General features: G+C 40.1%; 2 protein-coding genes across 2 annotated transcripts; one reads left to right on the forward strand and one right to left on the reverse strand.

Annotated features, from left to right (window-relative positions):
- Positions 1–25,512: 25,512 nt before the first annotated feature.
- mrnip (MRN complex interacting protein) lies at positions 25,513–30,848 on the forward strand. Its single transcript, XM_028812981.2, has 7 exons — positions 25,513–25,692; positions 26,238–26,297; positions 26,403–26,500; positions 26,882–26,945; positions 27,248–27,399; positions 29,836–29,920; positions 30,190–30,848. The coding sequence occupies exons 1-7, from the start codon at positions 25,633–25,635 to the stop codon at positions 30,697–30,699; spliced, it is 1,029 nt and encodes a 342-aa protein (XP_028668814.1). The 5' UTR covers positions 25,513–25,632; the 3' UTR covers positions 30,700–30,848.
- A 65-nt stretch (positions 30,849–30,913) lies between these two features.
- sqstm1 (sequestosome 1) lies at positions 30,914–42,452 on the reverse strand. The gene is made up of 8 exons (XM_028812980.2): positions 42,078–42,452; positions 37,675–37,770; positions 37,107–37,363; positions 36,620–36,755; positions 34,257–34,337; positions 32,231–32,418; positions 31,758–31,938; positions 30,914–31,569 (listed from the first exon to the last, which is right to left on the reverse strand). The coding sequence occupies exons 1-8, from the start codon at positions 42,244–42,246 to the stop codon at positions 31,406–31,408; spliced, it is 1,272 nt and encodes a 423-aa protein (XP_028668813.1). The 5' UTR covers positions 42,247–42,452; the 3' UTR covers positions 30,914–31,405.
- Positions 42,453–62,058: the final 19,606 nt, after the last annotated feature.

Genomic DNA, 62,058 nt, shown 5'->3' on the forward strand with positions numbered 1-62,058 from the left:
GATGACTGCCCTGGTTTCCATATGAACCAAAGTGCTCTGGATGACCTGAGCATGATACCGGAAGCAGTTTCTCCATCAGAGTTAAAAGAGAACAAATTAAAAAAAAAAAATATTTGAAACTGGAATTGTGTTGGGCATTACTGTGTCTGACGTTTGGGGCTCATTGCTGCCCCTTGTGGTTACTGTATATATGTAAAATGGAATGTTTCTCGGTCTGTCTGTCTACCTGTCTGTACTTTCCTTATTCAACCCTACACCCTTTGACTAAGCTGGACCAAATATTGTATAGTAGGACCACACAGACAAGAAAGTCTACTTTGGAACCCAAAATTTTGACCCTGAGGTTCCCAGTGATTTTTCTTCCCCCATGTGCCGTAGTTTCACTCCAGTTCCTCCTGCTGGCTCAGACCAAGTGAAACATCCAAACCGTCTAAAGCCAGACTAGCAGACAAAATGACCAGAGCTTTAACATTACTTACTTGAGCCGTGCTGTGTGCAGCTTCTGTCTACTGTAATACAAAAAGGAGTATCATGCAGTTTTGGTGGAGGTTGCTGGGTGAGGCTTGATAAGTAATGGAAGTACAGTGCACCACAAAAGAGAATCAAAGAGTTGTTGATTAACTCCTGTTTTGTTTGCTTTCCTTCATAATTTAAGCACTATGAACCATCCACCTTGCACTAAGACGAGTCAGATATGACAGCAGCGTTCATAGTTACAAACCATCAAGGAATACTGTAATTCATTGGACTAAAAAAGAACTAAATATTTACCCTTAAGAGCAGAGACATTGATAGAGAGGCAGTGTGAATGATGGGTGGGACAGCTAGCAATAACAACAGGGTCAGCATACAAAAAACCAATAAACTTTTCACTTCTTGCCTTAACCCATTGTACAAATATAGCCAAGCAAAGTGTAGTTCAGCAAGTCATCTCATATTTTGTAACACTGCAAACTAAATGCCACAAAATATCCTTAAAACATAATGATAAACAAATCAGGTAAATAACAGGCCCTATCTTACTGTGCTAATTTTTACAGAACCCACATTTGAACTTTCTCAGTTATAAAGTCATTAATGACATCTGCAAAACTCACTTGATGGAGAAAACTGCAAAACCATTCATGCTTTCTTGGTACATAGTTGAGTGTAACTACTTTCTCATGAATTTCAGACTGCTATCTTTAAAAGGACACCATGGAATAAATGAAACCTGGATGAGGTGGGAGACCACTTGGGTCCTGTGATGGACAGTGGGGCACATAATGGCCCATTCGGTTCAAGTCCTTTTATTACGTTCTCACCTTCTGCAGCCCAATGCAGTTGTTGCCACCACTCTTGACAATATTGTTACTGATGGCGCAACTATAAAAAAAAGAATTTCTGTGCACGCCAACTAGCCCAGGGCCCACAGTAAATGTCCCTGTTCCCCATGTCATTACCACACCATGGTCATAAGACATTATTACCTTCAGAGCTCCATTTCCAAACTCTAGTATATAGTCCAGTGTGTCTTGCGTGAGGTGAAGAAGTAAAGGCAGTTCAAACAGAGACCAATATTGTTCATAGAAGCAGGATCCACAGAAAGTGAAGAGCTTGTATCCCACTGTAAATCCAGAATAAGCCACTTCCATGTCTTTTAGTGCAACCTCAAGTGCAGTAACCACTGTATACATGAATGTGCTGTTTTAAAGAAAAGAGAAATCAGCAATGGGTGTAAGAGCTATTCTGGTATGATGTTTTATTATACTGACAAGCTCTGTTAAAAGTTTAAATGAAGGTAAAGATGCCTAACTCAAAAGCATGTCCTATCATAAAACCTTTTGGACCTACTCACTCCAAAGATACCCCCTTATATCTCAGCTCATTATGGTTTTCGGACACAACTGTTGTTTATGTTGTGTCAACAGGCACAGAAATGAATCTGGAGAAACAAAAGGCAGAGGAGTATTTATCTAGAGAGCAGGTTAAAAAAGATACCCAAAATTGCTTTTATTTTACTGTTTTACAGTCTCAGCTCTATAAATGCATGTTAATTCTGTGTGACAACTAGAGGATGCCACCAAGCCCCAAACCCCAGAAACAACTACCAGAGACGCATTCCTGGGTCGATTAAAATCTTTTTTATTTGCTCAAACTGTGTACCTTTTACAGACTTCCTTTTCCAGTTGTCCAGCATAAACAGAACATTCCCCTTCCCTATGCATTACATTGCATTGCATTGCGTTCTCCTCCATGATTCCCAGTCAAGTGTTGCCTTTCGTTTCTCCTGGCTCTGAGTCCCCAGGGGTCTCATGTATAAATGGTGCGTATGCACAAAAATGTTCCACAAGCCCGTTTCCATGCTCAAATCGCGATGTATAAAACCTAAACTTGCCGTAAAGCCACACACATTTTCACGGTAGCTCCAACCCTGGAGTGCGCAAGATCTCTGCTTGGTTTTGCAAACTGGTGGCACTCAGCGTCAAAGCATTGCTACTGTTCCTATGTGGTTTCCCTTTCATTTTTAGATCCACATCCCTGATGCGGCTTTATCATATACACTGAAACTAACTGCATATTGTTTATTAGTTTAATGCATCTGATTGCAATTAATCTGTAACAATATAATGGTCCAGGGAATAGCCAAAGTATTCCAAATACCATAGCTGCTTTAGCGTTGTTACTCTCACTGCACCTTCCTTTTCTTCTTTCAGCTGCTCCCGTTAGGGGTTGCCACAGCGGATCATCTTTTTCCATATTACTCTCACTGCACCATTCGGAGTATTTATATCACTATATCTGAGTGGGGAATCACAGATCTACAGCAGCTGATCGGAAAGAGAATTATCAGTATACAGCATCAAGCACACGCTGCCTCAGCCATTCGCTATTTGAACTGCTCTCATACGACAAACGCGTCAGAGCCATTCCTGCACAGACCTCGCGGTTCAGAAACAGTTTCATCCCAAGAACTATAAATGCACTCAATCAGTCCATCAAGTGCTCCTTGTAGAACTGTTTGTATGTTTGTACTTATAGGTACAATTACCTCACTGTAAACTTGTGATACAGTTATAATATTGCACAACCTGAGGCACTTTATAAAGTGCGTATTTATATATGATGACGATATCATTATTAAGATGAAATACAGCAAAATATGTTTATTATATTATACAGATAAATCTTTAACTTTATTTAAATAATCTATATTGTTAATAATTAAACATGCGAGGACACTGTGCCGCAGTGCTAGCGAGGAGCTGGCGCTCCGTTCGCAGATTGTTCCTGCCTCGTGCTGTATGCTGGAAGGATAGATGGATAGAATAATTAAACATGTACTACGAAGATATTTCAATGTTTCTTAAAAGTTTTGAAGAATCAGTGTTCTAAGTTTACAGATGGCTTAACGTCTATTAAAGAGCTGATTGTGTGGCGATTGGGTATTTGGAGAAAGAAAAGTAAGGACAGGAATTGGGGGTTAGTATGTTTGAAAGAGACAGTACTGCTACAATAAAGTATTTCATCGAAGGTCACGCATGGCGCAGCAAGCATATTGCGTGAGACATGAACAATCACTGCGCCACCGTATTCCCATGTTTAATAACATGCTTTAACTCCTATCATCATGAAAATTACATCACGTATACATCTCAGTATTTTAATTATTCAGAGAGCTGTAATATCACGAATGTAATGGATTCTGTGTCCTGTCAGAGGAAAAGAAAGATAGATAGATAGATAGATAGATAGATAGATAGATAGATAGATAGATAGATAGATAGATAGATAGATAGATAGATAGATAGATAGATAGATAGATAGATAGATAGATAGATAGATAGATAGATAGATAGATAGATAGATACTTTATTAATGAAGATCAAATACAAAACAAAGCATTTAACGTGTTACTTAAGTTACGATGGGATTTGAGAAACTAGTAAATTAAATGATTTTAAGATGAAGTTTATGAAGTTCTACTTTAATGACAACATAAACTACGTGATTAAAATGGAAATTTTGAGATTAAAGTTGACATTTTGTGCTTTTTTCACACTGTGTGCCTTTTTTTTTTTCTCTGTACCCTAATAAGCTTTCATATGACATTCAGACGGTGGGCTACAACTCGCCTTTTCACTGCGACTTTGATATCTGATGACTTTGTGAACTTGAGCTTTCGAGTTTCTCCGACACGCTATGTCACTCGATCAACTTCTTTTTGTTGTTTATACCACTGTTTAAACCAACAAATAGTACGTTTTACCTTGCCTCCTCTTGGTATTCGCTGAAATTCTTCTATTTTTCCCTCCTGCTTTTGCCATTGCCTTTTCACAGAAGGCTGAGCTGAAGGGCTATTTAAATTGATTTGCAAATTCAAAGAGGTGTAATTCTGGGAGGAGTTTGGGGTAGAACAGCAGGCACATGCACGTGCGTTACTTTTCACACTGACCAGGATTTATGTAGCGGAAGAAAGTGGAAGTTGGCGTTCACACAGATTTATGCATCTGGATTTTTTTGTGCGTACGAACATTTCCACTTTTGTGCTTACGCCATGTTATAGTGTGAGTTCTACGCACGCCGTTATACATGAGGCCCCAGGTTAAGTGGAGGGATCTCTTTTAAAGCCCAACCTAAGCGTACTTCTGGTGCACAATCTGTTCAGTCCTTGTACTGTCAAAATTCAACACCTGCCCCTAGCCAGTCCCCACAGAACCTGACAGTACAGCTGCATGAGGCCACAACTCCCATGCTGTCCTGCACGTAAATACCAAAATGTCAACATAAATACAGTAGGAAAGGTATATCAAGTGTCCTCTGCTGTACTGATGCAAATGTAGTACACGCCTTTCACATTTTTTAATGTGAATTTCATTAATTTCATATTAATCACATATTTTATACTATGATATAAATGACAAATTAAACTTCATTAAAAGTTCAAGAAAAAGACATGTTAAAAGAAAAACAAATCAAACTGTTTTCATTTTATGATTTTTACACTTACTCATTGCCTCCATCTGTACAAACTTCAAACATCCCTAAAACATACAAGTCGCCCTCTCTCTCCAACAAGCATGGCAGACCAGCTTGCCCCATGATCCCCAAAGAACATCCCAAGATCAAAAAAACACTAAAGATTGGGATGTGTTGCATTTTCAAAATTTCCCTGAAAAGCAAAGAGTTAAAAAAATTAACATAGTAAGAACTAGACAGATATTAATAGCCTTGAGGTCAAAAAAAGCTAAAATAGATTTCAATTAATGAATGGCTGCTGGCCCTTGGTGCCAGTTTAGGGGAGGTTCCTGCCTTACACGCAATGCTTCTGGGACAGACTCCTGCCATGTGTCACCATGAAATTATTTAAACCGGTTTAATAATGTTGTATTATTATCGATGGCCTTAGTTTTTCTTCCATTTCCAAATATTCCCCTTCTTATATTCAAACCTCTACTTCCCTTAAGGCCATGTCACATTAAACGACTAGTCCATTGACTTTCAGTCGTAGACCATATTTACATAATCTTAGCGAGTCAGAGGCAGTTGCTTAATGTGACATTTCCAGTGACTCAGTCCAACTAGGCCAGGTACAGGTACTCTCATCTTACTCCCAGGATCCCAAAACTTGCATTTTAGGGTAATTGATGGCTGTGAACTGGTCCAGTGTTAATGTCCCATGTGATGGGTTGGTTCCCTGCCTGGCAAAAGATGCTGTCAGATTGGGCTCTCATTCCCTCCACTCTAAAATGGATTAAATGAATTTTCTAATGAATGAATGATAATAAAGTTCAGAATTAGAATTTACATCTATTTTTTTATAACCTGCTTTGTGCATTACAGTTCTTCACTGGGTGCAGAGCACTGGATACACAGCCCAAAGCAACCTTGGCAGGGGTACCAATCTGTGGCAAGACAAACTCATTCACACTTCAAAAACTGCAAAGTTGTCAGTCGCCCTAACCATCAATATCTTTGGAAATTACAGCACGGAGAGAAGAACCACACAAACATGTGGAGAACATGCAGACTACACAGAAACAAAGAACAAGCTAGGAGTAGAACACAGGAGAAAATAAAAACAAAACTGATAGCCATTATGATCAACACTGCACATCCTCTCTGTGACACAGAACTGAGAACATTTAGCCAATGAATTATTCCACAGAAGTGTGTAAAGAAACATGACTAGGGCTCCACTATGGCAATACACCTACATAGTGCTTCACTGTGACTTCCATCTTATCTTTAGCCAAGTCAAAAGTTCTTGTCTTTCTTTGTAATTATTTGTGTATATTAGCGGGAGTTCTTATTTTATTGTTAAAATATTTCTAGAGCTTCTGTAAAAAGCTCAGTTTCCCTCTTGGTACAAATAAAGATATATCTATCTATCTATCTATCTATCTATCTATCTATCTATCTATCTATCTATCTATCTATCTATCTATCTATCTATCTATCTATCTATCTATCTATCTATCTATCTATCACAGCACTAAACTGTACATTGCCAAAATGTACCATCCTAATATCCAAAGATCAATTATGTATTTGCTAACATAACAATTGTGAAAGAAGATTAAAATGTATGCATGGTATAACTTTCAGGTGCATTCATGGACATGCACTCTTAAAACTATTGGTCCTTTAATGGCACTTTACTAGGTTGTGTGGATCCTCACAGCTCCATTGCTTGATAAAGAACCAATTCATTTTGTGAAGGGTTCTTTGCACATTAAATTAGTTCTTTGGGCATTGAAAAGGTTGACAATATGTAGACAAAACAAAAATCTTTAATGCATAGCAGGCTACCTGGCAGGATCCGAACAGTTCAAAAAAACCTGAACTTAGCCTGTGTGATTGTACTCTTTAAGAATCCAATTAAAATCAGAAACCCATCTGAGTTTTAAAACTCTGAATCTATCTATCTATCTATCTATCTATCTATCTATCTATCTATCTATCTATCTATCTATCTATCTATCTATCTATCTATCTATCTATCTATCTATCTATCTATCTATCTATCTATCTATTACTGTATATAGTGCATTTCGTATCTATCTATCTATCTATCTTTACATCTGTCTGTACATGTGTCTATCTCCTTACAGCTGTGATAAAACAACACTTAAATTGTACATCACCATTCCATCCTTATATCAAAAAAATAATCAGGAAACACAGATTAGGTTCTATTAAAGTATTTAAACAGTAGTATAAGCGTATTTGCTAACATAACAATTGCCAAGTACATATTTGTTCACAGAGGGATGCTTGCATAACGTGTTTGTTGTTCTATTTGTCTCTTAATAAGTGACTTTTTGATTTTTTTTTTTCTACTTTTATGGTTCACTTATCTCAAGCAGCAAAGAAGTGTGGGGGTGTATCAGAAAGTCCTGCAAAGACCCTGACTTGTTCTGGAGACCATTTTTAGCCTTCAGGAGTGGTTGTCAACCAAGTAAAAGAAAACAGAGCCAAAGAAAAATATACAAGTTGAAGTGACCCCTCTTGAGGTACATTTAAAGAATGTTTCTCTGTTTTAGATGGACAAGTTCGTAAATTCACCAATGCTTCTCAATGGGAGATTTTGAAATTTCAAAAATGTGTACAGCTGTAGCTGAGATGCAAAAAATTCCTGATTTTAAAACCATTCTCACTTCACAAAGTAACACAGACTAAGTTCAGGTTTTCTTGATCTTGCTAGGTAGCCTACTATACGTTAAAGATCTCTGTTTTGTCCACATATTAGGAAATTTTATAAAGGCTAAAGAACCAATCTCATGTGCAAATAATCTGTCCCCGAATGAAATGATTCTTTGTCAAGCAATAGATAAATAAGGGACCCCACAACCCAGCAAATGCCATTAAAGAACTGCTAATTTTAGGAATATGAATCACAACATAAAACTATGAAAACAGTAAAATCTTGTGTTGTGAAAAGGGCCATCTTATGGAAGCTTCCCTAAGTTGATTAACAGCGAAAATTAAATAAAGCAACATAAACTAAACATGAATCTACACATCTACATCTTTGGAGATGTTGGAGGTAACCAATACAAACATACAGACTCCATACAAAAACAACTGCATGAGATCTAAAGCTAAAGTTGACTCTGGATCTGTGAGACAGCAGCACTTATTACTGTACCACTATGTATTACCTTGTGTGAGATTATATTATAGTGTCTGATCCAATCATCTACGCATTTTTGAAACCATTTATTGTAATTTCATAGTGTGTGTGGTTATGGGGGACTTCTTGTTTATCCCACAGTAAGGAATACAAGTGAGCAACAAACCCTGAGAGAGACATTAGTCTGTTGTAAAGCATTTTGGAACACTGGAGCCTTGAGGTAGCACTAACCACTGTGCCAAAGGATAAACTGTAATCAGCAAATGAAAAGCTTACTTCTGCCTTACCTGCTCATTTGAATTTTGAAGCATTAGCAGCATCTAAAACATAAAAAAACAATAAAATCACATGCTAGTAGTAATACAACCTTATTGAAGATTCTACCAGTAGGTTAATAAAGGAAGCTAAATAAAGTAACATCTACTCAACAGTAATCCTCTCATTTTATAAATCTCTAAAAACTAATGTTTTCACATTAAACATCGTTAATACATGCTTTACTAAACAAAAAATAATTACATTTAATGAAGATTAGGAGAAGCCTATTCATTTCAGCCATATCAGAACTTCATGAAATCCTAACTCACAGTAAAGCTTGAACCCTGGAATGCAAGCACAGGTCTCTCTGATGTTGGCACCTGCCCACACTCCATAAAAGACTGCACTTTTTTCATAGGTTATGACAAGGTCCAATCAGAAGATTGTTGTGGTTTATCTAAAATAACACACATTCTTTCCTTCCATTTGCACTGATCTGATTTGCATATGAATTCAAGAGCTACTGCAATGGATTTCAAAAGTGTTACACACAAAAATCCTGCTGAACTTGTGCAGGAGCCCTGAAATCTCACTGTGGAAAAGTAACATTGGCAAGCTTCCCCATTGTTCATATAGGATAACGAGAGTTCTTATCCATCCATCCATCCATCCATCTTTCAGATCTACTTATCCCACTACTGATTTTCATGTACAGTATTTTAACATGGAATGGTAAAAGCTGTCTCTTTTCCTAAGACCAAACCTTTGGATAGTTTGAGGAAAACCATATGCATTTAAGAGTTCATGTCCAGTTAGAATTGAAACAAGACTTGCTGACCTCTAACGTATATATCTATTCATTCAGCCATTCACCTATTTCTTTTTTGAGCCTTAGTTCTCTGTTAGAGCTGTGGAGTAGTCTTGGTAGCCACAGACTTAATGTAGGAAACAGCTCAGAATGGGATACCAGTCAATCACAGGTCATAGCCATCCACACAACCAAAGAGAACCACATTGTTAGGATGGAGGGAGTTAGTGAAGGGCTGTGTCAGCTGGCATCTGCAATGGAGAAAAAAGGTTAAAATGTTATGTTCACACTGAAAAGGAAAGAAGGTTAAAGACACATTGTTTTAATTGTGTAGCCTTTATCAGATGTGCAACTGAAAAGTAAAGAGCAGGTAAAGCAGATAGGAAGGGAAGGAGGGAACAAAGCTGGAGAAGGTGAGAGTAGGCAAGAAAAGGCCACCATTGAAGAAAATGAAGGGAGTGATTAAAAAGTTAGACGGTCATTAAGACCTGGAGACATGTGTGACCCCAGGCTGAAAATGTCCTTGTCTTTGCTGTTTTTGCTTTGAAAAGTGTCTTTGAAGCCCTGTGAAAGAACACAAACAGGGAGATCCATGCGGCTGTGATCAAGGGATATGAAGTGTTCTTCAACTGGCTTTTAGAGGTCTTTGGTTTTAACGGCTCAGACGTGCTCCCTCAAATGTAGATGGCTGGACACTTCCTACAAGAGATGTAGTAAATCCGTTTTTTAGACTGACAAGAAGCCTGTTGTTTGATAATGAATTTACCAGAGGGTGTACATACTTATGACTTATTTGCTCCTGTTACAATTCAAAGTGCCTGATGGGGAATGTGGCTCTCTTCTGTGAACAGAGCTGTGGACGAGAAGTGTACATAGGTTAGGTGGTCAATGGAATGAAATTTATAAAAAGGATGAAGAAAAAGAGCTTCTGTAGAAGGATCAGTCTGTAGAACTGGAAAATTTTGTTTGATGACCTATGGGAGAGTGTTAGGGTTGAATGGGAGTACCAGTGGGATGTGGGTTCCATTGTTGGATGTTACAAGGTTTATTCCTGGCTTGATTGATGATGCCTGTCCCCAATATGAGATGGGTATCCTCTGTCAGAATGTCTCCTCATTATTAGGATGTCAGAATAAACTGAAGTAACACAGCATTAATCCATCCTTTTGTCTGGGCTACAGGGGCCCTGGAATTACTTCATTAATTAATTACTTTTGGTTTGGTTCTTCTTTTGGCTGCTCCCATTTAGGGGTCACCATAGCGGATCATCCATCTCCAGCTATCTCTGTCTTTTTCATTGTCTGCCACACTGACTGCCTTCATGTCCTCCCTTTCCACATCCATAAACCTCCTCTTTGGCCTTCCTCTTTTCCTCTTGCCTGGCAGTTCCATCCTCAACATTCTTTGTCCAATGCACCCCTCATCTCTCTTCCACACGTGTCCAAACCATCTCAATCTAGCCTCTCTGAATTGGCCATCAAACTGTCGTACCTGCATTGCCCCTCTAATATACTCATTCTTAATCCTCTCAGCCCTCGTTACTCTAAGCAAAAATTGGATTAATGAATTACTGACACACTTTAAAAGAAATATGTGTTCTTTGTTTTCAAACAAATATTCCTGCTGATTCAGTCCTCTTTAACTCCTTTCCTATTATTCCATTAGACCACTCGCCCACTGCTAGTCACAGGCACGCATCATTAGTACTGTATTTAGTGATGGAGGTCAGCTACTGACACAGCGCTTGCGGCAGCAGAATCTCTGAATATGTTCTGTTGGAAATGTAAAGCATGTGAAGAGGAAAATGATTTATCGTGTTTTAACAGTGACAGTTGTTCAGAAATGGCCATTGACAGTAGATGTATCCTAGTTTTAGCGTTGAAGAAGCATACAAAAGTTAGGATTTTGTACAAATAGTAAATTTTGATGAAACTTCTAAAATGTGCTTGGTGTGTTAGGCAACTGTCAGAGATGCCATTCAAGTAATCTGCCAGGCGCAAAGCAGATGTATCAGGCACAGGAGAGCCATTACAGAATTTAAATACATTCATAAGTGATGGTATGTCAAATGTAAGCCAAACTGAGATGAACAGCAATTCAGCCAGGGAAGCTGAACTCTTGAGACAGTAGTGAGAAATCCTGTTTGAAATCAGAGCTGTTCACTGACGCACTGATAGAGGGATTCACTGGAGTCTAGATTTTTTTCATGTTAAAGTTAAATGTCGTTCAATGTGTCAACTACCTTGCAATGGAATGCATATATACATGATGTCTTTATTGGTTTTAGCAAATCATAATTAAAAACATATCAACCAAATCATGGACTGCTTTACAGTACTGCACACAATTTTCTTGACAGTTTAAAATGGAATACAAAAGCATATTGCATTTTGACTCACGCCCATGGACTGGGTGTCATAACTAAAAAGAAAGCAAATGTATTGCATGTGGCTGACCTGCTTCTCTGACTGTATTTCATTTTGATTCAAGACGACTTGGTAATCATGCAAAAACTGAATGCAATCAAGTGTCCTTTCAGTGTCTGCATTTGGTGTACTAGGAATACCAAACATGAGTGTGTTCACACTGAAAAAAAAATGAAATCTAAGTGAAAAGTGACTACCGAAAAACTTGTAAGAGATTGGATAAAAAATAATTCTTCTCTACAAGCAATGCCAAAGTCTAAGAAAGCATTGCGTTTTGGACTTTCGCCTTTCAGTGGACTGGAAAAGGACTTGAATGACTGGATTGTGGAATGCAGACAAAATGGATACATTGTGACTCATTCGAGCATTCGGATACGGGCACTTCAATTGGCAAAAGAAGGAAAGTATTTAATGATCGATGGTAAGCCTTTGTTGGAATTTCAAGCCTCGGCTGGCTGGTTGACGCCGCGGACTGTGCCTTCATCAGCGAACAAAAATCGCGCAGAAGCTGCCGAAAGATCTAGAAGAAAAGGTCAGTTCCTTTCATAAATTTATTATCAAGCAAAGACAAAGGCATGACTTTGATCTCAGTAACATTGGTAACATGGATGAAATGCCAATGACATTTGATATGCCGGGGAATCGAACTGTAGCAGGTGTTGGTGAGAAGACCGAACTTATTAAGACAATGGGCCATGAAAAAACCCATTTCACTGTTGTCCACTCTTGCTTGGCAGATGGTACAAAGCTACGCCCAACGATAATATTCAAGAGGAAGTCGTTCCCAAAGAACATAAAATTTCCTGCAGGCATTACTGTTTGTGTACACCCCAAAGGCTGGATGGATGAGGCTGGAACAAAATTGTGGCTTCAACATGGGTGGGCTAGGCGATCAGGAGCAGGGCTAAAAAAACTCCCGTCACTTTTGGTGTGAGACATGTTCCGCACTCATACATCAGAGGATATGAAGGATGAAGCCAGGAAAATGGCGACTACGTTAGCTGTTATTCCCGGCGGATTGACATCGATGCTCCAGCCATTAGATGTTTGTTTGAACAAGCCATTCAAGGACAGAGCACGCAGCATGTGGCAGCAGTGGATGTGTTCTGGAGAAGTAAAATTAACAAAAGGATGGAATTTGATGAAACCAGACATTGATTTAGTAGCTAAATGGGTAAAGGAAGCTTGGGACTCAATTCCACCAGAAAATATCAAAAAGTCGTTCTTGAAATGCGGCATCAGTATTGCTATGGATGGATCAGAAGATGATGCCATCTATGAAGACAAAGAATCAGCAGCAGATGGCGACAGCGAAGAGGACGATGTTTATGCTGACGACGTCACGGAAGAAGACTTTCACGTTTTATTCAGACATTCTGATGACGAAGAATCGGACTTTGAAGGATTTGAAGAAGACACTTAGGGCCACTTTATTATATGCGAGGGATTTGAATACGAATTTATTTGCAATATTCTAACTTTAAGAGAATAAATAAAAATGTTTTTGGAGTTTTAATTTTGGCTTTCTAAAATTCTTCAAAGATTAAAATGTTGAAAGTCTGGGCCCAGGTACATTGGGTATAATTATGAAATTCAAAGAATTTGATAGCTGTCAAGTTTTACCCCCGACTTATGCGTGGGTCATAACAAATTTCATGATTATCAGCTTAAAAATACACTCAATTTATCTGCGAGATTGACTAATACGTGAGTATCTACGGTATATCAAGAAATTAAATCTTGTTTTCCTTATTGTAAGAATTAGTGACTTATCAAAAGATTTTTATTTACACTTCTTTTGCTTACCATAAGCAATCTTGTCAAGTAAATTTTGCTTACCCCATTGGTGGATATTTTTACTAAATAAAAGCAGTGCACCCAAACAGGAAAGTGATAAGGCAGGGGGTCCACCATCTCATTGATCAGGTAGAAGCTGCCGATGTAAATAATCATTTCATTCTCTTCCATGAACACCAGTTGTTGGAAAAGGCCAATGTAATAAAAGCAGCAACAGGACAAGAATTTCCATTTGCTACAGTGACATCATTAAATACATTCAAGAGCTGATATCCCGAAGAGCTGCAGCACACAATTATGTGGTCATCAACCAGAGCGTCCGTACACCGATATTCTTTCTAAATATGCACCTTTATAAACTAATAAGTTTGTGTGTCCATCAAGTTGCTATGTCTCTGTCATTCCAAAAGATGGTGCATCACTAACATTTTTAATAACAAAATGCTCTGCATTTCTCATTTCAATAGACTCACTAACATTAACACTACTTTTACAAATCCCATACCAAACAGCATATAACTGAAACATGTGCATTGTATGGTGCACTGCAAACACTTAACACTGAGGTTGATTACTTTGAATTCAATGTTATTTTTCATTTCATCTCCTTTGTCTCTTTCTCTCAAAATAGGGAGTTGAAGAATCAGACTCTCTCTGTTTTTAATATTTTGCCTGGCCCACTGTGCTCATCAGATGGCTAGCAAGTATACTTGTCATTGCTATTTTGTGACCACATAGATTACAATAATCATTACATTTCATTCTCAGACTTTCTTAGTTCAAATCAAGCTCTTGAGGGGGCCAGGGTCTATCCTGCCAGTTCATCACGGCGTCCACTCCCCTACTCACTCACACTCACACTGACACTGGGGACATTTCAGAATCACAAATTAACCATAGGATTAAGAGGCGGACTCGGCTTGCTGTAGAGTGTACCCGGCTTTACCCAGGACTGCATTTTGAAGTTGTATGGTCTCCTTTGTGACTTTTCAGTCAGTCAGCACTTCTGCCTTCATTAACAGACACTTACTTGAATGTCGGGTGTCAGATTAGTCCTGATGTTGTATGCAATGCCATTCACATCCCTGCTGACACTTCTGGCTTCAAGCTCCTCACTTTGCCTCCTATGCTGGCTTTGCCCCAAGGCGTGCATTGCTCTTCATTAATGAAGCGCTGCCACTATGACACACTCTTTCAACATCGCACATCGCACACACCCTGTATTAGTCAAACAATGCATTCTCCCCATGCTTTTTACTTATTGTATTTTTAAATTATTTTTCAGGAATGTACTTAAAGCGAGCATTCAGGATGCAAGGTCTGCGGTTCCTTTCAATTCATTTTCTTAGAATCATTTCAAATATGCCATTGTGCCATTAAGTGCAGGATGTGGAGGCGGATTTTCTATGGGCATGTGAGGTGTTTACCTACAGAGCGCCAAGACGGAGAGGCAGGATTCCCACACGGTTCCACTTGCTAGACATTTTTAATCAGTGCTTGACCAGTAAAGGATAAAATGTAATGGATACTGCTTTACTAGAATTCCAAGTAGCTTCAGAAGTCTACCAGAAAACCAAAACGAAAATTGCAATGAAGAATGGATGGTTATGAGAATGTGTTATGTGTAATGGAACGTTAACGCTCACCCTTGTAAGGAATAACAACTGAAAAGATTTTTGGCAGAACTGGCACCCCCATTTACCTCCTGTCAAAAAACAAAACAAAAAGAGGAGGGTTAGGTTTATAATACGGTTTAGGGTACATGATGGTTTTGTATCCTAAAACCTACTTTAACAAAGCTGTTTAAAATTCAGAAATAATTTCAATTCAAAATATTATTGCAAAGAACTGTACATTATATACTGTAGCAAATATAATCTCTGCAATCAGAATAATACAAATGAAACCAAAAATGGATAAAAAGGTGATCTTCTGTAGACAATTAATGCCAGCCAAATGGGATGAACAAGTATGGCAACTAAAGGACAAAATTAACAATAGAATGCTGAATGAAGCCAATGTCACATTATGTGACTTCAAGTTGTTGCCTATGCCAGATTTGCCGACTTCAGTTGCTCATGTCTTCACCTCACCATATAGATTTACACAACTGAACATTAGTTGGCACTTCAAATTTAGCAACTGCGTGGTGACCTTTCAGCACAGTTGTGCCTGCCCCTTTTTTATGACAGCCAATAATGTGTTGCCAGTGCTGTAAAAAGAGTTAACAGGTATGGCAAGATCAGCCTCAACCTCTGCCCTATTTTTTCTTTTTTTCCTTTCTATTGTGGTGCATAAAACACAAGACATCGGACCGACAAGCTTCTGTTTTGTTTAAGAGATCCAAAACACCTGCATTCCTTATTCCTTGTCACAGCATTAAATCCATTGAACTTCAGAATGATCATCCATTGGTTGTCTGCTCTCATGCACACAAAGCCCACTCCTAAAACTAAAGAAAAAATCAAAACTGTTTTATTTTGTTGGAGTGAGTCATGGTCTAGTTGGAGTGATTTGCTGGGCATATCCCATTACACAACTGGATTCATGTGAGTGACAGTCTCCGACTCATTGACATTATGTAAATGAAGGCTGCATATGAAAATCACTGGAAATGTTATCAAATGTGACATGGCTTCAACCTCAACAGGTTGGATATTGTGTCCACCATGTGTGATGGACGATTCGCTTTCTCAGTCTCTGTATTACACAAAGCACTCCGCTATCTAAGCTTTGTTTCTCTATTTATATATATATTGTGGGAAATAGCCTGGACACAGACAAGTAGACATGTTTTAAAGTCACCACACACATTTATTTACAAATATATACAATGGTCAACAAGCACAAACCCAGTGCCACAGCACCAAACATCCCAACGTCCAGGCCTCTTTCACAATGCCTTTCCTCTTCTGGCCGCCTCCACTCCTCTCCTCCGACTTCCGTCGTCTTCCACCCGACTCCAGCCATCGAATAGAGGGAGGCAGCCCCTTTTATCCCCACCTGGACGTGCTCCAGGTGCCTCCCGATTAGCTTCCGCCGGCACTCCCCAGTGTGGCGGAAGTACCGGCTGCGCACCCAGAAGCACTCCGGGTGTCCCTGGTCTTCTTCCCCCCAGCACTTCCGGGTGTGGCGGAAGTGGTGAGGGCCAGGGCTCCACAGGCATCAGGGTGCCCCCAGGCGGTGACCACGGGCCCCTACAGGGTTGAGCTTCAAAGCTCTGTACCCGTGGTCCCCAAAGCCACCAGGGCGGTCGCCCCCTCGTGGTCTGGAGGAGGCGTAAGCCCTCCTCCGGTCCTCATGGGCGTCCCAGCTGGGTACCACCCCCAGCCGCATGGCAAAATATATATATATGTTACATAGTTTACTGTCAAATAATGCAAAGAGTACGCGACACGTGTTTCACCCTAATTCTGGGCTCATCAGGCGTACACACTTCACTGCACCCTTCGCGGGGATCGAACCTCGGACGTCAGCGGCAAAGCCCCTTTATGTTGCGCCATGGCATGTGATTCGTTTATTTGACTGCCTGGAGATCGGAGTAATTACATTTATAGCATTTGTAGTCTGAAACACAATCTGATTGTATGGGTGGTTACCTACCAGGTAACGCTTGTGGTTGGTCTGCAAGTCCGCCACGCCCTCTGTTGTGAGAAGCAGATCATAGAATGTTGCATAATTTACTGTCAAATAATGCAAAGAGTACGCAACACGTGTTTCGCCCTTACTTGGGCTCATCAGGCGTACACACTTCACTGCACCCTTCGCAGGGATCGAACTTTGGAGAGGGCACCATGGCGGATATTTACCGACTTGCAGACCAACCACATGCATTACCTGGTAGGTAACCACCCATACAATCAGATTGTGTTTCAGACTACGAATGCTATGAATATATATATCACAAATATGCAAACCGTATCATAGACCTTCTCTTCCGTATATATATATATATATATATATATATATATATATATATATATATATATATATATATGTGTGTGTGTGTGTGTGTGTGTGTGTGTTTGTGATGCACCATCTGTTGTAAAGAGAAATGCAATGCATATGTTTTTGTTAAGTGCCGTTTGGTATGGAATTTGTAAAAGCAGTGTTAATGTTTGTGATGCGCCATCTGTTGGAATGACAAAAACAGCACATTTTATTAGTACAAGTGGTGCACCATTTGTTGCAATGACAAATGCAGTGCATTTTATTAGTAAAAATATTTGTGATTTGCTATTTTTAGAATGACAAAGACATAGGAACTGAATGGAAACATAAACGCTTAACCTTTTTTGAACGTGGGTGTCACAGCCAAACGTAGAATGTTTAATGTTAATGTTAGAGCTGCTTAATTTCAATAATAGAATATCAGTTTATTACCACTATTTAGAATATGGAATAGTCTTTTACATCCTTTAAGTTAATATGAAATAAAACTTTCTTAATTATATCTGTACACAGAGTGTTAATTAAGCCAGTTAGGAAATGGTCTCAATGCTATGTAGCATGGACTATTAGATATGTTTGCAGTTTGAAAATAGGAGATGGCATACAGTTTTCTGACTGAGCTTAATGTGCCTAAAGTGCAACTGTATGAACGAACTTAGAGAAACATGAAACAAGATAAATAAGCCTCAGACAGAACCTTTCTTTAAACAAGAACTTTCTTTAATATCAATTTTTTCTCTATTTTTTGGTGTGAATTGTTTTGCTTTGAATTTTACTAAAACCTTTAAATCTAAGCTATTTGGTCTGTGGAATTATTTTGAACACGCGTCATATTATTGCTGGAATCATTCTATGAATGACAATTGGGTAATGTAAATAAAAAACATTTTCCGTAAATGTTGCTCTTAATTAAAGCAATGAAATCTATACACATTTTTTACGCAAATTATACTTGTCAATGTGAGACCCGATCCTAGAAATCTGAGTCAGTTGTACTAGAAATGGGATACGTAAAGCATTAAATCCTATCCATTATGAGTACAGTTAATTTGAGTTAGCTGATAGCAACATACCCCAAGAATCTTTTTTTTTGTATAAATTACTGATCTGAAGTCAAGGATTGCTAGCGTGTTGAGCTACTGTGAGTAAATGAGTCTTGTAACATATACAATATAATACACTTTTATTGTTCACTTTGATGTTGTAGGACATTTTTTTTATTGTTGTCATTTCAGTAAAACAGGTTGTACAAGATTTAATGGCATCGCTTTACATTCATCATTCCCTATTAATTTCTTACTAGTTTTACTTTTCATTAAATTTAACCACAGAGTTATTTGTGCTGGCAGCAGGCGACTCTTCTTATTTATTCTTGACCTGAGGCTATTCTTGTTCCTTTGGGATATGCCAGAGACATAAATTCACATTCAATAGAGAACTGTCAGCCTGTTTTTGCCTCCTCTACTGGGGAGCAAAAGAGGCTTCAGGTGTGGTCATGTGGGTCTGCATCATATGACGGTCAAATGTTTTTCCCTTCTGTCTAGTGAGATATCTACCACCTGCTATGACAGACCAAGACCTATTCAGCATAAGAATTTTCAGAAATTAATTTGACGTACCAGTCTTCATGACACGGAATCACAGCAGATAAGGATTGTGTAATGCTGCACTCTTTGCAAGGTCTTCCAAGCTGTCACTTCTGGGTCTCTCGATGACTGGAATATGACAATGATGACCTGTGTTGACTTGTGCTGTCTTAGAAAGCTCCTGCCGATGCTAGTTAAGTGTGCTTGTCCAGAGCCACCTTTAAATTATATTGCGTGTGTTGATAAAAGTTACTTATGAAGGCTTTGAAATCATTTCAGCTGTTTTATTTTTTTTGTCCAGTGCCTCCCGATTCACCAGTGTGAGAAAATCCCCACATTAACATACCATCTGACTCCTCTTTATGTCTAGTTATGCAAGACATCACACTTTTTGAGGTTCCTCCCTAGTTTTAGTCCTCTAGACCCAAGATATCTTCTTTTCAGGCCATTTTGTGCAGAAAATTATACAGGTAAGGTTGGGGAGCATGCACTGGTACAGTGCATTGCCACACCCACCACACAATGAAACAGCTTGGCATCCTGGTTGGCAACCCCCTAGGCAGGCATGCAGTCCTGGCCCACCCACCCCCTGGAAATGACCCACTATCTGTTTCAGCCATGTGTTACGTGGGTGTCACATTGGCCTAGTCCAGCCACTGGGGTCCTCAACAATGAGGATCCTATAAGCCAGATCACCCTCAGGGAATCCCACCACATGGCCATAGTGCTGTAACTGATGCTCATTCAGAATGCAGGTAATGTGCCTCTGCCTGAGCAACTTCTCATTTGACACAAAGTCAAACCAGCGGTACCCAAGGATTCTCTGAAGAAATACAGTACTGAAGAAGTCCAGCCTTCATCTCAGGTCACTGGATAGTGTCCATGTCTCACAACCATATAGCAAGACAGGAAACACCAGGACTCTAAAGACTTGGATCTTCGTCCTTTTACAAAGATATCGGGAGCGCCACACTCCCCTTTCCAGCGACTTCATGACCCACCCATGCTCTCCCAATCCATCTACTGACTTCATAGGAAGATTCACCAGAGACATGAATGTTGCTGTAGAGGTAAGTAAACCTCTCAATGAAGTCAACACTCTCTCTGCAGACAGACACAATGCTGGGTGTGCCTAAGAGGTCATTAAAGGCCTGGATCTTGGTTTTTATCTTGGACACTTGCAAGCCCAGGCCCTCAGACTCCTCGCTCAGTCTCCCAAGAAGCCTGATCTGGGCCTCCATTGACTCCTTGAAGGTCATAGCATCATCTGCAAAGTCAAGAGTAGTGAATCTTTCTTCACCAACAGATGTTCCACAGCCCTGCCCAACATGCAGTTCATGCAAGCATTGAACAGAGTAGGAGCAAGAACAGACAGCTGACAAACCCCAGAATCAACTGGGAAAAACCCAGAGGTTCTGCCTCCACTCAGCACAGCACTCACTGTACCAGTGTACAGGCCGGCCGTGATATCCAGTAAGTTTGGGGGGATCCCGCAAAGTCTCAGGATGTCCCACAGAGCAGCTTGACCAAATGAGTCAAACGCTTTATGAAATTCGACAAAGGCTGCAATTAAATTCTGCTTATATTTGCGTTTGTCCCCATGAGAACCCTTAGTGCCGGGATGCAGTTGATGGTAGACTTCTTAGGTGTAAAACCAGACTGCTCCAGTCGCTGGTAGGTGAGTAAGTGATCACAGATCCTATCGGGATAACCCTAGCAAGGACCTTACCCAGCACCAAGAGCAGTGTTATCTCCCTATAGTTGCTGCAATCCAGGCGATCACCCTTCAATTTCCAGATAGGGATAACAAATCCCATTTTCCAGTCAGTTAAGATGATGTCTGTCTCCCAAATGGAATCAAAGATTGCTTGCAATACAAGGAGGACAGCCTTACCACCAGCCTGGAGAAGTTCACCCCGGATACCACAGATCCTTGCAGCCTTTCCTACCCTTAACTGGTTCACTACCTGTGCAATCTCAGTGAGACTGGGTGGTTCACAGCTAATCGGAGGATCAGCCTCGAGAACCGTGGACCCAGAGATGTCCAACGTCCTAGCCAGAGGATCAGCTTTAAACAGATGCAAAAAGTAGCCAGCCCAGTGGATCATAATTGCAGCGTCATCCATAAGGACTGTTCCATCACCCCCCCTGACTGTGATTCTCCGAGGAGCAGATTCAGATGTGCATAATGCTTTGACTCCTCTGTAAGCAGGATGTGGGTCACTAAACCATAGATGGTGTAACAATTGCTCTCTGATTCCTCTAACAAGCACCTCCTTATCTGCCCTCAGAGCCTTCACAGCCATCCTTCTCAGTTCCTAGTACAGACTGGAATTGTAATCAAGCCCAGGGTGCCCTGCGAGATGAAACACCTCCTTATGGGAACACCAGCAAAACCAACACAACCTTCAGCAACCTTCAGGGTCTTGTCAAAGAGGGTCTCCCACATCACATAAGGAATCCCTGTCGCACCCAAGTCAGCAAGTTCCTCACACAAACTGTGTGCAAACTCATAAGAAACAGCCTGATCTTGGAGTCTGGCCAGGTCCAGCCTCATTTTTCTAGTAGGTGGTAGCCTACTGGACCTAACCTACGTTGTAGATCTTCAGCATAGCAACAAGTCTGTGGTCAGAATTCACAAACTGCACACTTCTGTAGACCCTGCAGTTCTGTAGGAGCCTCCAGTGTCTGCCCATGAGGATGTGGTCGATCTCCTTCACCGCACTACTAGTATTAGAGTACCAAGTCCAACGATGTAGCTCAGGGTGTTGGAACCAGGATCCAGCGATCTACAGACCCTGACCTTTTGCAAAGTTAAGGAATATGGAGCCACTTTCACAGCTGTCACCAGACCCATGGGGACTGACATAATCCTCATAGCCAGCCTTGTCAGTGCCAGTGGTCACCCATGACCAGAGGAGTGTCACCTTACGGGCACTCATCAACCACTGAGCAAAGTTATGAATAAAATGTCTCCCTCACTCAGATATCATTCACCACGGTTGGAGCACACACCAAGACAACAGACAAGGCACCCAAAAAGTGCCATAATCTGAGCTCATAATATGCTCATTGAAAGGAGTGACATCGGACACCATTGGAAGGAGCCAATCCACCACAGCAACAGCTACTCCCTGAGTATGACAGCCATGTACTTCTACCTAATGAAGTAAAGCCTTACATTTCTCATTAACATATTAAGGCGAGTTACACTAATTCATGCTTTTTTAATATGTTACTTACCCCATGTGGTTTGTAACGATGGCTCAAAAAAATTGTTAATCTCACGTTTTCATGTATAATGGAGATAACACTATTTCTGATATAATTGACTTCAATGGTGACCAACGCTGGACAGCAGTATCAAAAAGTGCCCATAAAAAAATCTCACGCTACTAATGTTTCATAATTCACATGTCAAGTCATCCAGTCATATGCTCACATCACAAACGCATGTATTTTTACTAAATAAACCATGTCCTGAAAATGTTCTTGTCTACAAAAACAGACCATGCTCAGATTTGCCCTAGCTTTTGAATTGTATACCAGCCTACCCCTAACTACTCAATTCATTGGTCAGGAGTCCCGCCCAGTAACAATGTAATTATTGTCTAACACTGCGCTTCACGCGATAGCAACAAAAACTGTGCACCTAGAGACATATAAAACTAAAGATTAAATGTTAAAGACAAGACAGTGATTATCAGGAAGAGACTCTGTCTCGTACCTGTGCATATCTGAGATGCTTCAACAAGCAGAAGGTCAATTCACATGTGCAGTTTCACAGAGTGCCATTAAATAATCCTGAGGTACAAACATAACAGCGGGAGTCAAGACTGTAATTCAAATGCTCCTTAACATTTGAATGCATTCAATCTTTATTGAATAGAGTGTCCGGAGGTTTATTCAACAATATTTTAGTTAACATTCATGTGTCTGGCATGTTGTGAGCATGTAACTGGATGGCTTGACATGAGGATTATAAAAAATGCATGTAATATGAGATCTCTTAATTGTTGTTTTTGATATTGTTTGCTGTTGTCCAGTGTTGATCACCACTGATGCCTATCCTATCAGAAACTTTATTATTTCTGCTCTTCATGGGAACATGAGATTACATTTTTGTCCTTGGCTATCACTATAAACTATATGAGGTAACATATAAAAAATTACCTTTTGAGTGGAGTAGATAGATAGATAGATAGATAGATAGATAGATAGATAGATAGATAGATAGATAGATAGATAGATAGATAGATAGATAGATAGATAGATAGATAGATAGCTCGATAGATAGATAGATAGATAGATAGATACTTTATTAATCCCAATGGGAAATGCACATTATCCAGCAGCAGCATACTGATACAATAAATAATATTAAATTAAAGATTGATAATAATAATAATGCAGGTGAAAAACAGACAATAACTTTGTATAATGTTAAATGTTAACGTTTAAACCCTAGGGGTGGAATTGAAGAGTCGCATAGTTTGGGGGAGGAACGATCTTCTCAATCTGTCAGTGGAGCAGGACAGTGACAGCAGTCTGTGGGTATTCTTTTAAAGAAATCGGGTAATATCTTAACCACATGCAGAATACTTCATTTATACTCACATCCCAGAAACCACTGCAATAAATGGCTTCAGAGGCCTCTACTGATGGCTGGAGCACATGTAAGCATGTTAAGAAAAGGTAAGAAGGTTACTGAGCCACTGAGGTTGCGTCACCTCTAATATGCTGATCTGATTGCTTACATCTTGCCTGAAGAAGAGGCCTGAGTTGCCTCGAAAAACTTGCATATTGTAATCTTCTTAGTTAGCCAATAAAAGGTGTCATTTTGCTAGACTTCTCACTACTGTTCTGCCAAAAAAATGTAGTTCTGCTAGACTCCTTCAACTGGAGAGTTAATTAGGTACGCTCTCCCGCCATCTTTTGGCAGTTCTGCTTACTGCAGCCTCCCCGAAGAATCAAGGGATGCCTATGGAACAAATGAAAATTATGGGGGTCCACATACAGCAGATATGTGCAAAGAATGACCTCGACAAGAGTGTAAAGGGTGATAGAAGCCAAGCTCAGCTTCTCTGCTTCCTGCTGGGTGTGATATTCCAATTGCATCCACAGCCGTGTGTTATTTTTTTAAAACATACTTTTGTATTACACTTTTCCTGTTTTCATCTAATTTTTTAGTTGTCAAATTTCCTTTTCACATTTTTTTTTGGGTACAAAAACAACTGACACATTTTTCATGCTCACACCAACAGAAGCTTATTCTTGCCAAAAAAAAAAAAAAAACTGTATTGTATTTCACAGATATTTCCTTCTCTGGTTATCTAGTGACAGCTATTGACAGTGAGATTAAGTAGGCAGGTAGCTTGGAATGAAGTGACAACAATTCAGCAACAGTCACTGGCATACATTTAGTTTTAATTAAAGTAAAGTTTAGCAGGTTTAGTGTATATATATATATATATATATATATATATATATATATATATATATATATATATATATATATATATATATATAAAGAGAGAGACATATAGGCAGTGTGGCAACACAGAGTTGTCATTCCTGTCCCACAGCACCAGGGTCTGCATGGGGTCTGCGTGTTCTCCCCATGTATTTAGATTAGATTAGATCAACTTTATTACTGTAATCCCATGTGGAAATTTATATGCATACAGCAATATAAACATTAAAAAGCAAACATACAGACTCACCAAACAAATAATATAATCAGTCAATCAATAATAAATGCATATTGTGCACAAATTGCAAAGTGAACTTAAAGAGTATAAGCATTTAGTTTGGGTTGCTGGAGGAAGCACTGAACTGCCTGATACCAGTAAGTAGAAAGTATCACTCCGATTTGGTAGCAGCTTCACTGGCTTCCAGTTAAGTCCAGCCATCCATTATCCATATTGCGGCAAGGTGTCATAGGAATTTAATGGGTGTTCCAGGCAATTCACAGCACAGCGAAGACGAACCTGTCAACCTCGCTGTTATGATATCTCGGACTGCCACCTGGCGGATTCTTCCAGATTTACGTAAAGTACGCGCAACTATAAACAGTACGATTGCGTAGCAGTAGCGTCCGAGGGAGCATGCGTCGCGTCGCGTGAAGTACAGTATAAACCTGGTCTTAGATCCACTTCCTCCATCACTTGACTGTCTGTCCTACCACCATGGGGAGCAGAGCATTCAGTTACCCTGCTCCCCAGCTCTGTAACTCATTACCTTTCGAGCTTAGAAACATTGATTCATTCTCACTTTTCAAATGTAAACTTACAACTAATTTGTTTAAGACTGCTTTTTATCTTTGACTACAATTGCTCTGACTGGTTTTAAATTTATTTCTAGTTTTGTTTATAATGTGTGTTTTATCTGTTGGTCGGTGTTCTTGAGTGTTTAAGAAATGTACTATTATTATTAAGAATCGAGCTACTTATACAGTTTCTCACAAGCGGCGTCATTTGAACGTACTGTATTCTTTCTTGAGTCTAGTGCACTGAAGTAAAATTCTTGAACAGGCTAAACCCACCAGTGTCTTAATAGGGACTTTTATTTTGACACAGAGAGTAACTTCTCGCCGGAAGTCATTCTGTCATTGCAGATGTAACGTTTCCGGATTGAAATAGCCGCGCTTTTGAATCGTGTAGTAGTGGTAGCTTGTCAGAGGAGTTGGCGATGGCACAGATTTTCCAAGTTCTAAGGTGTTTTTCTTGTAAAATGTTTCAGGTACACCAGGTAAGTCCCTTTATTTTTTTCTCATTTGTTGCTTTCAATAATTTCATTGGAGCTCTAATAAAGGAAGCGAAGCACAACAATGATTATTTAAAAGTTAGCATTATACCTGGCTCTGATTTTAAAGTTTTAAGCTCATCTTTTAAACATGAGAATACTGACAAAAAACGGGTGAAATGCTTCACAAAAACTAGGCGACGTTCTCCCATCTATGTGCAAATGGAATTGGGACAGGACAAGGAACATGTTAAGTCTTTGTATAGCGTCTGTCACAACGGGCAAAAAAGAGGAAAACTCCTCTGCATCGGCATTATGGAGAAACAAGAAAGAAATCTTGTTATAAGATATATAAGCTAATACTTTCGTATCTACCCGTTTCCTGTCATTGTTTTCTTCTATGACACAATATGCCTAATGTGCCACTGAGTATGATTGTTAAATATTGTCTGTTTATCCCTTTGGGTGTATACTATACACTGTATAGTAAATGTTTTAGTATTACATGTGATAAAAGCTAAGCCGTGATTTTTTCCCCTCTCTTTCTCTAGGTAAAAAAATCCAAAAAATGGAGCTGCAAACTTTGTGGAGAAAAACAATCACTGCAGAAGGTATAATCTCATTGCTGTTATCTTCCTGTATCCTAAATGGTTGTTTGCTTTATACTAGCCACAGCTTTTTAATTTGAGTTTCTTTATTACATTTCTTTTTTCCAGGTCTATGGACAGGGGACTGGTGCAGAATGCAGACAGCATGTACAGAAGCTTAATAAGATACAAGGGGAATCCATCATGTCATCAGAATTTAATGAACGGTATTGTATAATTTTTTTTTAACGCTTTATGATGACAAAGTTGGATGGTGCAACTGGCTGTGAGTTACTTGGATATGGAGATTGCAGGCTGAGGTGCTCCGTATGCCATGTGTATTTGTACTCCTTGTGTTAAAATATCTTTATATTTTAACATCTTACAAGTTAAAGTAATGCTGTCTGGTCCATTTACAAATCTGTATTGCCACCGCCACTGGTATGTTTATGTCCGTTTTTATTTACTTTTCTAAAAGCTCCTGATGATCATTAAAAACAATCAACTGGAAACCTTTAGAAATACTGGTGTGCAGGTTTTGAAATGACCATAATGGTAACCTCTGTCTACTCTGTATCTTAATTTCTTTCCCTTTTCCCCCTATTAAGGCAGCAGCAGGAAGATTTCTTTGAGTCGCAGTCCCCAGAAGACTTAAATACTGTGTCTCACAAGGTGAGAGACTCATAACTGTACCTTATCTCGAATGTTTTTAAACATATAATACATGGCATCCTTATTTGTGACAACACCTTATTTAAATAAGTGGTGCAGAAATAATTACATATTGTTAGATTATTTCCAAAAATGATAAATAAGTGCTAAAGCAGTAACCATTGTATTTTTTGGAGTAGTAAAATTGTTCTGTTTGTGATTGAAAACTATCAGATGTTAAGACTGTTACATTCCAATACTGTTTCATATTGAGTAAAGTTTTTTTTTTCCCACCACCTAACTCATATTTGTTATTATCAAAGGATAAAAACATTGATTCAAATGCTAGCCGTTGGAATAAATACTTGAGTAGCACAGAACAGCAAGCTGTGGATGAATGTTTGCCGTTGCTTACTGAAGGCACAGACCTGTACTTGGATAGAGATGAATTCTATTCAGCCAAGTGTGCACAGAGGTAAGAAATACACTGCGGTCTTCCCTTGAGCAAGGCCCTTAACCTGAAATTCTTCATTCTGGGTATAGTAGACATTTTCTAATAGTAGACGGATTGGGAGAGCATGGGGGTCATGAGGTCACTGGAAAGGAGTGTGTGGCGCTCCTGATATCTATGCAAAAGGACGAAGGTCCAAGTCTTTAGAGTCCTGGTGCTTCCTGTCTTGCTATATGGTTGCGAGACATGGACGCTGTCCAGTGACCTGAGACAAAGACTGGACTCTTCGGTACTGTGTCTCTCCGGAAAATCCTCGAGTACCATTGGTTTGACTTTATGTTGAATGAGCGGTTGCTCATGGAGTCCTGAACGAGGCACATTACCTGTATTTTGAGGGAGCTTCAGTTACGGCACTATGGCCATGTGGTGTGTTTCCCTGAGGGTGTTCCGGCTCATAAGATCCTCATTGCTGGGGACCCGAGTGGCTGGACCAGGCCAAGGGGTCGCCCACTTGACTTGGTATGATGTTAATCTGCATCCAGCCCTGCTAGCAGGTCCTCCATCTTACAGGGAAAACTTGCAAGGGAAAATTTGCACACAGTGTTCCAGTGTGGTGCTGAGATGTCAGCTGCTGCACTGGGGTCCCAATCCTGGTGGTTTGTCATGTTGTGGGTGTGGCAACATGTTACTAGCGCATGCTCCCAAACCCCCCCCCTTGAGTTTCTTTGGATTTGCTTTTGGATTCTATATTTACTTATCTGTATACAGTATGCGAAACATTGGAGCAAAGAATTCAATCTTCGAGTTTAACAATAATGATTACCGGGAAAGTTAAGCATATAAAATCACTGCCCCAAGCAGGTTAGTGCTAATCCATCCATCTATCCATCCATTTTCCAACCCGCTGAATCCGAACACAGGGTCACAAGGGTCTGCTGGAGCCAATCCCAGCCAACACAGGGCACAAGGCAGGAACCAATCCCAGGCAGGGTGCCAAACCACCACAGGACACACACAAACACACACTAGGGCCAATTTAGAATCGCCAATCCACCTAACCTGCATGTCTTTGGACTGTGGGAGGAAACCCGCGCAGACACTGGGAGAACATGCAAACTCCACGCAGGGAGGACCCGGGAAGCGAACCCAGGTCTCCTAACTGTGAGGCAGCAGCGCTACCACTGCGCCACCCGGTTAGTGCTAAGGCAAAGTGTTAATTATTTTGTTTTGACTAAACTGGCAGTGTCAGAGTGGATTTATCCTCCTGTACACAGCCTTTTGAGCTAACCAAAAAAAAAAACTGATTAGCCTTGGAAGGTGAATGATGTATTAGAAGTTTAATTAAAATGGAAATGGAGATGAACTGCTCATAACCCTGCAAGGGCAGCAATGATCACTTGGGTAAATGCCAAATACAATGTGGAAATAGATCCATCTATTTTTCGAAACCAGCTTTATCCTGAGCAAGACTGCTGGAAAGCTGGAGCCTATCCCAACTAACTTAAGGCATAAGGCAAATACAATCTATGGGGAGGGAAATACAGAAATTAAATTTTAGGATGGCATATTTTTGTGATAAAGCATGGGAAAACATCTGTAAAATTTCAGTAGCTCAAACAAAAAGACAAATTGACTGGACCTTAGGATGTGAAGTTGAGTTGTTTAGTTGACCAGCTTGCAAATCTTGCAGGTATTACCCATTGGTGATATTTGGTAACATAGTATGAGATTTTCTCCTTTGATTATTTAATATAGTTGTTTTAATATGCAGTATTATTGAAGGTCAATCATTTTCTAACCCACTCAGTCCTGAACAGGGTCAGGAGTGGTGCTGGAGTCTACCCTAGCTAGCATAGGACACAAGGCAGGAACACATACCCCGGACAGGGTGCCAGTCTATCACAGGGCAAACATACACTCACTTTATTTTTTTTAACTCAATTAGAATTGTGATTTGGAACATTTCGAAGCTAGTGAGGTTATCAATATTGAATTTAACATTTGGATTTCATTTTGAGATCGTCAAAGGTTTTAAGTACTGCATGTACCCATCTTGCAGGATGTCAAACTTGTGTTTTCTATAGAAGAGAATAATCAAAGGTGTGGAACAAGAGCTTTCTGGCAAAAAAAAAAAAAAAAAAAAAAGTGGAGCATTACTTAATAACTGAACTATACACAAGTTTGAAGATTTAATCAAATTGTAAGATATGGGAAAGTTACGCTTGATTTCATTACGATTGAGTTGTCTTTTTTTTTTATTATTAATTAAAACCCTATGTGAAAAACTGAAGGTCACTTAAGTCAATACCATTCATAATAAGCACTATCATGAAAGATGCGATTACTGTCATTTTCAATTGTTAGGAAGTTTGAAGATGTTTTTAATAATCACCTGTTTTTGGTATTGACAAGGTCTAACTTCATATAATTCAAGCTGACCATACAACTTTAATTTCACAGAAAACATAAGCAAAGTCGGAAGTTCTTTGCAGAGTCGCCTAGTTTGAATCAGAAAGGGATTTGTTGCAAAAAAACCCAAGAAAAGGTATGAAAATTATGAATGTAGTATTGTTTTAAATACAAAGTTTTAGGATTCATGCCTATAAATTTGCAGAATTTGATGTGGTCATAGTTTAAAATGTGGCCAAAAATTTGTCAATAGTTTTAGTTGGCGTATATGCATCGTGTTCTTATGCCCACAAGTGTAATTTCATTTTTGCACACTAATTTAAACTGAGGCCTGCTATGTCAAGTAGTACACTGTACATTGGGAGGATTCATTTAGTAATTTGTCACTCTTGTTGTATTTTATAGTGCTTGGACAAAGTTGTACCTTTGCTACAGCGAACTGAAGAATCGAAATCTTTAAGTGAAGAAACTAAGCAACCTTCATGTTATACAAAAGCTACAGCCGTTTCAAATGATTTGTTTGACAGCATTGCTTTGCCTAAACCCAGTAAGTGGAATGCCTATTCCAGGAAAAGCATACATGAAGAAATTCCTGCAGCTACAAAGTTGTGCATTTATGGACCACAGGAAGTAAGCTGTAACACAGCTGATTTTCTGCCACAAACTAACTTAGTCGCAAATAGTAAATTAGCTCAGTTTCCTTTAAATTGTCCAGAATTCTGCACACAATTTATAGATAAAGTATCTAAACAAGTCCTGCAAGGTCCTTCGCCCAGTACACTGCCCAGTGTTTGCCAACAACCTTCACTTTCTCTTGCTTTACCTATTAGTAGTCAATCTCCCAGCACTCCCCTTTCCCAGCCCCATTTCAGTGCACTTTTCCAGACAGATGAGGATTTTGAAGAGTGTGTGTAACGTCAGTATAGTTTAGAAAATACAAAACATTAGAACACAATGTTTCAGAATTTAAATGATGCATATTGTTGTTTATGAACATGGTTTTGAAAATGTAAAAAATTGTTTAACTTCACAATAAAGTTTGACTGTAGTTTCTAACAAGTGTAAGACCTCTGAACAAGTATGATAAGAATAATAAGGCAGGAAAAAACATTTTGCTGATCAAAATTTATTTAAAAGGAGGAAAATGACAGACAGTAGTAATACAAGTTGACAAAATCCTTGCTAAACTCACTCACAGCACCAATGCTAAACACTCTCTTATTAATTGTGCTGGACACAGAGCCTAGTAGTTGGATAAAAATCCCAACCTGACCAGCAGTGTTAGGACTGGACCAGGCCTCTAAGTGGTGAATCTGATCTCCTCTCTTCTAGATCAGGGCTAATGATCTAAACTTACTGAGCATCTTGTGATGAGGACATTAGGTTTTTATTTTTCCTTAATATAGCCAGGCTTATAAAAAGGCTTTTTATACTCAGAAAACCCTAACCTTTCCTATAATTTATTTGGTCCAATAGATGGTGAGAATTAGTAAGGAAACTGCATAGTGCTTTATATTTTTCATAGAATTGAATTGTGCTAGTTTAAGCAAAAAAGAAAAGAAAAAAAAAAAAAGATTTGGATTAAAAACTGGCTTTTCTGCACAATTCTATAAATTCTGAACTATTTCTTTTGCGTAGGATGATGTTTTGCATATTGGATGGCATCAAGTGCAGAACCAATGTCATACTTCTTGATTTGGAGGAGGCGAGTCAGCCAGCCACCTTCATCTGTAAATCCCATTGATAACATGTGTGACAGAGACTCTACCAGGCGTGGATCTGCATCTAAAAAAGAAAAAGTAGAATATGTATCAGTATCACAAGTCTCTTTCTAATTCTCAAAACTGAATTGAATGGCAATATACTTAACCAAACTGGGTTAAAGGATAATTCAGTTTGTGTTGATTTTTTTTTTTATATATAAAAACAATTGTTTTGCATTATTTTCTGAGTAAAATGAAAATCTGACTTACCTTGGGGTAGATGAGGATAAATCGCAGCCTCTCTCAAGCCTGTAGGGCCCTCTGCTGCAGTATGTGGAAAATTAGCCTCTTCCAGCCCTTGTGTCATCTTAAGAGACTGTAGTTCCCCTGTAGAAGGATCAACTTCCTTTGGGGAGAGATGGGTCCACTCATCATCCATTTCCTTTTGTCCCTGATGTGGAAAGAATACAAAAATTATTTTACATTGAAAGTCCTTAAGTGAGGTGTGTGATAAATGGTTAGTTTAATCTGCAAGGTTACAAGGAAGTGGAAACTGTTTTTTAAAAGTTAACTTTCTGACAACTGGAGCCATAAGTGATGTTTTACTGGGCATTCAAAAATATCCTTAAAATAGCCATTTTTTTTTCTTTTCTTTAAATAATCAAAGCAATTCGAATCTAGAATTACAAAATAGGACCTGGAAAGGAAAGAGTTTATACTGTTATATTGACTTGAAATCATACCAAGGAGCTAGCACCATCACTCTGCACACTTTCACATGGAAGCATCTCACTTTCCATAGGGATTTCTGCAGTGTCCTCATTGAAACATGATTTCCCATTTTCATTGGCAGTAGCTGCAGAGGCAGACGTGCCTGGGGTCACTTTTGTTCTCTGGCCAGCATGCTCTACATCAATATCCACATCAATGCCTGTAATAAAGAGACATTTAAATTGGCAGCTGCACAAAAACTGAATTAAAGTGAATGTAACAGTCAACTCAGAGAGGGATTCCACACTTTATTTCCAATGTGTAGAGGACTGCAAAATGTCAAATGTGTACACGATCATAGCTACAAACTACATACAACAGGCATAGCGGCTTCAGCGATTTGTCACAGCGTTTCCTGCGAGTCAGTTGCCTGCGCTCTAGCATGGTGGAGTCTCATTACACTTCACAGTTCTTCAACAAGAAGTAACACTGCCTGAGCCTGGCACTTGCATTCCCAGGTCTTCCTATGAAAAATAACTCAAGAACAGCTTTTTTTCCCTCCCTTCAAAAAAATAAATGAATTTTGAGGAGTTTACAAATATTACATGAAAACAATGGTTTCTACTCAGTATGTCGGAGGAATAGAAAACAATTATATTCATGATTGAGAGCCAACTCTTTAAGCTTCCTCATAAAGCATACTGTGCATTTTATTGTCCACACACCACCAAAACCTGAACATACAGTTGTCAATCTATGGTGCATGGTTTCTTACATTATTCTAATAAAACTGAAGAAATTCTTAGGAGCACTGTACAAATACTGGGTAGGGTCCTCTTTTAGCATTAAAACCGCCTCAATTCTTTGTGGCATGACTTTCATTAGATAGAAACATTTGAGTTTCTGGTCCATGTTGATATGAGTGCATCACACAGTTTCTGCAGATGTGTCAGCTGCACATTCATGCTGCAAACCTAATATTTTACCACATCCCAAAGTTGTTCTGTTGGATTCAGATCTGGTAACTGGGAAGAACACTGAACTCAATGTCATGTTCATGATACCAGTTTGATTTTTGACATGGTGCACTATCATGCTTGAAGTAGTCATTAGAAGAGGGGTAAATTATGGCCAGCAACAATACTCAAATAGGCCATGACATTCAAGTGAGGACTGATTTGGATTTGTGGGCCCAAAGTGCACCAAGAAAACATCCTCCGATTCATAGCACCACCTGCCTGGACTGTTGGTGGGTGCATGGATTTATGCTGTTGGTGTCAAAATCTGACCCAATCATTGTGTGCTTTTATCAGATTCATCAGACCAAGCAACATTTTTCCAGTCCTCAACTGTACAGTTTTGGTGAGCCTTTGCCCACTGCAGCCCCAGTTTTCGGTTCTTGGATGACAAGAGGAACCAGACATAGTCTTCTCCTGTTGTAGCCCATTCACTTCGAGGTTTGACAGGGTGTGTGTTCTGCTCACCCCAGTGGTACAGAGTGGTTGTCAGAGTTACCATAGCCTTTTTGTCTGCTTGAACCATTCTGGCCCTTTTGTTCTAATCTCTGTCATTAACAAGAGGATTTCCAGTCTGCAGAACTGCCACTCACTGGAGGGTTTTTAATTTTTCACTCTTTTCTCGGTAAACTCTAGAGCCTACTATATGCGAGAATCCCAGCATATCAGCAGTTACAGAAATATTCAAACAAGTCCATTTTGCACCAGCAGTTCTACCACACAGTCACAATCACCAAGACCAAATATGCTTCCTCATTCTGGTGTCTGACGTGAACCTTAACTGAAGCTCCTGACTTGTAGCTGCAGGATTTTATACAATGTACTACTTTCACATGATTGGCTGATCAGATAACTGTATGGCTATACTGGTGTACAGCTGTTCCTAATCATTTATTTTCTCACTGAGTGTATAAGACCCTAGCGGTGTAGTACTAGTGTGTTGGGTTAGATGCTTGTTTAGGTTTTGTATATTGGTAAGCTGATAGCTTCTGGGTCTTCCAAAAAAAAAAAAAAAAAAAAAAGAGAAAAAATATATATTTACCTAAGGGGCTCAGCATGGCTGCAACTCCCTCACCGATGTTTTTCAAATAATCCACATTTGCTTGGTTGCAAGCACCTCCAGCTAGAATTGTAAGAAAAATAAAAAGATAATAAATAAGAAAATTGGGAGTGGTCTCCCCTAGACTTTCTCGTATACTCATATGAGGATGGATATTTGAGGAGTAAACCGCAAGACAATGGTTATAATTTTTATATTATGTACATTAAAGAACCATCAACAACAAGTCAAATCCAATTAATAATATATTAAATTATAAAGGTAAAGCTGACTAAAAATCAGATTCTGCAGCTGCATGAATAAAAGGTAAAGTACCACTTCTGGTTAGTGGAAATAGCCCAAAAGTTAACAGAAATCTACATTATGTATCCAATACTTGTATGCAAAACTTGGTTGACCCAAGTGAAATTGTTCTCAGGTTATCGTGTTCACACACACACACAGACAGAATTCCAAAAATTGTTATTTTTGGACTCTGGGGAGGTCTAAAACATTGAGATCGTCCAAAAAAATCAATTTCGAGATTTTGACCAATCACAATACTTTCCCTATACGAGAAAGTAAAAAATGGATGGGTGATGTAGAAAGTCAAACTCCTAGTGATTTTTATCCACATTAACATTTTGTTATGATACATAAGAAAACAATAACTAAAATTTAACCTTTAACTTCTTGATTACATCTTGCTTGAAGAAGGGCCCCGAGTTGCCTCGAAAGCTTGCATATTGTAATCTTTTTAGTTAGCCAATAAAAGGTGTCATTTTGCTTGACTTCTCATTACATCCATAATGGCTAACACGGTACAACACCCTAGTACTACCTTTACCTTCTAAAACAGTCAACTTCCAAAAATGCATTTTAATTTTAAAACTGAGCGTCTGTACCTTGGCTGTTAATTCCCATGGACACAAGACATGTCTACAAAGCTACGCTGGCACTGTACTGAACCACATTTATACCCTGGCAAAAAAATTGCAGGCAAAATGAGGACAACAAATGCTGGATGAGAGATTGCTTCAAGAACATTGCATATTGGATGAAAAAAGTTTAGTGAAACAAAACAGAAGAGAGGCTGAAAACAAAATGTGATCATTGCCAAGTACAGTAGTCTAATCACGTAGCAAGAGAAACCTGAACTCTGCTCCAAATGTTGGGCACCCAACATGTCTACAGAAATTAAGGCCGCCCAGTTATTTACAGCCTTTTTGAGTGAATCACATTGCTTTTCTTGCAAGGAATTGTGAACACAGAAAAGTGACCACTGCAGGATTGAGCCTGGGTTTCTGTTGACCAATGCAAATCTGCATGGACGGGATGATACAGGAGCATGTGTATTTTTCATGTCCCATACAGAGAGGTTGTGCTACTGTACAACCACCAAGCACATCAATTCACATGCAGGGTCCACCCTGTATTATTGGGAAACAACCTTTCAGACTTGCTTAAATCAGAGTGATGGGGGCCAGCGTTTATCATAGTAGCATCGGGCACAAAGTAAAAACCAACTGCTTGTCCACTTCTGGATAAGTCCCTTTGGGCCCCAGTGTATGCAGGTCTCTGACTTCTGACACTTGGTGTCTGCATTCACTTGTTATACATACAATGACTAGATGTGGGTTTCAATCCTAGGACACTGGTTACTTGAGGCAGCAGTGCCACCACTGCGCCACCAATATTTATACTGTGTGATTAGTAAGAGCTTATCGCAGTATTGGATAACCAGTCCTGGATGGGGCATTTACTCATCAGAGGGCACACTACTGCACATACCAACATTTGGCTGTACCAGGCATCTTTAGCGTCACCAGTTAACCTTACTGTACATGCATCTTTACTTTTTGTAGACTATTATTTTTTGGCATGGTCTCATTAAAGAAGACTGAGAGGGCACCAATACAGTGCATTGCCGCACCCACCATAGGATCCCAAATTAGGACCCAAGTGCTGCCGTGCAACAGGTGACACCTCAGCACCACACTAGTTCAAACTGGAGTGGAACAGTGAGGTTTTCTGTACAGTGGCTGGAATGCCAATCCTGCCGCCAACACGCAAATTTTCCCTTGCAAGTTGGAGGACCTGTTCGCAGGTTAATGTCCTAACCAGGACGGAGCAATTGAAGGTTAAGGGCCCAAAAAAAGTGGAAGCACTTCTGGCATTTATGGGATTAGAGCCAGCAACCTTTCAATTGTCAGTGCAGATCCCTAACCTCAGAGCCACCACTCCACCTCACTAAAGTAGGAAAGAAAAGAAAATAAGCGCTTACTCCCCTCACTACGTCTGTACACCAGCTCCCCATTAAAACATGACCAAATTTGCACAATATGGGTTATTGAATTGCAAGGTACCTGCTTGCTCTGGAGCACTTGCTGAAGTGGACTGAGGACCAGGCTTGCCACACTGGGCTTGGTTCTGGGCAGCAGCCCACATGCAATGAGGAAAACCGTGTCTCATTTTACGCAGCCATTTTCCACGGGGCAGCCACTACAAAACAGGACATGAGCGATGATTAGCGAAAACGCACAAGACAGTCACATCTACTTTTACCTTGTTCCACAGGAATATCAAGTAGCACTTACACAAAGTTATTTGCATGGCTGTGTATTTTGCACTTTTTTTCTTTATTTGGGCAGGAGTAATCATCCCATCAGACTAGCACTACATTTTAAAATAATGTTCCAGATAAGCACTTTGTGACAGGGCACCAGCTTAGCAATGCAGTACCAACACTAAGACAGGAAGCAAGAAATCTATATAAAGAGGTGGTTTAAATTAAAAAGGCAGGAAAGACCTAGGACTCAGGCTCCTTAGACAACCTGTCACTTGCATGGTTACCTCAGCCATGTGCATGGGAATCCAAATGGGAGTCAAAGGGTGCTCACGATGAAGTCCCTTAGCCTGGCATGGGGAGCACAGATCATAGTTGGGGCAAACCGAACACTTGAAGCGAGTGCCCATAACTGGACCATCACAGCCATCACAGGTAACCCCTGGATGCAGCACATTCGTAGGAAACTGAGGAGGAGGAAAGGGGAACATGGCTGCCCCAGGAGCAAAGTGAGGAGGCATCTCACGCTTGTTCTCCTTTTTCTCTGTATGGACAAAACACACAAAAAAAGCAGATTATAAAACCAGAATACTGTACGACAATCTGATGTAACAGAAGCACAAATAAAAAGAGTGTTGGACACTAAAGCTGTATTCATGTGGTTAATATTTATTTCAAAAATCTGATTACGGGTACTGTATTAATGGAGAACACCTTTAAAATGTTAATATAGTGGTAGATTTAAGAAGAGGGAGTAACTGGAATGCAGCCTTAGTCACCTTTAAAATTTTTCTTCATATGTTTAAAACTTCTTGAAAATTTTACTCCACAGCAGCAGCAAGTTGTTAAGCCTACCTTTAATGAAGATGCGGAAAGTGTCATCCTTCACGCAAGACAATCCCATTATGAGCTCCTCATCAGTGGAGAAAGCAATCATGTCTCCATCTTCATCTAGAACAAAGGGAAAAAAAAAAAAATATATGAATGATACTTCTTAAACTGCTTTAGCATGGCAAATCAAGGTAAGCGAAACTTTGTGTCTTTGAATTCAAGCATCTATGTTGCTAACCCTTGGTCCAATTCAGGGACTGGGTTATGGTCTATTCTGGCAGCTCTGGGCACAAGGCAAAAACCAAACATGGATGGGACGCCACTCCATCACAGGGCACACCATTGTGCAAATCTACAGGCGCTCACAGAACAGATTTAAAAACAACACACACATTTGGGATGTGGGAGTACTGGCAGTCTGGGCATGGCACTCAAACCATCTTCTGGGGCAGATGGGCAGCAGCGCAAACCACTGTGTCACCCCTCTTTACACTCAGAAAGACACAAATGTGAAAAGAGGGTGAAATTCTGAAAACGGCGACTCAATGTTGGGCACACCTCAGTTGAAGGGCTTGAACATCGGTTTGGCTTTAAAATACAGTGGAACAGAGCAGTGCATACAAAGAAAAGGCATTCACATGGGAGCAAGCTTTTGAATTGGAGACCCAGTGCCTTCTCAGAGAGTCTGGTCTTCAATTCAAAAGCTCCTAGCCCAGCCAGTGGAGTATGGAAATTCTCAGGACCACCACACTGCAAAGGTGCATTTGTTAGATTAATTTCAAACTTTTAATTGTCTCCATGTGAGTGTGCATGTCTAAAAGTGTTTGGCCTGTGTTCCATCTCCATGGCTAATGAATCTAATGATCTCAGTTTATTCAGAAATGTAAATGTATAAAACTTCACAAAGGATTTAAATATTTTAATCTCTGAACTACATAATAAAAAGTGCAACAATTCAAGACTCAAAATGTGCATCTTCTTCATTCGGGGTTGGCTGCTTCTCTTTCAGAACAATTATGTAGAACTGTGGTAAGGCACACCGCTTGTGTCCAACGCTTTACTTGTTTTGGCATCTATTGTATATTCAATTCAAAATTTGCTACCCATTTTAAAAACAATTGTGTTCTCTTTAAGCGCTTGTACGTTTTTTTTTGTTTATTAAATTGATGGCGGAGTGGTGGCTCTGAGGCTAAGGATCTGCGCTGGTATCCCGAAGGTTGCCGGTTCGAATCCCCGTCAGTGCCAAAAGAGATCCTACTCTGCTGGGCCCTTGAGCAAGGCCCTTAACCTGTAATTGCTCCAGGGGGCACTGTACAATGGCTGACCCTGCGCTCTGACCCCAAGGGGTATGCGAAAAAAACTAACAAACACTGTTGTAAGTCGCTCTGGATAAGAGCGTCTGCTAAATGATGTAAAATGTAATGTAAAATGTAAATGTATGGCTCCAATTTCCTTCTGCAATCCAAAGCCATGCCATCTGATTGACCGCCTGGATGTCCAGTGGTGAGCAAAGCTGCCCAGGATTTAAATAACCAGACTAGATGGATAAGAATCTATAGACTAGGTCAAAGGAAAGAATTTAATTTTTTTCTATAAAACACACTTCCAGTTAGTTAAGAAAAATGGAAATACTGTATACATCTAGAGACGACGACTGGAAGTGGACCCAGATCACCAGCTGGCTTGATTCACTCATCTCAACACCATTGAGCACAAACAGATGCTGACCTCTGGATTACTGTCAGCCCACCAGAAGGCTCACTTAGTGGACATTGGGCCAAAAAGTGTGTCCTTGAGTTTAGCTAGCATATCTTTAGGGTGTAAAAATAAGAGGAAACTCCTTAAAGACAAAGCTGATGAGCCATTTTTGAAATATTTATTTCATGTGCATTCGTAATTTTAGAGATCTATCATTAAGTGCTTTCAGCTAACAAATTATTCAGCAGAATCGTGTCAAGATATGCAACTGAGGCTATCGATGGGAATATGCCTTTATCGTGCCTCACCGTGGCTGTGACTGCTCTTTTATCTTTAGCCAAGTCAGAAATTCCTTTTTAGTAATTCAGATGTGTTGAGAGGTTGTTGTTGTTGGTGATAATATTTGCTTACTGTATTTATTGATCTTCTATAAAATGCTAAATAATGGGACAAAGTACGGTCTCTCTCTCCATCTAACACTGCATTTTGACTAGTGAAGATTGGACTAAGACACATCCAGAACTCTAGCCTGACAAGTGAAAACTAAGCTTTTTCTCTGCTAGCTTCCTCAGTGACAATTTATCATTAAAACTGAAATCTGAATGAGAAGTATTGTTAATTTAGCACATCCAAAGACATTTTTTGCAATTTTATCTTGTTTAAATATAATTTTCTATATTTCTAATTGAAAGCTCTGTGGAAGTCAATGGAAGAAAAAGTCTTTCTATTGAATATTTCTCTCAGTACATTGTTGTTCTCTTAAATGATCGTTTTGTTCAGTCGAGAACACATTCAAGTATTTCAAGTTCAAATTCTAAGACTGTTCTGTATTATAAGGACAGCACAGTGGTTGTCCTCGTTGGGTCTACCTCTAAACATGCGACATTTTTCTCTCCGCGTCCCCAAAGTCCTATGAGTCACAAACTTGGCCGAGTGGAATTTTCCTGCAGTGGTTCCCAGTATTACCACAGTAAATCCCAGCTCTTCACAACCCTGGATCAGAATAATTTGGTTTGAAAATGTTAATGCAGTTGTGTTTTCACGTTTTTTTTTTATTTTTTTATACTGGACTCCAAGCCTGTGCAAGGGCTTATACCTTCAACACTGTAAATCTGCTTTCTCGATGCTTCAGTTTAGCTACTCACATTATTTGCCAGTGTGATTTTGTGTAAATACTAGCTGTGCTACCCATCTAAGACAGATTTAAATTTTTAAGTAATCAACATTGACCTTGGCATTAACATTTCCAGTACACCACCAACTGGAATGCATCGTTATGCTTTCAGTAATAAAAAGGCATTACTACAAGTGATTGTGAAGCACCACCTGTTGAAATGACAAATGCACTGCATGGGTCTCTGCTATACGCCATTTGGTGTGGGATTTGTAAAAAGCAGTTGTTCATGTTTTTGACATACTATTGGAATGACAAATGGTGCAACACAAACTTTTTTTTAGATGAAACACATTCCATGGTTTGGGGGGGAAAAAAAAAAAAAAAAAAAAAGGCCACACAGACACTCGTCCTTTTATTAAGGTGGAAGATGCCGTCATGTCTTGGCTGGTTTTTGACTTTGGATTTTTCTTCCTGGTAAGGGCAAACTGGGAACTAAGGGAATTATTCACAATTCCATGAATTATAATTCATTGCTACCTTGTGCTGGGTGAAGGTTGTACCTTTATATCTCAAGTATTACTACTTAATTCTACAAGTCATGATATATTTTAGTAAATACTTTACCATGACTCCTCCTGTCGATTACATTAATAACTAACTAAATAACTAAAACGGCCAGTGCGTGTGTTCCAATATTTTTTTAGTACTACATTGCTCACTTTCCCAGTTTTATGTCGGTCTATGTAACAAAGGTGTTGATTCATACCACAATGCCCAAGCCCATAATCTTAAAAATAATTTCTTCCTTTCTACCTCGAGGATGCCACTTATTATTTTTACTAAGTTAAATAACTCCTGAAACTTGCGTGCTTTTTCGTTATGAACAATTAGAATACCACACCCCCTTTAGCTTAAACCCCTCCCAATTCATGTAAAGTAGGGATCAGGAATGCCCCGCCCATTGGACAGCAAAACAAAACTTCGAGACGGAAGATGTCGGACGATCGAGTTTTTTTTTTTTTTTTTTTTTTTTTAACCCTCACTGTATGGATGAATGGATAGATGAGTTTTCGTAACGTGTGATTTGGGCGACTGCGACACTTGTCATCACTGTAATGAAAATTGTAAAACAGAGTATTCTTTTCGTCTGAAAAACAACAAGGAAGTACGGGTAACGCGTCACGCGTCAATGGCGACTGACAGGTCATTGACCGCAGTGGTAACCGCCGCTCACCGATTAGAACATTTATTTAAAAAAAGTTCAGAAAAGGTACTGCAATGCTCATTTGAACGTAAACATCAAACCGAATCCACTTTCGCACGTACAAGTGCCGAAACCAATGTGCACAGAGCTTAGCCGGTAACCAATGGGTACTGCAGGCAAATGTGCTTTAACGAATGTCGCAGTTGGCAACACAAGTTGCATCGCTGGATTTTTAGGCATGTACTTTGAGTGCCCCCTTTTATTCCTCTCTTTGCATGTGGCAAGACACGGGAATTCTACAGGAGGTCCTGCAGAAGATGCGCTGCCTTCCAACTGCCACTATCACTAAATTTGCGGTTGCAAATGATGTTGATTACCCAGCGCCCAAATTAAAAAACGCCGTCTTACCTTTGTAATACATCTGGAAATGCCCATTTGCAAGGCTCTGAAACACCTCGGCCACCTTGCTGCTCAGGTACTCGAAGTTGGAAGAGACTCCCTGGTCCACGGTAAAGCGACGGATCTCCTTTTGCACCTCTTCCTTGCCGAGTAGATACGCTTTTACGGTAACCGCCATGTCTCTTCACTCTGCACTGCTGTGACGCACTCGAAACTGAAGCTCTTGACAACAATGGCCTCCTTCTGCTGCTGCTGCTGCTGCTGCTGCTGCTGCTGCTGCTGCTGCTGTTGCTGTTGCTGCTGCTGCCTGTCAGGCTACGGACTTGACTCTAAATGATGCACCGCTAAGCTCCCTGCTTTTATACTCGGCGTCGCAGATCTTTAGCTCACGGAAAATCCCTCCCATGAGCGAAGACGAAGGCGGAAGAAGACGAGAGGCGGCTTCAAAACAAACAAGGGGCCCCGGCGCTGCCAAGGGGGGTTCGCGAACGACTCAGGATGACAATGCAAATCGGATTTGTTTTCTCAGTCTAGTCATTTTTAAACTACAGACTAAAACAGCAATTTGAAAAACTTTTCACTAATACGAAAAAAAGAAAAATCTCCTTAATTTAACAACTATTAAGGCAATGTATCCACGTATACACAAAAATATATCCATCCTTCCATTATCCAACCCACTATATCCTAACTACAGGGTCGGAGTATTGAATTAAACGCAATTGGAAAAGGGCAACGGATCAGGAGACATAACCTTAATTGTTTTTTAGAAATAATGATAGAATAATATTATTTTATAAACAAGCCCATCAGAACGCATTAAAATCTGTTCCATACCATACTTAAACCAAATCAATCCATCCATTACTCAACTCACTTACTTAAGAGCAGGGTCAGTAGTTCACACATTTGTAATCAGCAAGGTTTTATATTTTATTTTTTAACACACAAGATGCAATTCCTGATAGCAAAGGGACAAATAATCCTGTTCCACAGCCACAAACACAATGGTGCCAACATAAATGTGCACCTCAAGTCTGCAATAAGATGTCAGGGACCACCTCGATTTGTTAACACATCCCCAAGGCATGCATTACATTAACTGTATAATAGCTTGAGAGAAGCTAAACGATGCACTGGCACTCATCCTACGGTTGTCTTCTGCCATATGCCTAAGGTAAGGTTTTTGGTAGGGAAAACAAGGTTAAAAATAGATGATTTTCCACGCCAGAGTAAGAACTCACTCAAGGTCACACACCTGCAAAAATAATCCCATCCCTGAGTTCTACAGGCTGATTTCGTAAGGGCCAAAGATTAACTCCTGTGTTCTAATCACATTTTTGTCAGCGATTCCAGCCTGGAGTCTGTTTTGGGTTTGACACAACAAACTTCACACGTGTGGGTTTGGGGACGTTCTTCTATTCTTCTCTACCCTTCCTGTCAAGCTGTGTCTAATCTAATGGAGATCGTCTATGGATAGCTATTTTCAGGTCAGGTCAGATGTTCTTTTGGCTACAAATCTGGACTCTGAATGGGTAACTCAAACAGATTCCCAGAGTTCTCTCTAAGCCATTCCTGTGTTGTCTTTGCTTTCTTCTTAGGGTCATTATCCTGTTGGAAGGTGGACCTTCAGCCCAGTCTGAGGTCCAGAGCACTCTGGAGTAAGTTTTCCTAAAGGATATCTCTGTACTTCGCTCCATTCAGTTTTCCCTCAACAGTGTCTAGTCTTCCAATCCCTGCTGCTGAAAAAACAACTCCACAGGATGATGCTGCCACCACTATGCTTCAATGTTGGAATGGTATTGCGCAGGTGAGGAGCGGTGTCAGGTTTCCTCCAGATGTGATGCTAATCTTGGTTTCAACAGACCATGAGAATCTTGTTTCTCATAGTTTGAGAGTCCTTTAGGTGCCTTTTTTCAATCTCCAGGTGGACTTTCATGTGTCTTTTCAAAGGAGTGACTCTTTGGCCACTGTGCCATAAAGCTCAGATTAGTGAAGTGTTGTAATGGTGGATTTTCCTCTGGACGTTTATCTCATTTCTACACACGTTCTCTGGAGCTCAGCCAGAGTGACCATCACGTTCTTGGTCACCTCTCTTATAATGGCCATTCTCCCCCATTTTTGGGGGGGTTTGCAGCTCTAGGAACAGTCTGGTTGTTCAAAATGTCTTCCATTTAAGAATTACAGAAGTCTCAGAGCTCTTGGGAACTTTCAATACTGTTCAAACGTTTTTGCAGACTTCCCCAGATCTGTGCCTGGACACAATCCTGTCTTTAAGCTCAGGAGGCCATCCCTGTGACCTCATGGCTTGTTTTTGCTCAACTGTGAAACTTTCTATGGACAGGTGTGTGTCTCTTCTAATCAGGTCCAATCAGCTGAAAACAAGGTGTAGCAACTTCTCTGAAGATGATGGTCAAAATAATGGGAAGCACCTGAGCCAGAGCAAGGGGTCTGAATGCTTGTGTCTGGGTGATATTTCAGTTTTATCATTTTTAATAAATTGGCAAAAACAAAAAAAAATCACTTTGTCAGTGGTATTGAGGGTTGCTTGATGAGAAGGAAACATGAATTTAAATGATTTTTAACACATGACTGCAACATAAAAAAAGTTTGAAAAATGTGAAGGCACAATATGATAGATAAATAGAACTGTATTTGTCCCCATGTGGAAACTGGACTTTTTACAGAAGCTCAATAATTAATAAGTATACTGTATGTGAAAAAACTGTTTCCCTGCAGCAATTAAGAAAGTATCTCAAAAAAATTTTTTAAATTGAATTATTATATTATGACTAACAATAAAGCTGAGTGGAGGTGCAGAGTGGTAGCTCTCTGGCTCAGGCTCTGAGCTGATATCTGGAAGGTTGCCAGTTCCAATCCCATTATGACCAGAAGGGATCCTACTCCATTGGGCACTTGAGCAAGGCCCTTAACCTTAAAATTACTCCAGAGGTCTATCCCTGCACTCTGACCCCCAAAAGGCCATGGAAAAAGACCATTTCCACTTAGGGATTAATAAAGTATATCAAAAAAACAATCTCTCCCAAATATAAACCAGAATGACTGAAAAGGATGATAACTACAAAGAAAGAAATACTTTCAGAATGCATTAATGTCTGTTTGTTTCCATTTTTTATTAGTATTATAACTAAGTTTGTATAAGATAACGATGTTTAAGCAAAGTAGCTGCTATGCTCCTGACTAAGCATTTCTTCTCCTCAGCTTACTTCCCACTTTTCCCAGAGTAGATGGCCCCTCTGTCCCTGCAGCTAGGAAAATACGTGAAAGAAAAGAGACAATCAGAAAGTAGGCCTCATGGCGTTATTGCAGGGCACAGGCTGATGTGCCCAGACTTGGCCTTCACAAGGCAGCGGCCCGTCAAGAGCATAATTCCTGCTTCCAGCCTTCCACATGTACAGTACACAGTGTGTATTAAATGTGCTGTATCATGTGTATTGTAGGCCTCAGTTTTGGTCACATACCCCTTGCCTTCCCCCCATATCCCCAGCCTTTAGGACATGTCACCTGCTTGTGAGTCAGCATAGCAGTCATATGATCCTTTATGCAAGGTGTAACCAGTTTTTTATTGGTAAGAAAAGGGTGACGTTATTGTTCATTTACAAAACAAAATACAGCAAGCACAAATGTGGAATCTCCCTGACCTTCTTTCTGGAGCTTTCTACCCCTTTCTGGATGCCAGGCTTGAGTTAAGTGGTGAGTTAGCATATAGAGGGATGTTAAAAGATAAAGAAAATAACCTTTGAAATTAATTTCATAGTTTTCTTTGGGCTTAGTCATCCGTCTTTGAATTTCCTAACCAGCTAATTCAGTTTAGGGTTATGGGAAGCTGGTCCCCATCTGGGCAGAGCAGCGAGGAAGCCAACCCTGAACAGGGCAACAGGCCACCATAGGGCACACTCACCTGCTCACACTGGGTTATTATTCTTTTTTTTTCTGAGTTGCCTCAAAAGCTTGCATATTGTAATCTGTTCAGTTAGCCAATAAAAGGTGTCACTTTGCTTGACTTCTCATTTTTCTGTAATAAATTTAAGTAGAAATTTGTAATTGGTGGGAGAGCAGAATAACCTGGCAATCAAATATGTATACAGCACAGCACTTTAAACAGTAAAAGAGATTTATACAGCTGGGTGAAGTTGGAGTCAAGGACAATGGTCTGTGTAACAAAGATTTTTCTGTCCTTATTTCCACCATGTCCACCATGCTGATGATAAGATCATTTATGTAAATCTTTCTGTCTATAGAAGTAGCGCCCATTCAATGATAAGACATCTTGCCAAAGCCTATAAAATCTATCCAGCTATTTTATTTTATATTAGTGTGTGAAATGGACTATAATATTCTCTTTAATGTAGCCCTCCTTAATGTAGTATAGCTTAAGCCCTGTCACACTACACAATTTTTCAGTTGTAAACTTCATTTACATAATTTTCCATTTATGTATTTAGCCGACTCCTTTATCCAAGGTGATTTTCAACATTTGAGATATAATTTTTTACACTTCTTTTGTTTTTGGGCAGGTGGAGTGACTTACTCAAGGTCACAAATTGTCAGTCCCGGGATCAGAACCCAAGCCTTAACCACTGTGTCAAGCTACCTTAGCAAGTTGGGGCAGCCATGATTGCCAGCCGTATAGTCTGATAACCCCTACGACTCAGTCCAACTACTCTGCAACTCAACCCATTAAAAATACTCAATCCAAAAATGAGATTTATTTTTAAGTGTTAATTACTTATCCATGTACTTTGTGGTGACAGCTGAGGAAAATTTTAATCTCAAGTTTTCACACAGAACAGCAATAACAAAGTTTCTGATAGAAGAGGCATCTTTTGTGACCAAAGTTTGACACACCAAACTTCTCAAAGCATAGTTTCTCAGTTTTTAACTTTTAATAAATTTGTAAGAATTCCTAAAATCCTGTTTTTGCTTTGTCATTTTGGTCTGTTGAGTGTTGTTTGATAAGGAAAAAATGAATTGAAATGATTTTAGGATAAGGCTACAACATAACGTAATGCATAAAAAGAAAACAGGTCTGAATGCTTTCTGGAGTCACAGTATGTAGTGTGATGGCAGCTTCACTTCCCACCAGTGTAATAGCACTAAACAATCCTGTACCCCTCCCTCCACTCTCTGGCCTGTCTTCTGCCTGCCAGATGTGCATCTCCTTTCTGCAAGTTTACAGGAGGTCTGGGTGGAAGAAGCATTTAAGCCGCTATGTAAGAACCGCATCTGGTATCATTGTCATAACCACTACTGGGGTCTACCCTCCTGAACTCCTGTGGCTATCCTTCTAAAATCATCTTAAAAATTCAGAAGCCTCCACCAAAATACTCGTCAGGAAGTCTTGCATACTGTGACAGATCTCCTTTCAGCAAGCTGTCTTTATTTAATAAGTGACATGTCCTTTGTGGTCCTTTCCCTATTTCTGCTCCTTGGGGACAATCATTACAGACATATAAATATGCCACCTCCTGGTGGTATTGTTATGAAGCTCTTGGCATAGCCATATACAGTGGATTCAGAAAATAGATAGATAGATAGATAGATAGATAGATAGATAGATAGATAGATAGATAGATAGATAGATAGATAGATAGATAGATAGATAGATAGATAGATAGATAGATAGATAGATAGATAGATAGATAGATAGATAGATAGATCTATAAATATTCAGACTCCATCACTTTTTTTCACACTTTGCAGTGTTGTAGATTTAATTGTAAATTGATAAATGTACCATTTTTGCCCATCAATCTACACTCAAAAAAAAGTGAAAACATGTTTTCAGAAAGATTTGCACATCAAAATCTGAAATCCCTTATTTCTGTAAGTATTCAGACCCTCTGCTGTGGCACTTCATATTGTGGTCCGGTGCACTGAACTGATTAGAGTCCATCTGTGGCAAACTGAATTGATTAGACATCATTTAGAAAAATCACATACTTGTGTATAGGAGGTCCACAATTCACACTGCATGTCAGGAGAAGAACCAAGTCATGAAGTCCAAGTATCTCTCTGTAGACCCCTGCAATCAAATTATGATGAGGCATAAAACAGAGCAAGGGTAGTAAAGCCATTTTTAAAGCTTTCACTGTTGGTACCACTAGGACTCTTCCTAGAGTTAGCTGTCCAGCTAAACTTAGTTACCAAGCAAGAAGGACTTTTGGGTAGGAAGGTGACAGAGAACCCAATGGTCACTCATATATGGCTTCATATATTCTCTACAGTGATGACAGAATCTGTTGGAAGGATGACCATCTCAGCAGCACTCCATCAATCAAGTGTTTATGGTAGAGTGGCTAGATGGATGCCACTCTTGAATAGCAGGCATATGGCCGCTTGCTTGGAGTTTTCCAAAAGGCATTTAAAGGACTCTGATCTGAAAAGACCAACTCCTTTAGCAGAACTTCAAGCATTTTGTCTACTGAAGAGCAGGCACTGCACATCAGCTGCCGAATACCATCCCTATGGTGAATAATGATGGTGGTAGCATCATGCTTTGGTGGTGCTTCTTGGTGACAGGGACAGGGAGACTGGTCAGAAATTAAACATGAATGAATGCAGCCAAATACCGAATAGGTCCATGAAGAAAACCTGATCCAGAGTGAATACATTCTCAGACTAATGTGACTGTTCACCTTTCAGCACAACACTAACCTATAGCATACAGCCAAGACAATGCTGGAGTGGCTTAAGGACAAGTCTCTGACAGTCCTGGAGTTGCCCAGCCAAAGCCCAGACCCCACAGAACATCTGTAGAGAGACTTGAAGATGACAGTTTACAGACACTTTCCATCCAATCTAACATCTGGGGATCTGCCAGGAAGAATGGGATGAACTGCCCAAATCCAGGAGTGCAAAGCTTGTAGATATTTCTCCAAGAACACTCAAGCCTGTAATTACTGCTAAATGGGGCTTCTACAAAGTACTTAATTAAGGATCTGAACACATCTATGATCTCTGTGAACAATTATATGAATTTTCAAAACTTTCTGAAAACATGTTTTCACTTTGTCATTATGGGTTATTGAATGTAGACTGATGGGCAAAAGTGACAAATGTAACAATTTAAAATTAAATCTACAACAAAATAAACTGAAGAAAGTGAGATGGGTTCTGAAAACTTGCCAGGGCTTACCTTATTACTGTCAGGGTCACATAGGACTCAATTCCTATCCTGGTGCCTGTAGTGAAGGCCTCTGCCTGGCACTAGTCTACAACGCTTAATATTGTTAATGGTATCAACACCTAGTTAATCCTACATTCTACTTTGTTTTAAACAGAGAAGCCAAAATCACATGAATACGTCACATGTCAGAACAAATATTTTGACTAAGATGATCTCTAATGGGGCGGCACGGTGGCGCAGTGGGTAGCGCTGCTGCCTCGCAGTTGGGAGATCTGGGGACCCGGGTTCGCTTCCCGGGTCCTCCCTGCGTGGAGTTTGCATGTTCTCCCCGTGTCTGCGTGGGTTTCCTCTGGGTGCTCCGGTTTCCTCCCACAGTCCAAAGACATGCAGGTTAGGTGGATTGGTGATTCTAAATTGGCCCTAGTGTGTGCTTGTTGTTTGTGTGTGTCCTGCGGTGGGTTGGCACCCTGCCCGGGATTGGTTCCCTGCCTTGTGCCCTGTGTTGGCTGGGATTGGCTCCAGCAGACCCCCGTGACCCTGTGTTCGGATTCAGCGGGTTGGAAAATGGATGGATAGATGGATGATCTCTAATCAATACCAATTGCCTGGTCTTCTCTTCTCCAGTAGACATGCTAGCAGTTGTGTCTCTCTTCCCTGTTGTTTATTGCACTCTTACAGCCTCAGCTTATTCTTAAAAATGTGGAATTTGTGCCATCAAAGCACATTGGTTCTTGCTGTCTGACTCTTAGAGATCTGCCCGGCCTCGTTCTACCTCACGTCCTCTTCCTTTTCAATCTGTAAGCAGCATTGCTTTGCAACATTTAACACTAAAATGTGATATTAAGTAATGCTCAGGAGATACTGTATGTACTGTACATATCTAACAGACTGTGTGCCCTGTGACGAACCTGCACCCTTACAGGGCAGCTTCACATCATTGCTGCTGTATTTTGCTGATGCTCCCTGTGACTATGAACTGGGTAAACCGGTCTAGACAATGAGTTGGCAGAAATAATGAGGTTAGAAAGGTTTATTTATAATAGCTTTTTCCACCACTATCTGTTCTTGCTTATATAGGTAGATAGAAAGATAGAACTTCAATTGACCAAAGAGGGACATTTAGCTTTTTACAGAAGCTCAAGAAATACTTTTACAAATAACAGCAATAGCAATCCCCAAAATTAAACAAAAAGAATTATGAAAAAAGAAGAAAAAGTCTGACTTGGCTAAAGATATGAAAGCAGTCACAGTACAGTAATGCACTATAAAGACCATAAGGTATGAAGAAGACACCGTAGAGTTTCTTTACCCACTTCTGCTGAATAATTTATCAGCTGAAAGTCCTCAACGCTAGTGTGTCTGAGAGAGGATGTGCAGCAGTGTTCACTTGTCTTCATTTTCTCCTCCTTCAGAGAACCCCCCTCCCCAAAAAAAACAAAAACTCACTAGCATTATTCGACACAAGGCAGGAATTATTTCAGGAGAAACAACATGTGTGTCCATGTGTGATTAATTAGTTGAAACTCCTTTTAGCTTTATATCGATGTCCATGGAGATAATGCAGCCATAAGGAAGTTTACAGTCTGCTTACAGAATTTCTTTGCTCTTATGTTCATTTCTTAGGTAGGTGATGCTTTTTGTGTGTGTATGTTTCGGGGCTTGCGGTCGGCTCCCTCAGAGTTTTAACTCACTTGTATTTCTGTAGTACTAGGGTGTACTGTGTTAGCCATTATGAATGAAGAGAAAAGCCAAGCAAAATGACACCTTTTATTGGCTAACTAAAAAGATTACTGTACAATATGCAACCTTTCGAGGCAACTCAGGCCCCTTCTTCAGGCAAGGGGCCTGAGTTGCCTCGAAAGCTTGCATATTGTAAACTTTTTAGTTAGCCAATAAAGGGTGTCATTTTGCTTGGCTTTTCTCTACACTCACTTGTATTGGGAATCCCAGTGGCTGTCAGATGAGTATAAGAAGAAAAAATACCAAATAAACAAATTGAAGTAACCGCTGTCAAAGAATAATTGAATCAGTAATCTAATTCTTAGTTGAAGTCGCAAAGAACGCTTCTCGGACTTTGCAGATTTGTCATTGTTTTTCAAAAGGAGCTTTTGAAATTTCAAAATTTTGCACTTTTCGAGATATCTCAAAGAAAACTATAAAGTCTCGCCAAATTTCCTTGAAGATTAAGTGTATCACATTTCAATAAAACTGATTCAGCGGGTTGGAAAATGGATGGATGGATGGATGGATGGTCAAAAGGGGCCGAGTTGTTTCATGCGTACTGATGGCTATTACTATGCGAACGCACCTTTAGAGCGTTTCTATTTTAGATTTTCCTTGTAGTTCCTAAATTTACCACTAGGTGTCAGTATGTCCTAAGAGTCCCTCGTCTCATTAGCCGCAATACTTTGGCCTCAGTCATAACAGGATGAGCAGGAAAGAGGAAACTTCCCTTTTTCTAGAACAATTGAATGTACAGCTCTTATCCGGGAATTTTACAATATTCCCACAAAATAACTCTGGTAATGGGTGGTGCCAAGAATGCCTAAACCATGACAATTGAATTCTGTCAACTGAAAATAGCAATGGTTGTACTTCAGGGTTCTCCCAGCTTGCCAATCTCCTCATTCTGTTAGACCAGCAACTCGGTGCATGAGCTTTAGGTCCACTGTGCTATATTTTGTTACTTATATAGTTGGAACCACGAATCATTGATGTTATGCTTCAGCAAAGGCAACTCCCCATATTTATATGTTCTTTTTTGGCCCATTTCTGACTCTTTTGTTTATGTTAATATTGTTCATGTTTATTATTTGTATAATTATGTATCCTTCATCAGTATTGTTGATCATTTGCTTTCTACTGTCTGTTTCTATGCATTTTTTTTACTATGTTCAATGTGTTACTGTATGTGGGTGGTTCCCCAAGAGTCATGGCCATCTGTCTTAAGGAGGTTAGTGAGTACATATATAAACCATTGACACATATTTTTTGGAAGTCATTGTCCACTGGGGAAATTCCAAAGCACTGGAAAATGGCAAATATTATCCCATTAGATACAAAGGGTAAGTGGGCAGATTTAAGCAACTATAAGCCAGCAAGCTTAACGTGCATCACAGGTAAATTAATGGAAGGAAGTATTTACTGCAGGATAAGATGGAGCAACACATGGCAAAAACAGGAGTTTTACTGAACAGTCAGCATGGATTCAGAAGAGGAAGACTGTGTTTTAGTAACATGCTGGAATTTTATTTGGAAGCAAGAAAAGGGTATGATTAAAGTGGAGCGCATGATATTATTTATCTGAACATTCAGAAAGCATTTGATAAGGTGCTACATGAAAGGTTGGGCATCAAACTAAAAGAAGTGGGAGTGCAGGATGTTGTGTGAAGATGGGTGCAAAATTGGCTCAGACAAAGGAAACAGAGGGAGATGGTGCATGGAACCTTATCAGAAATGGCTGATGTTCAAAGTGGTGTTCCCACAGGGGTCAATGATAAGGCCACTGCTATTTTTAATATATATGAATGATAGGAATAGGAATATAAATAACAAGCTGGTTAAATTTGCAGATGATACCAAGCTAGGTGGATTCATTGAATCCTTACAGAGAAACTTGGACAGCAGACTGGCTTGGGCAGATGTGTGGAAGATGAAAGTTAATGTAAGTAAATGTAAAGTATTACATGTAGGAAGAAAACATGTCAGGTTTGAATACACAATGGGAGGTCTGAAAATTCGAAAGTACACCTTATGAGAAGGAGTTAGGTGTCTTAGTGGACTCAACACTATCAACTGCCAGGCAGTGCTCAGAAGCCATCAAGAAGACTAAAAGAATGTTAGGTTGAACACGTCAATGTTTTCTCAGTAAGTATGTTTCTAAAGGCCATTTATGGGCCATCAATTAGGACTAAAGCAGCTGATATTTATTTGCACTGATAGGGGGCTGTCAGGATTGCTTTCTAAATACTGACAGATTTCAGCTGAATTCGTGGCTTTCCATGACTTTTTTGCATCTCCTTCTCTTCATGTGTTCAATACTTATTCCCTATGTCATTTCACTTTATTACACATAACTTAATTTATGGACTTATTTGTTTTGATTTCTTCGTATGTGTGGATTACTTGGGTTGTGTACGACATCTGGTGTAAATTTCATGTCAATCCATCCATCCATCCATCCATCCATCCATCCATCCATCCATCCATCCATTATCCAACCTGCTATATCCTAACTACAGGGTCACGGGGTTCATGTCAATAGCCCCATTTGAAATTTATTTACTAAGAAAAACGTTGATGCGTTCATTACTTATTCTCCCCAATGTATATAGCACCTTGACATGTGGAGTGCCAGTCCAAGGAGGTTCTGTCCAAGCTTTATAACTCACTGGTGAGACCTCATCTGGAGTACTTTGTGTGGTTTTCAGGCTGCATAAAAGACATAACGGCACTGGAAAAAGTTCTGAGAAAGCAATTAGTTGCCCCCCCCCCCCGCCCCCGTGTGAATTCTCAAGAGGGTCTCTCTTCGTACCACATCACTTTAATTTTGCATGTCACATATTTTGCATAACAGTCACAGTTCTTATGGTGAGAACACAACACACGAAAGTGTCACAGGTAATAAATCGTACAGGGACACGTTGGTTCCTGAAAACGCTTTTAATGACTGTGTTAGATCCATCCACGAGGACTCTGTCATACATGCAGAGGGGGTAGAGTAGGGGGCTAAGCACACAGGCCCGTGGGACACTAGAGTTCAGGGTCAGGGTGTAGGAAGTGTGGTTGTCTAACCGAACAGACTGTGTGGTCAGATGGTCATGAAATCCAGAATCCATTTGCAGGGTGAGATGCTAAAGTCAAGGCTCACTGAGCTTTGTGACCATCTTGGAGGGGATGATAGTATTAAATACTGAACTAAAGTCAATGAATAGCATCCTCACATAAGTACTGCTGCTGTCCAAGTGGGCCAGGACTGTTTAGAAATTGTATCTATAGTGTAAACTGATTGCGATCCAATGAGTAGGATAGACATGCTTTGAGATGAATGAAGATCAATGACTCTGAGTACTTCATAATGATGGAGGTGAATGCAACCAGGAAAAGGTTATTAAATCCCACTGCGGTGAATTGGTTAGGCACCGGCACAATTGTCATCGTCTTGACTCAGGTTGGAATAGTCTAGGCCAACAACAGATTGAAATTGCTTGGAATGCTCTTGGAACAAAAGTGATTGAGGATCAGAGATTATACTTGGGAATGTAACAGGGCAGGCACTTCAGAATATATGGAGGGTTAGGGTTAGCAGAGCTTTATATACAGATAAAAATATTCAGTTCTAAAGGACCACGGACATCCTGTGCAATGATATTAAGAGCAGTGAAATGTCCTCAGATTTTCTTTTTCTGGATGTCCCACAGCCAGTTTGTCTGTCTCAGCGTCTGACGGTTTTCATTGCAGCTACTTTTTAAATTAGTAACCAGTAACTAATGGAACACATTAATTAATTACCCTGCTTTTTAAGATTCAGAAGACTTAAACGTTCTTTTTTTTCTTTAACCAGCATGTAAACAATAATGAGAAGTAAACTGAGCCAACAGATGACCAGCTAAATCAGGGCTATAAAAATGCAGTTCTTTTTTTGCTCATTTTATTAGTTAGAAGACAATTCTTGCTGTTAATGATACAAATTATTTAAATAATATATTTAATTGTATGGCATTATCTGCGGTGGGTTGGCACCCTGCCCGGAATTGGTTCCTGCCTTGTGCCCTATGTTGGCTGGGATTGGCTCCAGCAGACCCCCGTGACCCTGTGTTCGGATTCAGCGGGTTGGAAAATGGATGGATGGAATTGTATGGCATTATATTGTTTAGCGCCACACTAGTTGTTTCCAAAACAGCTGATGTTTGTCATTTTTTTGAGAGTACAACTGAAAAGTGGACCAAATGTGGACCAGAGCAACTTACTACTCTACAGAACTTCACACCATTCTTTTACTGACGCAGGTATTACATAATAGCCGCAGATGTACAATTGGGATCAAATTAACTGGTCATCTGCTAACCATCTTTGGTTTGCATCTCACTATTGTAAGGGAAAAAGAAGCAATTAAAGGTTCTGAATCTTTAAAAACGAGTAACTCAAATGAACAAGTCAGATGAGCTCCATTTTTTTATGCAGGAATACTAGAAGCAAAATGAGCCTAACAAAGCCAGGCAGATTTTTGGAAACCAAAAAGTCTTTGCCAAGAAAAAGCAGATGGCAAACAGCTAATGTGACAATGGATACTATTTACTACACATTCCAGACTTCATCTCTTGAAACTAGAGAGTTTGTAACAATAAAGTAGTAAAAATCCGACATGCACATATGCAAGTTCTGAAACTTATGACCACAAATTGAGTGTTTAAATAGCAGAACCCCTTTGGGTCTGAAGTCGAAGTTGTCTTTTGTTTCAGTCTTTCTCAGCTGCTTGACTTTTGGCCCCTTTGTTCACATGCTTCATGCCCTTTTCCGCACCTCAATTAATTATCCAGTAGTCCCCTGACATGCATATATAAAAAGGACAAGTCAGTCACTTGGTTTCTCTAAGCCATTGCGGAAACCATTCTGTATTTTTTGTCAATTTTGCCCTCTTTTCCTCCAACTTGAAGGGAAAATACAGGGGTTGGTGGCAGGAATAGCACTCTAGCCATTATGAAAAAACCTTACATTGTTCCATTCAAACTAGTGTGGTGCTGAGTTGTCACCCATTGCACGGCTGCACTTGGGTCCTAATTTGGGATCCTGATGTGGTTCTTCGTGTGGTCGGTGCGATAACGCATTGCATCATGTCTGGCAGCATCAACTTGTTTTTGCAAAGGAAAGTGATGAGCAAGGATGGCAAACCTCTGGTGATGCTAGCAAATGCAACAACTGGATATAAAATTATTGAAATTGAATGGTTAAAACTTGAAAAAGTAAATAAATGGGCTCTGTGTGTGTAAGATAAAATATTAAAGCACAGACAGTGTGAATAGGATTAAGTGTCAGTAAGGATGGTGAGATAACTCAGGAGAGGGGTTGCCCAATATAGTTTGCGGCCTGTATTGAGAAATGGCGGCACACCAAACCCAAGACACAACCGCACAGGCACAAGTCCTAGGTTAAAAAAAAAAAATTATAATAAAGTACCTCAACAAAAGGCTTCTTCGTAATAATAAACACAAGAATGACTCTCATCTTCTCAGATTTGGTTCTCCTTCCTCTCCTCCCAAGTGAGCTTTGTCCTCTTCCACCTGAGTCCAACTCTTCTGGATGATATTGAGCAGTTTCTCTTATCCTAGACCTGGGAGTACTTCTGGTGTTAGGGCATAGCCCGGTCAAAGTCCCATGAAGTAGGGATCATGGACCCTGCAGCACCCACCGGCAGCATCCACAGAACTCAACAAGGCTGCCCAGCATGCCTTGTGTGTGTCCGTATACATAGCATTACCCAGGGATGCTGCCACCTAATGTGTCAATGGAGCATGTAGCCCTGACAGGTTGTCTCCCCCTGTCCTTCCATTACACTGGCCTCCTGGACGGATATTAATCCTCAGTCCAATGCCAGTGTACCCACTTCCACTCTGGCATCTTTTGCCAACCTCCTGGCTAAGGCAGGGGACACCCTGCTACACATCCTGTCCACTCGCCACCTGGGCCTTCTGGCCAGGTAAGGGAAGTTAGTCTATCCTGCCAGGGATGTCAGTCTCTGCATGCCATTCATTACAAGTCCTAATTAAATGTCTCCTACCACTTATGGTATTGATATAATCAAACCTAACAAAGCAATAAAATCTATGCATGAAGTTGGACATTTTAAAAATATGATGTATGTGGTGTGCAACACCAGAACAAGAAGAAAGAATCAGCTGTTTTACTGGAGGGTACACTTGGTCATATTCATTCATTCATTTATACCAAGCAAATTTACCAATCATCCAGAAGCAGAAATACATACAGGAACCTACACAACAACAACAACATTTATTTCCATTGCACTTTTTCATAGAAAGGATGTAGCTTTAAGTGCTTTACTACATTTCCAAGATGTAGTTGCAAAGAAAAACAAATTAAATTTAGATAAGAAACACTGAATAAATAGTACACAAAAGAAAGATAAATAAATGCACACATTGTAAGTAATCATGGGGGACAGACAGGGTATGGTAATTAGACGAGGAAATGGCTTCTTGCCCTGCTGGAGGCATATACTGTATATATTATGGACCAGTGGAAGCTGGAGGCCAGGAAAAGTTCCATCCCCCATACAACATGTGGCAGTGGTTAGCATATACAGTACAAGGTGCTACTCTGGTTGAACCTCTTAACTGATGCTTACAAGAGCATTGGGCTTGCCTACAAGCTACTGCTAACGCTGCCTGTGTCGTAAGTGCAGTGTGAAAAATCATTCTCTGTGTTGAAGAGAATCAAAAGCCGCCTGAAAACCACAATGACGCAAGAACATCTTGAGTCGTTCAGGGTACTGGCACTTGGACATGACATTGACATTTGGCATGTACTCTAATAACATGTAAACTGTGTTACTAAATTTTTAATTTTTCATCAAATTTTATTTCTAAGCATGTCCTCAAATTTTAAGTTGTGTCTAAACAACAGTGTACAGATAAAGTTTGTCAAAAGTTTACATAGAGTTCATATCATAGGCTCATAACAAGTAGCAAGCCACGTACTCATCGTAAATTTTAAGAAAATTACAATGAATAATGGGCTAAGTGGGTCGACTTCATCATCTCACTCGAAGGATGCCCAGGCCAGTTTTGAGACCCAGTCCGCTCCTGAACTGAACACAAAATTTATAAAAGATAGATATAATGGTAGGACTCACAATATAAAGCCTCCACTTCCCCAGACAGTACAGACGCTACTGTTCTTTTTTACTGATGACTTCGGTGTTTTCCTTACATAAAAACAATTAATTACATTTACATACTGTAGTACTAGGGTGTTGTACCGTGTTAGCCATTATGAATGTAGAGAAAAGCCAAGCAAAATGACACCTTTTATTGGCTAACTAAAAAGATTACAATATGCAAGCTTTCGAGGCAACTCAGGCCCCTTCTTCAGGCAATCAGAAGGGGCCTGAGTTGCCTCGAAAGCTTGCATATTGTAATGCAAAATGACACCTTTTATTGGCTATGGCTAACTAAAAAGATTACAATATGCAAGCTTTCGAGGCAACTCAGGCCCCTTCTTCAGGCTGAAGAAGGGGCCTGAGTTGCCTCGAAAGCTTGCATATTGTAATCTTTTTAGTTGGCCAATAAAAGGTGTCATTTTGCTTGGCTTTTCTCTACATTTACATACTGTAACACTTTTGTCACTACTCAAAGTGTTTTACATAGTGTGAACCACAGGGGGTGCCAGAAAACCCCAAACACAGCTGCACAGTCCTCAGTGATAACATAAGGATTATTATTCATGTTTACCTTACAAAAGGCTTCTTTATCCAAATAATAATAATAATAATAATTCTTTGCATTTATATAGCGCTTTTCTCTAAACCACCACAATTATAAATTCTTCTTCTTCTACCTCTCTTGCTTCTCTTCCACTACTCCCAGGCGAGTGTTACCTTTCTCCTCTCTTGGCTACAACTTGCCTGGTTGTGGCAGGGTGGCTCCTTTTATCTTGGACCTGGGAGTACGTAAGTACTTCCGGGTCAATTGGAAGTTTTGTAAAAGAGGGATTATCAAACCCAACAGCTCCTTCTGGCAGCCCCTAAGGAACTAAAGAGGGCTGCCCAACAATATTACAATTCCCATTATGCTTTCTGGGTATATGTGTGGGAATCCTGGTCTGGATGTGCTGCCATCTAGCATGTTGGGGAAGCCACTGCTCCAAATACAGTGTCTCCTCACTGTTCCTTAATTAAACTGGCCTCCTGGCTGTGTAATGAACCATGCTCTGTCCCAGTTGGGATGCCAGCCCATGCCTGTCATCCCTTACAATTGACAGAAAGGAATCACTTCACTACCACCAATGTGAAGCACCCACTTGAATGATGTGACAGCAGCCATTATTGCTCCGGTGCACTCACCACACATCACCTATTTGGTGGTGAAGACATGAGAGAGAGAGACAATTAAACACAGGGGATGATTTTGGGCTAGAATGGATGGGGCTGTAATGGACAATTTAGCCAGGACATCTGGATACACGCTGCTGTTTACTAAGGATGCCCAAGGATATTTATTGACCACATAGAGTTAGGACATTGTTTTTATGTCCAGTCCAAAGGATGTCACCACACTGGGGCAATGGGATACTCATTCACCCCATAGGGTAAGTGCCCCCTGCTGGCTTCGCCAAACCTCTACCAGCAGCAACCCAAACTTTTCCTATATGGCCTCCCATCCAAGTACAGTCTGAGCCTGAACATGCTTAGTTTCAGGTGGATGACCTGTTCTGAAATGCAGAGGGTATGGCTGCTGACAAATCAGTGTATGCCAGATTTGCCGACTGAGTTGCTGATCTCGCCACCAGGCCATGTTAGTTTACACAACAGAAAATGGTTAGCTATGTCAGATTTACTAACTGCGTGATGATTTTCCAGCACAGTCGAGCTCCGCCCTATTAAGGTGCTGCCAGACAGAGACTATGCTGTATGAAGGGTTAACGGATATGGTGAGCTTAGCCACAATCTTTTGTCTTTGGTTTTCTATTGTCATGATCCATAAAACACAAGACATCAGACAGATGAACCTCTCTTCTCTTTACTAAGTCCAAAATGGCATGTTTCTTATTCCTCGTCACTAAATTATATGCATCGCACTTCCAGAAGAATTGTCAGCTCTCATGCACGCAGAGCCCCCTTACAATTGAAAATAAAGTTAAAATTGTTTGATTTAGTCAGAGTGAGTTGCAGACTAGTTGGAGTGAGTTACTGGGCATGTGACATTAGGTGACAAACTTCACAGGAGTGTGCCAATGATTGCCTCTGACTTGCCCTGATTACGTAAATGAAGGCTACAACTGAAAAAGTCACATAATGTCACATGGCTGGAGTTGTTTAGTTGGAAATTTTTTAAATGCATGCAAACTCTGCAGTTTGCATATCAGGAGAAGGTGGGAGCGGAGGATGCCATCATCTATATGCTACACTGATCCCTCTCCCACTTGGACAGAGGCAGTGGTGCTGTAAGAATTATGTTTCTAGACTTCTCTAGCGCCTTCAACACAATCCAACCTCTGCTCCTTAGGGACAAGCTGACAGAGATGGGAGTAGATTCATACCTGGTGGCATGGATCGTGGACTATCTTAAAGACAGACCTCAGTATGTGCGTCTTCGGAACTGCACATCTGACATTGTGGTCAGCAACACAGGAGCGCCACAGGGGACTGTACTTTCTCCGGTCCTGTTCAGCCTATATACATCGGACTTCCAATACAACTCGGAGTCCTGCCACGTGCAAAAGTTCGCTGACGACACTGCTATCGTGGGCTGCATCAGGAGTGGGCAGGAGGATGAGTATAGGGACCTAATCAATGACTTTGTTAAATGGTGCGACTCAAACCACCTACACCTGAACACCAGCAAAACCAAGGAGCTGGTGGTGGATTTTAGGAGGCCCAGACCCCTCATGGACCCCGTGATCATCAGAGGTGACTGTGTGCAGATGGTGCAGACCTATAAATACCTGGGAGTGCAGCTAGATGATAAATTAGACTGGACTGCCAATACTGATGCTCTGTGTAAGAAAGGAGAGAGCCGGTTATACTTCCTTAGAAGGCTGGTGTCCTTCAACATCTGCAATAAGATGCTGCAGATGTTCTATCAGATGGTTGTGGCAAGCGCCCTCTTCTACGAGGTGGTGTGCTGGGGAGGCAGCATTAAGAAGAAGGACGCCTCACGCCTGGACAAACTGGTGAGGAAGGCAGGCTCTATTGTTGGCATGGAGCTGGACAGCTTGACATCTGTGGCAGAGCGACGGGCGCTCAGCAGGCTCCTATCAATTATGGAGAATCCACTGCATCCACTAAACAGGATCATCTCCAGACAGAAGAGCAGCTTCAGCGACAGACTGCTGTCACTGTTCTGCTCCACTGACAGACTGAGAAGATCGTTCCTCCCCCAAACTATGCGACTCTGCAATTCCACCCGTGGGGGGTGGGGGGGGGGGGTTAAACGTTAACATTATACAAAGTTATTGTCTGTTTTTACCTGCATTGTTATCAATCTTTAATTTAATATTGTTTTTTGTATCAGTATGTTGCTGCTGGAGTATGTGAAGTTCCCCTTTGGATTAATAAAGAATCTATCTATCTATCTATCTATCTATCTATCTATCTATCTATCTATCTATCTATCTATCTATCTATCTATCTATCTATCTATCTATCTTAGTGTGAACTTACCCAAAATCAGCCTTCTGACTCCCCAATTTGTTATATTCCTTCTCTTATTGTTGTGGGGACATTGATACCCTTGTCACCTTAATCGACTTTTCCAGCACTATTCAGTAGTAGCAATTTTCATTTATATAATCCTAGCAAATTGGAGGCAATTGGCGGTGCACCACTGTAAAAAGTTATGTAGTGTGACATACCCAGCGACTCAGTCCAACAGGTCTGATTTTGTCTTTAGTTGTAGTGGCGGGATCTTTGTGCATGATAGCTACTTGTTTTGCACACTTACTTTCCACACCATTGAAAGTAAGCTCTAAATACTCTTGTGTGTGAAAATCCCAGGAGATCAACAGTTACAGAAATACTGAAACCAACCCACCTCATGCCACAGTCAAAATCAATAAGACCACAATTCTTCCCCATTCTGGCATTTGATGTGAGGCTCCTGG

The sequence above is a fragment of the Erpetoichthys calabaricus genome, chromosome 11 (genome assembly GCF_900747795.2).
Source record: "Erpetoichthys calabaricus chromosome 11, fErpCal1.3, whole genome shotgun sequence".
Lineage (NCBI taxonomy): Eukaryota > Metazoa > Chordata > Cladistia > Polypteriformes > Polypteridae > Erpetoichthys > Erpetoichthys calabaricus.

Coding starts and splice junctions, on each gene's coding strand:
- sqstm1 (XM_028812980.2), bottom strand. CDS start 42,246: ATGGCGGTTACCGTAAAAGCGTATCTACTCGGCAAGGAAGAGGTGCAA. Junction 37,771..42,077: donor TTTCCAGATGTATTACAAAG/GTAAGACGGCGT, acceptor CCTTTGTTCTAG/ATGAAGATGGAGACATGATT. Junction 34,338..36,619: donor AAGTGCTCCAGAGCAAGCAG/GTACCTTGCAAT, acceptor TTACAATTCTAG/CTGGAGGTGCTTGCAACCAA.
- mrnip (XM_028812981.2), top strand. CDS start 25,633: ATGGCACAGATTTTCCAAGTTCTAAGGTGTTTTTCTTGTAAAATGTTT. Junction 26,298..26,402: donor AAAAACAATCACTGCAGAAG/GTATAATCTCAT, acceptor TCTTTTTTCCAG/GTCTATGGACAGGGGACTGG. Junction 29,921..30,189: donor GCAAAAAAACCCAAGAAAAG/GTATGAAAATTA, acceptor TGTATTTTATAG/TGCTTGGACAAAGTTGTACC.